A 69773-nucleotide genomic window follows, 5' to 3' on the forward strand; every position below is an offset into this window, starting at 1 on the left:
CTTTGCAGTCTGATTTTTATCACATTTTGCGGACTGTGCAAGCCTTTGCGAAATCAGGGAAGTTAGTTAATTTGCCAAAGAAGCAGAATCAAACTTTTCTTGCCAAAAATTACAAATAAAATATGTTTTACACTAAATTACAAACTTATTCAAAACCAATCACAAACTTAAATCACAAATTATAAATCTAAATCACAAACCACACACAATAACCATTCTAAAACCAGCCACAAATCAATCCATAAACTACAAAGTCATATATTAGCAACAAAGCCAATATGACATCCAACAAATTACAATTTCTAAAAAGTCCAATCAAACATTAAACATCAAATACATCAACCAACAAATGAAGTCCTACTACCTTGGAGATTACAATAGTCTTCATGGCTCTCAAGTTTCACAATTTTCTGCAACAAAAACAAGGATACAATATATTTGTAAATCAATTTCTAACTAATACAAAAAAATAGGTTTTATTATATGATTTTTCCATGCTACAAAATATCAGAACTAATCAACTTAAAGGTTCTGAGATGAATTGTACAAACATGTATACGATTGACTACTAGAGAAATACTACAAAAAATCAGAACTGATCAACTTAAAGGTTCTGACATGAATTGTGCAAATATTATAAGATTGGCTACTAGAGGAAACATGGGATAATAGAAATTTGGACAAGTACAAAACTGAATCATGAAACATTTTAGAAGAATGCGTGACTCTGATCCTGAAATGTTTTAATTAATCAAGAAAACTAAAAATCTTTTTCTCATTCTCCATTTCCACAAGAACCCAGAACAGAAAAGAGACAAAGGACTGCGAGATTCAACGGTTGACATAATATTCTTCAACAAAGTGAAAATATAGGAAGCACATACCTGGTGCGGACTACGGAGAGGAAAATGTTTGTGGGTCGCGGTCTTCTTGAATTGTTCACTGGAAAAGAGGAGAGAGTGAGACTACAAGAGCTAGGCTTCCTTGGAGCTGGCCAGATCCGGCGGTTTCTTTGGAGCTGGAGATGGAAAGAGTCAGATAACGTCGCCGGTTTCACGCGGACTGGTCACTTCACTGGCATCTGGCGGAGGCGGCAGGAAGCAAGGCAAAAGAGAAACGAGAGTGAGGGACTGAGGGGAAGAAGCCAAAAGAGATGTGCGATGCGGGCAGTGTGCGGCGATGGGGAATGGGTATTAGGGTTAGAAAAATTTGGGAATACACATTACTGACATGAATAATTAGGATAAATAGGTATATATTTTTAAATTGTTAATTAATTAAAACGGGTCCGGATCGGATACGAGTCGGAATGATATATTCCGTATTCTACCCACAAATTTATTAGGTAAAATGAATCCGGATCCGGGTCCGGATCTATATCTCTAACCGTACCCGACAAATGATGGCGGGTCCGGGCCGAGTCCAGACCCAGACCGTTGACAACCCTACCACCAACGGCCACCTAGAAACATTGGGAAATTGGGCTGCGGTTAAGGGCGCTCAGCCTTTGGGAAATTGGGGATAATGGAGAGGCGGTGTTCTATTCAGAGACCATGAAGGCTAATTGAATTACAGGTTTCGCAAGATGTTTGGGTACAACTAACACTACTGTCATGGCAAAATTTACATGTGTTGGTGTGTTTGAATTGCCATTTTCTATCAGAAAATTGCATCGTTTTTCGTGATCACATTTTTTTATTATTTTTTTCTCTCACATACATCAAATCACTAGTAATTTTTTTATAAAAAATAACGAAAAATACAATCTAAACCGGGATACTGCTTGAGTTCTCTAGTAGCAGCAAAAATACAATCTAAAGTCAGTCGTCCATATAGGGAAAGAGAACAGAGGATCATATGCACTTTGCTTATCTACCAACTAGATAAGAGAACAATTGGAGTTCTCAATTGAATGCCAAGTGTCACTATATTGTTAGAGAAAGGTGTTTTTTTCTGGTTTTTTCTACCAAAAAGTGAGAAATGTCTATTTCAGGCATGGTCTTCAAATGCAAAGTCTTAATAGTTCCTTACTATTTTGGGGCTAATTGGTAACAATGGTTTAATTATTTGCATTTGTTCCTTTTGTTTGGTTTTTAATTGATGTGAAAGGTCAATTGAATCCTTTTATGAAAACTAGCTCATTAAATAGTTGCTAACTATTTAGGGTTATTTTTGTATATTTGAAAATATTTCTTTTATAATTTTCTGATCAAGTGCAAATAATTGTAAACTATTTGTGGGCCCTTTTATCACATGGGCTGTTTTGAATTAGATTATATGATTCATTATATAATTAATATAAATTAATGGAGTTATGTCCGTTAGAAGTAATGTACTTGGCCGTTATGACTGATGTTAAAGTTAGTCAACACCACCTTAATTGTCTTATTAGTTATTGAACTTCCTTCTTTCTTCATTTAGTCAGAATTCCCTTCCCCTTCTTTTCTGTCGAATAGCCTTTTTCTTTCTCTCAATCGAATAGGTCGCTATACCATATCGGCCTGCAAAATTTTCAGTTTCTTACCGAATCCTTCAACAACTAAATTGTCCTTCAATTTGATTTCAACCCAGAAAATCCTCCACACGCACGTGAATTCTTGGCCTGCCCCAAAAATTAGGTCAGTAAAATTCCTTTTCCCCAAAATCTACGGCCCTGCAAAATCTTCGATTTTCTGTCAATTCCTCGAGCAATTAACTGTACTTCCTTTCGATTGTCTCTAAAAAAGTCGCCCAATTGACGTCAATTCTTCTTTTGCCCCAAAAAACAGTTCACTGATATCTCTTTTTCCCCAAAATCAGCTCATTTTAGGGATGCATGTTCTACCGACGTATGCTGTGATGCAGCTTTCAAAATGGGCTGTATTCCCAGCCCTATATATACTTTTGTTTCTCAGTTTTGCCGCAGCAGACGAGCGAAGAAAATCTAGGTATTTTCTATTCTCTGTCTTTTTATTTCAGCCTGCATTTTTTTACTTTGATGAATGTTCTTACCTTCTGTTCATTTATTATTGCCTTCCGTTAATTAAAGACTGCCATGTCTTTTATATTATGCATAAAAGAATAATTATGATGGTAATTTTTCGATTAGCTTACCTTTACTTTTTCCTCTCTTTTTATATTCATTTCAAATGCTGCCGGACTTTTGCCAACATTCAGGCGAGCAAAAAAAATATAGGTATGTTTCTGTTTTCTCACCTTCTGATTTGAACTGCAATTTTTTCCCATTGTTGTTGCCTGTGTTTATTGCTTTCTTTTAATTATAAGAAATGCGATGTGTTTGATGTTATGCTATGATGCTTTACTTTTGCCTCTGTTTTTAATTTCAAATGTTGCATGATGCTGTTAGTTGTTTATCTATTCAATAATTACATCATTTAGTATCATTGTACTTCGGGTTATTAAGGTTACCATTTTATATATATTAGTTAGTTTTAGCTATTCTAGGATGCTTTGATTCTGTCATTTTGTGTGCCTTTGGTTTAGTATCTTGCTTTATTTATAGTAAAATTAGGTTTTGATCTTCTGTGTTTCAAAATGAAGAAAAAAAGAAAATTTAGTTCAGGTTTTAGATTGATAGATGAGATGTTTGATGATTCCCTTGATTTAGCAATGTTGGAAAGAAACAAAAGGAGAAACTTAAATATGCTGACTGAGCATATGAAGTTTACTCTTGATTCTTCTGTTTCTTAACCATATTCTCCTATTGTAATGAACTGTGAGAATGACATCCGTGAAAAGCACTCTGTTGAAACATGTGCTTCACAAAATCACATCGATAGGAATGTAATTCTGCCAAATGACTGCAGGGGTAAAAATGTTTACTTACCTCCAAAAAAAACTGGAGAAGTTCATTATACCTCTGATTCTACTGACAAGCATTGTTTGCCTACAATGAATTCATCTTTAATCAACCTCTGTGGTGTTGAACCTGCTGCTTTGTCACAAGTGAACTTCAATGAGGAACCATTTGTTACAGAAAATCAGTTTCAGAGTGAACAAGTTGCAAACGTTAAAGAAATAATTAGCTATTCTGAAATATCAAATCTAGATATGGAACTAGCTAATTATATTCCTCCCCTTTCTGTGAATAGCCATATACCTATAATAGGTAGTACATCTGTTATATCTTATGATAAGAACCCTCTTGACTATTCTGAAATATATCATGATAAGAGCCCTCTTGACTATTCTGAAATATATCATGAAGGGGTGATAAATAAGAAAGCATATAGGAGGCAGGCCTACTTTAGATGGAAACAGAAAAAATTGAGAGGAAAATCTAGATCAATTGGTCCTTATGATAAGAGCCCTCTTGAATATTCTGAAATATATCATGGAGAGGTAATAAATAAAAAAGAATATAGGAGACTGGCCTACTTTAGATGGAAAAACAAAAGATTGAGAGCAAAATCTAAATCTATTGCTTCTACAAATATAATTGAAAATCGAACAAGCATCATGATTGTGAATGAGTGTTCCTCAGCTGTTGATGTTCAGCGTACTTCTCGATCTCATTCCAAACATCGCAGATCATCTCTGAAAAAAACTCAACCAGGTCTATAGTTAATATTTTTAAGTTTTCTAATATCTGTTTTTAAACTAGCATTAAAATCAATTGAATGATTTGACTACTAAGTTCTCTAAAATAATTATATTTTAGGAAGAGGATGCAAAACAGGAAGAGCTTTGTTGGATATAATTCCTGACAAAGCTGATATCCTACCACGCCAACTAGATTGTCCTCATTGTGGAGCGAAGAAGTTTTTTTCTGAGACAGCATATTTTTGTTGCCAAGATGGTGAAGTTATTTTAGCTCAAAATAAAATTCCAGATATCTTTAAAGAGCTATTGACTTCATCTTCACAAGAGGCACAATCTTTTAGAGCTCTTATTAGAACGTATAATAATCATTTTGGATTCACTTCCTTCGGTGTTAAAGCTGATCTGACTCTCTCAAAAAGGAATAAAGGAATTTACACTTTTAGAATTCAAGGACAAATATATCATTTTCTGAATGATTTCAATTCAACCAATGATCATAGTAATAATTTACAGTTATATTTCAATGATTTTGAAACTGAAGTAAGCAATCGATTAGCAGCTTGTCCTAGACTATCTGAAAGTGTGATTAGAAAAATTATGCAAGTTCTTGAGTCTAATCCATATGCAAAATTTTTTAGAAATTTGAGAGAGGTACCTAATTTAGATAACTACTACATTGTGTTAAAAACTCTGCCCGGTGTTGATCAAAGAGTTTATAATAGACCGACAACTTCACAAGTTGCTGGTTTGTGGGTTGAGGGGCAAGAAAATGGAGAAACCGGCAGGCGTGATATTAGAGTTCATACCCATAGTGGTGCTTCAAAAAATATACAGTACTATTATGGATGTTATGATCCACTCCAATATCCAATACTTTTTCCTTTTGGTGATCTTGGCTGGCACCAAGGAATACCAAAGAAAGGAGCAAAAGTATATGGAAGAAAGAGGAAAAAAAAACAACCTGTAGCAGATTTGATTTCCCCTGCAAATGCTGCTACAGCAGAACAATTAATCCAAAATGAAGAACATGGTTAGTATAATAAATATATGCCATGATCTTTCATTTTACCTATTTAATATTTATGATTACACATTTAATAATGTACTATTATTTTTTCCACAGCAATGGAAAACATACATGAAGATCCAAATTTTGTGTCCCTTCGAGAATACTATTGTTATAAACTTCAGATTAGGGACAATGATGAATCTTGGCTATTACATTTTGCTCGCCTCCTACAACAATATATTGTTGATCAATATGTGAAGCTTGAGACACAAAGACTTGACTTCTATAGATTACAACAAGAGGAAATTAGGAGAGAGTTCTTGAAAGGCATAATAGATGCTTTAGGATCAGGTGAGAGTCAAGCATCTAATGTTGGCCAACGTATCATATTACCGCCATCATTTATTGGAGGGCCGAGAAATATGAGACGTAAATACATGGATGCAATGACATTAGTACAGAAGTATGGTAAACCGGATATATTTCTGACCATGACTTGCAATCCTAATTGGCCAGAAATAAAAGAACACTTAATAGACAAAGAAGAGGCACAAAACAGACCAGATTTGCTTGCTAGAGTATTTCATGCTAAGTTAGAACAGCTTAGAGATGAACTTTTGAAAAAATGCATCTTCGGTGAAGTGGCAGCTTACACTTATGTCATTGAATACCAAAAACGTGGACTGCCACATGCACATTTCTTGCTAATTTTAAAGTCAAAATTCAAGATGTATACCCCTGAAGAATATGATAAAATTGTTTGTGCCGAGATACCAAATAAAGAGAAAAATGAACATCTATATAATTTGGTCATTAAACATATGCTTCATGGACCATGTGGTTCACTTGATCCAACAAATGTATGCATGAGAAAAAATGGAACTTGCAAGAATAATTTTCCTAAAAATTTCTGTGAGGAAACTATCCAAACTCTTAATGCATATCCTGAATATCGAAGGAGAGATGATGGAGTTCAAATTAAGATTAAATCAACTCTTTTAGATAACAGATGGGTTGTACCATACAATCCATATCTTTTGGCTAAATTTGATTGTCATCTTAATGTTGAAATATGCTCTACAATTAAAGCAGTCAAATACATTTACAAGTATATCTATAAAGGTCATGATAGAACTAGCTTCTCTGTAGTGAATAATAAATCTGATTCAGAAATTGATGAAATTAAACAATATGTATCAGCTAGGTGGGTTTCTCCACCTGAGGCAGCATGGAGAATTTTTAGATTCTGTATGAGTGAAATAAAGCCACCTATTATTCATTTACAATTACATTTGGAGAATTATCAGCCAATGAGTTTCAAAAAAACAGCTAATCTTCAAAATGTTGTCGATAACTATCATTTGAAAAAAACAATGCTCACTGAATTTTTTTACATGAATAGGACAGATAAAGCAGCTCAGGATCTAAATTGTACTTATGTAGAATTTCCTGATCATTTTGTCTGGTTACCTAAGCAAAAATACTGGAAATTGAGAGAAAGAGGTGAATCAATAGGTCGAATAATGACTGCTCATCCTTCCGAAGGAGAACGATACTACTTGAGATTACTCTTATCAAAGGTTAGATGTCCAATTTCATTTGATGACCTAAGAACCTTTAATGGAGTTCAAGTAGAAACGTTCCAAGAAGCAGCATTAATTCGAGGCTTGTTGCAAAATGATAACAGCCAAGAAATTTGTTTACAAGAAGCCTCACTTTTTCATATGCCCTATGAAATGAGGAGACTCTTTGCAACACTTTTGGTTTATTCTTGCCCTAATGACCCAAAGGCATTGTGGCAAAATTTTGAATCTTCTATGTCAGAAGATTTTGCCAAATGTTCAGCAATGACATCTACACAAGTGAAAAGAAATGTTTTGCAACAAATTGATGGATTTTTGCAATCGATGGGAAAAAGTATACATTTGTATAATTTGATTCCCATTGGATTCTCTTATGAAAATATAGACAATGAAACTCGAGAATTAAGAGCAGAAAGAAACATTGTCATTTCAGATATTGACTTAAATTCAATTGAGCTACTCAATGAAAAACAGAAAAAAGCATTCGTAGTCATATCTGAGAGAATTTACTCAGATAGACCTGGTGTTTTTTTCATTGACGGTCCAGGTGGTACTGGAAAAACATTTCTCTATAGAGCTTTGTTAGCTGATGTTAGATCTAAAGGCTATCTTGCTCTTGCTACAGCTACATCAGGAATTGCAGCTTCCATTTTACCAGGTGGAAGGACTGCACATTCCAGATTTAAAATTCCAATAGATATCTTTGATGGTGCAACATGTCGGGTCAGTAAACAAACTTCTTTAGCTGCAATGATCAAAGAAGCAAAACTCATAATCTGGGATGAAGCACCAATGGCTAAAAAGGCAGCAATTGAAGCTTTAGATGATCTCTTAAGAGATTTAATGAATTCAGAAGAAATATTTGGGGGAAAGGTAGTTGTACTTGGAGGAGATTTTAGACAAACATTGCCAGTTGTTAGAAAAGGAACAAAAGCTGAAATGATAAATGCATGTTTGATAAATTCTCCATTATGGCACAAATTAGAGAAATTGCAATTAATAGAGAACATGAGAGCAAAATTAGATCCTTCATTCACGCAGTTTCTTTTAAGAATTGGAGATGGGACACAAGAAACAAATGAAAATGACATAGTAAAACTTCCATCTTCAATTATAGTTAACTATAATAATGAGACTGATGCAATTGAAAAGCTAATCAATATTGTGTATCCTGAATTTAAAGATCCTTCAAACAAACTGTATTGCTCACAAAATAGAGCAATTCTAACTACAAAGAATAACTTTGTAGATGAAATAAATGATCAATTGATCAAAAAATTTCCAGGAGATTTGACTGAGTACCTAAGCTATGATGAAACACTGAATGAAAATCATCAATCTGAATATATTGATCTTTTGAATACTCTTACGCCAAGCAATTTACCTCCACATAGGTTACTCTTAAAATCGAATGCCCCAATAATTCTTTTAAGAAATCTTGATCCTGCTGAAGGATTATGCAATGGAACTAGACTGATAATAAAGAGTTTGAGCAAGAATGTTATTTGTGCTAAAATTGCAGTTGGTGATTTTTGTGGCAAAGAAGTTTTTATACATAGAATTTCCTTGCAGCCACCAAGTGATGAACAATATCCAGTTCCATATAAGAGAACACAATTTCCAATTCGTTTGTACTTTGCAATGACAATAAATAAAGCACAAGGCCAAACTTTAGATTTTGTTGGTATTTATTTGAAAGAACCTGTATTTTCACATGGCCAATTATATGTTGCACTTTCAAGAGCCAAAACAGCTTCGGCTGTAAAAGTACTTATTAGGCCAGCTTATTTTGATGAATCATGCACTGATCATACTAAAAATATAGTATATAAAGAAGTTCTCGAAGCTTCCCAGATTGTATTATCAGGTTTTAATATTCATGCCCTTTTTTTCAACTTTATTATTTTGTTTAATTCACTATCTAATTTCTGTACAAATACAGCCCATCATGCCTAGACATATATCTTCCATACTAAACATTCAGAAAGGAGCAGAAAAGTGGACTGTTCTGGCACAAGTTGTTCACAGAGGCCACAGTCAATTAACTCGTGAAGTTCCACCTAGGCGAATTATGCGTTTTCTGCTCACAGATACTGAGGTCAGCAATTCTTTCCTATCTCTCTGGTCATTAATTAAATTCATAGATGAGAATATTTTAGATTCTGTAAACGAACATTTTATGATTTGCCTCTTCATTACCACATGGTTGAAAACTTGCTGAAGCTGAGAATAAGGATGATTAGCACCACTTTTGACATAGTAATCAGTGAATTTAGAACTCTGACATCTTACTTATATCAACCTGCTCCTGAAGGGAATCTTGCTGTTCATTAAGTTTTTCTATCCAGCTAGCAAGTAGGCTTTGTTGGTCCAGAAGAAAAAGAAGAATGTTCTCAATCTGTGACATCAAAAAAAAAAAGAGTATCTGGTCAAGAGTAGCTCCTGCTCCATGAACTTCCTTCGAACCCCCCCCCCCACAAAAAAAAAAACCCAATAATATGGGAATAACCTCCTTATCAGCATATTTAGATACATGTTTGTTATCAAGTGTTGGTTACCTTATACTGAAGTTATTCTAGCATTACAAACCTTTGTTATGAGCATATCACAAACATATACATATGCAATTCCAGTTTACCCTGTTACATTATTGCTTATTACATCTCACAAAAAACACACACACTAAACAGATAATGAAATTGTAAAAGCTTAAGGGGAGGAAAAATTGCATATTTCTGCTGGTCATCAAGACAGGCTGTACCAGACAGCATGTGGGAGTATAATATGTTAATTATCTAAATTTGCACAGGACTAATGAACTGGAACAATTGACATACTTATGGCAGTTAACCTTTTCATCTATACGAACCATAGTTTCATCTACTGATATCAGAACTATAGTTTGATTACAAGTGAATACTCGCCTAACTATTAAAGTATTCATTCCTATAATTTTAATTTCTGTGTCATAAATATAATGTTAGCCAAAAACATTATAGTTATAGCTATAACTCATAATATATATATAACTAACTTTTCCTAATCCTAATCAGGGAACAAAAGTTTCTGTTGTGACTTATGAACAACACATCAAGACCTTCAGCAAATTTCTGCAGCCTTATCAACGATATTATGTTTCTAATGCAATTGTGGTTCCTGCTGACCCAACATACAGAGTTGGGACTTATGAATGCTCCTGGATTTTGAACTACAAGACTTTGATTGAAAATTATGCTGAACCTGTGCCACCTATGTTGCCTTGCATATTTGAGCTGACAAACTTCTCTGATCTGCACAAATATGCTGATTCAGATAACCTTTGTAGTAATTTTTGTTACATTATTTTTTAATTTACTTGACAGTCATTTGACATTTTATTGATTTCTTACATTCATATCAACACTTTTGTTTCAGATATTAGAGGCTTTGTCATTCACGCATTCCCAATAAAGCAGCTAGATCCAGATTCTATTTCTAGAGACATTATAATAGTGAATGAAGAGTAATCAAACCTGAATACTACTATTTTATTAACTCATTTTAGATTAATGGCAGTAGTTATAATTTATTTGTTATACCTGACAGGAAGAAACTCATGCTTATGACTCTCTGGAATGAATTTGAACATGATGAAGGGAGCAAAATAGCAGACATGATTAGCACTGCCCCTCTAATCATAGCTCTCCGTGTTAAAGTGACCACATTCAATAGTAAATTTTTCATTATGCATTATGATTTCTTTATTGTGTGTCTTTTAAGTACTTAATGTTATAATTACTAAACCATTTCATCATTTTTACAGCTTTGTCATTCACTACAAGGTATTCATCTGGAATTCTGATCAGTCCTCCACTCCCAGATGAGCTATCTTTGAGGCAATGGTAAGTATAATTTTCTTTTTAGTTTTTTCCATAAATTATCAACTTATTTTACTGATAAATTTTGTATTTGTCCTCTGAACATAATCATTCAGGTTCAGCTTGAACAAGGAAGAAATCAGGAATTTGCTTGATGCTAAAACATACAATGATGCAAGCTATTTACTTCCTCCTCCAAATGAAGAAGATATCAAAGCAATCAGCAATTTTCAGGCATCATTTCCAGTTGTAAGTACTATATTGTTATTCTACAATTTTGCTTAAATATAACTATTTATTATCTAATTCACATTCAAATACCATTCACGGTTGCCTGCCTCAGCAAAAGGCAGCTTGGGTGCAAGGAACTGTCAAACTTGCATATGGATTCAGCAAATATTGGACTACAGCTTGTGCGAATTGTCACAAAATTGTGAATGCTGACATTGACTGGATCATCCACTGTCCTTCATGCAAACAGCAAACTGAAGTTGAACTCAGGTTAGATCATTAACTTATGCTTCTAAATTAAATATTATTCGCATTTGTTGCCATATATTAATCTTAATTCCTCCACTCAATTAAAGGGCTCGCATTCCAATTATTATAACTGATGCTTCGAGCTCAATACACTGCATTATATCTGGAGAAGATGCTGGAAAATTGATTGAGTTCACTCCATTGCAGCTTAAACAAGCACAAGAAGATGTAAGTATGAATTTTCTGTCTTATATTCAGGCATAAATACATATATACATAGAAAGGAATTCACTGAACCTAACTAAAAAAATTTTCTGGTGCAGGGCTTTCAAATAGATACTGAACTTAATGATGCTTTGAAAAAGTACACAGTGGTCTGTTTTCTGAAATCCTATGAGACTCCTTTCCAAGGTCAACTGCAGAGAAAGAATACTGTCATCAAAGCTTATACTGCAGCTGAACTATCAGACCGTCCCCTTCCTCTAGAACTTCCAGAAAACACTCAAGTTTTTTCTGAACTTGGCAGTTCATCAGCAAGGCATGCAGAAACATCATCAAAGGATCAATTGTTCACACCAAGCACAAAGTTGGTACTTGAAAAAATTGCTGGAGCCAGTTCTTACAAAGACAGCCAGACATCTGCAACCAGTGGAGCAAAAAGAAGCCTTGAATTTCCAGAAGATTTACCAGCAGACACAGATCCTAAACAACCAACAAAGGCTGCTGAAGAGTTTGCCAAAGAACCTGCAAAATCGTATGGTCCACCTGCAAATATCAAAGACAGTCCAGCCAAGAAACCTAAAGCAAAGGAAGACTGATATGCCTGATTTCTGCACTTTTGTTATATCTTTTGTTCATTGCCTTGATGACTATCTTGATTGCTTAGACAATGCCTTTTGAATTATATTATGATCCATTATTCTTTTGACTTAGAAAGTAATGGATCCTAATATATCTATGAATGGTTTAACCATCAATGTTGTAACTCAATAGGCAATGAAGCCTATTAAAACCCCCTAATATGTAACTGTGGGTTGAACTGAAGTGTGTGTTTTGCTAAGACATGAATGTTTGAGTTTATGTAATCTATGGTTGTGATTTGCATATTCATTGTTTACCTCTTCATTTTTCAGTTGGTCATATCATATATATACATATATGATCCTGATTGCCCAGCTGTGATTAAGTTGTTTGATCATATCAGTGGGTAGGCCGTGCAATGCACGGCCAGAATCATGCTAGTATGATGATTTGCGGATGCCTTTTTGATACGTGTCCTCCTCTTATAAGAGTATACTAAATGATGGTTCTAGGGTAGTTAGTTTCCCAAGAGGCCGGGAAAGGCGGTGGCGGTCAAATTGTCTTGCAAATTGTATATTTTTATGCAAACAAAATTCGAGGAAAAACTCTGTCAAAATGATGACCTGCTTTCTAAGTCTGTCTGATAAATTGTAATCTAATCATGTTTGCAGGACCAATCGATAGACACAGTTGAGTTTACTTTTAAATGCATTGAAAAAGAATTGGTGCCGTTCCATCCCACAAACTGAGAGGTGGATGTAAACAAGTGAATTATTCAGCCAACCCCAAATAGACAGAAGGGATGAGCACCTATAGAGGGGACAAGATGTACAGTATCACCGAATTCCTAAGCTAAATTTAGGGGAGCACAAACAAGCCTCAGAAAGAACCTAAACTGGGCAAACAACATGATGATTACAAGGTTGAACTATAAAAGTATATCTATCAACATTCGACCACAAATCCGTTTCATGCACAACCAATATGCAACCTGAAAGTCAATTACACAGAACAAAAAAAAAAAGGAGGGGAGGGGGGAACGAAGTATAGAGGGCTCAACATTCCATAGTTCGGAGACCTACCTCTTTAAATGCAAATTGTGGAATTCATGAAAGAATGGCTCTCTCTATGTCATTCATTACAAGTCAAAAAGCAAAAATAAAGTAGCCTGCACTAAACTTATACTGACAAAAACAAATGCTCATTATTCATCAATTTTACATAGCTCTCTGCACCAAACGTATACTCAAAAAGAGAGTGTAATAATTCACTGTTTTAATTCTAATCACAAGCTACCCAGTGCAATGGTAGACAAAGTAATGGTGGCAGCATTGGACCTCAGCGATTGCAAAGTATCTACTGTTTGAACCAAGGAAACAGCCCCCCTCATCACCCCAACAGCCCAAAAAAAAAAAACGAGAGAGAGAAAGAAGCAAATTTATGGTATACATGATGACCAGGATGCTTACTCATTGATGTTGGAGAAAATATAGAAACTCTTGTTAAACAAACTTCCATCCTCATCCTGTTAGTAGATATCCCACAAGACTGCATGTGGATGGAAACATCACAACTCAAATTCATCTTCAAGCTTGAGTTGCTCAGCAGCAGCTTCCTCCTCTTCATCATCAATAGCAAAATACGGGTTTTGCACCTTAGGTCTGAAATTATAGCCAGTAAATAGGTAAAAGGCCAAGGTAGCCAATTCAGCAGCCACAGGACCAGTCCACTGAAAATTGTACGAAGTAATAGTCTCCAAGGCATAAACCACAACTCTGGTAAAGTATATATACGAGATCACGATGATGTAGTACTGCCTGAACAATGTCAACTTCATCAAATTCACTGCAGCCTTTCCATCCACTTTGGCAGCCTCTCGCAAGTTCTTAATCGACCAGACAATGGGAAACAATACAGCACAACAACAAAGGATGTCTACAAGCAAAAAAACCTTCTTCCAAGTACCAGAATTATGGCCAAAGGGGCCGGTCTCATCTATGGCAACCTGAGCAACATTGGCGACGACTTGCAACGGGATAACAATTATGAGCACCTTTTTCTCCTTATCTTGCAAGTACGGCTTCAAAAACGACCATCCAGTCCCAATCAAAACGATCAGAGTGAACAACGTGATACCCTTCAAGAAACTAAACAAATAAAACAAAACATCCCACCCATGAGCAGCCCCGGTCCGCTTAATATAGGATTTATCCTCGGTTTCACACAATAAATTCAAGGCTTTTAAGATGACAACGGAGAGCATAAAGAAGTGAATCTTATAAGCGGTCAATCGGTTATTGTAGAGGGTATAAACCCAAACAGCCGCCATCGCTAAGTAAGCCAGGAAAAACAAGAAGTAAACAAGAGGCAAACAAGTTTTGCCGGCGGATAAGAAATCAAGCTGACCGGTTTTGGGGTTGAAATTGTACATGACGGAGTGAACGTCCATGGAGACCTCCAAATCGGGCAAGCAGTTAGAGAAGAGAAGAGTGAAGAGATTGGCCTCGGAGACTTTGACGGACGCCTCGAAGGAGTAGGGGGTGGGATTGTGATCGGGTTTGAGATGATTGAAATTGAAGACGCGTTTGATGTGCTGGGACTGGAGGGGGCACTGGATGTCACCATCTTGGAGTTGTTGGACGACTTGGGCCCAGGAGTCGCGGGTGCAGAGGTAGAAACCCAGTTGAGAGAGGTGGAGCTGGGGTTTGGAGAAGGAGATGCGGGTGACGGTGAGATTGAGGCGTCCGGAATGGGTGAAACCGAATTCGTCAAAAGGGATGGTGGATCGCGAATCGGATCGGATTTCAGTCGAACGGATCTCGGCCAGAGAGGTATTAAGGAGGAAGAAGAAAATTACTGCTCCTACCAAGAAGAAGAGGGAGGACCTGGAAAAGCTCGACGCCATTGACTTGTGATCTAAGCCGCCGGTGAGGAACGGATCTTAACACTACTAGTAGATGTCTAGCGACGTGGCCGACAGAGTACTCTACTAGTAATAAATCTACTAAGTATTGTGAAATGGGCTGAGACGCTGAGTTACTAAAATACGCTACTATTATTGCTAGTATTTACTACTAGTGGTACGATGGGTATATGGTTTTGATTGTCAAAGTCCTGCCACTATATGTTTTCAGAACCGGACCGGATAGCGACTCGGCTAAGGTCAGGGGTCAGGGGTCAATGGGTTCAACCGGGGGTCGATAGGGGTCGAACCGGATGACGTCATAAATAAAAATTATTTAAAAATTAAAATATTATATTTATAATATCTAATAATATATTGATATTAATAAAGGTATATTCATATATATTTGATGTTTCAAATATATTTAACAAGAAAATATAAAGAAATTAGAACAATTAAATAGCAATTTATATTATTTAATAAATATTAACAAGTTTAGAATTAAAATTATGAGTTTAATTGAAAAATAACATCAAATTTTAGGACAATATTTATAAAGTATCAAATATTTGAGGTATATCGATAAGTTTTAACAATTTAGGGGGTCAAAACATAATATTATAAAGTTTGAATTTTTTTTAAAAAGAATTACTGTTAAACCGGAAAAACCGATTTTTTTCCGGTCAAACCCGGTTTTTGACCGGCTTTGACCGGATTTTAAATTTCCGGTTTTTTAATAAGCCTCGGACCGGCTACCTGGCCGGTTCCCGGTTCGACCGGCCGGTCCGGTCCGAGTTTCAAAACAGAGCTATTTACTACTAGTATATTCTATTCTTTTTTTTTTTTTTTACACGGGGCATCCAGGCTTTCGGCTCGACTATTCCCCTGCAATTCGAAAGAAGAGGCCCAATTCCCTCGAACGCATTACCCCCGAGATTCGAACCATGGTCGCCGTATCCTAGAAAAAAGCAACGAATCACTCAAACTACCCCAGGTTGGGCTAGTATATTCTATTCGTGCCATTGAAATTGCAGTAAATTTTTTTTTCCATTTTGGGACATCTCTCTTTTTTCAATATTATTTTAATATTTATTTATATTTTACACTAAATTTAAAATTTTGAAAATAAATCCGTTAACATCAATATCAATTTATTATTCTTAAAAAGTTAAAAATTTCAAAATGCGACATACATCTCAAAACTAAGGGAATAGTATATTGACAAGGCAAATAAGATAAAAATCACCTTATTTGGCTTGAAATCATTGCAAGTGGTAGTGTTAGTGGCATTATTATCTTCCCAGTTGTATAGGAAATCTTATACATATATAAAAAGCACTTTGCAGTTGACGGTTGAAAAATTTTCATCTGTCAAGTGGAGGGGTATATTTGGATGCAAAAAAGTACAATGCAAATGATGAAGCGCAAAGTACAATATTGTTATGCTTGCTTCCATAGTTGTTGACTATAGTACCCTTTCAAGTGGGATTGTCGCAAACTGTTGGGAAATTTGCATGTGGTATGTCTAGGGGTAATTTGGGCCAGGAAACGTACGATGGAAATGATTTAGCGGCGAGTACAATGGTGTGATGCCTCCTCCAGCAGTGTTTCCCTATATTATCCTTGGCAGTGTTTCCCTATCCATTAAGTTTGTCATTAATACAAATACAGGAAAGAAGTTCGATAGGTGAGAAACTAGGCGGAACAAAAGACATGCAATTCAATTTGAATAAAGAATGGGAAGAACTCAAATGATAATTTAGCTTTATTTAAGAGAGTTTTAATGCGTATTAGATGAAAAATCATTCATGTAACTCATTAGGATTGTAAATGCAGCACCTTGCCTCTTCTTTTGCAGTTCATGGAATTTTAGATGATGGAACGAAACTAATGTCAATAGTGTAGTTATTGACGTCACAAATTGATTTATCTTAAAGAGAGTTTTAGTCTGGATTAGGTGAAGAATCATTTCTATTCAGTTACCAGAATAATTGCAATGCCTTTGAGCTTCCTGCAATAATGGAGGCTTTGGGTATTGATGCAGGTGTTTGTATTCCGTATCTTTTTAAAGGCGTTTGCCTAGGTTTCTTTATTCTCTGTGTCTTTTTAAAAAAAAAACTTTTTTTGTATTCAACTGGTTCATTAGATACTGTAAATTTTCTACTGCAATTTTTCTCTTTAGCTATTATATGAATTTGAGAATTTCATTATGAAGTAGATCATACCTCTGAACATTGGAAATCTGATTTTTCTTCTAACTGTTCTTGGAAAACTGATTTTCTTAGATGTAGGTGGTTGAATTGTGAGGAAAAGTTATTTGTATACTGGAACTTTGACTTGAAGGTACGATTTAAAGCTTCATTCACAATTGGTATGTGTGAATTGTTGACTCTCATTTTGATATTAATTCTCATCTTGGTGTAGGTTTGAATCTATATACTTAGCTTTAAATATCACTTGCACAAAAAGGCTTGAACCGTGTTGAGATTTAAGCTTTAGTAGATAAGTTTAGCAGAGACTATTTCACTATTTGTTAAATGGTTGTTTCTCTATTCATTGTGCAGAATATCAATATCTCGTTTGCTGCATACAAGATGATTAATGAGATACATATGTTGTGATTTGCATATATGGCTTATATGCCTGTCCCTTAGTTATTGTTATTATTGGATTAGTGCAGCTGACAAAGTTAGCGATTTGCTTGTTTGGTTTCTCTTTATTTATTTGACCTTGCATTTGTTCATTGGAATTATTGTTGCTTAGAGATTGTTTAAACTCCAGGACCATTAGGTAGTTGTTTTAGTTATGATAGCAAATTTAAAAGTTACCTTAATTGCATCAAATTTTAGAATGGATAGATGTAATGATAAACTAAATGCTAAAAATTAACTTTGAAATGAGAGAGGAAAAAAAGATATATGCATCATTATCTATTGAACAAAAAGAAAAAAATTCATGAGAAATAACATCAAGCTTATGATAAGTATAAAAAGGTGAAAAAACCACTAGATCTGCTTTTCAAACCGTCATGAAAAATAATGGTAAGTATATCTCATGCCAGAGGTTTAGTTTAGAAAAATAGTTGATATCAATTAAATACCACCATCATATAATAGCATTATGCTATTTATAAAAGTATGGTGCCCTTTCCTCATAATTTTATTTTATTTTTTATAAATTTACTCATTTCACCACACAGGTTACCACTCCCGCGCTGAGCGCGGGCTTATCCCCTAGTAACATTATATAACAGCCTTGATTGGCAAAGTGAGTATTTGTCAAATTTTAGGCCTTGTTTGGAACCTCAAGTTTTTTACAAGTTTGTCTGATACTAGTTTTTTAATAACTTTTGCTACATGAACTTCAAAAAATTTATCAAAGTTTTTAACCTACACACTTCAAATCTAATATACAAAAAATTTCCCTTCCACTTTTCTTCTTTTTTCCTCCCCTACCCAACCCACCACATCACCAGTCGCTAGCCACCACCTCCACTACCGCTCCCGACGCCGACACCTATTCCAGTGCTGGCTTTCCTTCTTTTTCATTTCTCTCCCTCTCTCTTACCCCTCTCCTCCTCTCCTCCCCTAGGAGGAGGGGGAGGGTGGCAGGGGAGGGGAGGAGGGTGGGAGAGAAAAAGCTAAAAAAAAATTCCGTGACTGCAAGTTCTAATACAAGTCGGAGTGCGAGGGAGAGGGGAGAGGAGAGGAAGAAGAGCGGAAAAGAAAGGGAAAAAAAATTGCACGCTACTGGGCGATCAGATCGCAACTAGGGGGAGGGGGAGGAGAGTGGGGAGAGAAAAAGCCAAAAAAAAAATCCATGGCTTCACCTATTCCGGCATCGGAGGGCGACAGGGAGAGGGAGGATAGAGAGAGAGGGAGAGGGAGAAAATGGGGAGAGAAAAAGCTACAAAAAAAAAATCCCATGGCTGTTGCTAGTTCTTCTACGTCAGAGGCAGAGGTACGCCGGGGGGGGGAAGGGAGGAGAAAAAGAGAAGAAAGAAAAGAAAAGAAAAAAGAAATAAATAAATAAATAAAAAGAAAGAAAAAGAAAAAGAAAAAGAAAAAAGAAAGAAATCTCCAGAAAAAAAAAATTGCATCCTAAATATTTTTCATTCTAAAGTTTTTCATCTTAAAAATTTTTCTTACAACTTGTACAGTAATTTACGGTAAAGTTTTAGATAAACACCCAAAAAACTCACCTTCCAAACGGGGTCTTAGTTTTTTTTAACAACTTTAGTTACAATAATTTTAAAAAACTTCCCAAAAATTTTAAATTACACACTTCAAAATACACAAAATATTTCTTTCTTCCTTTCTTCTTCCACCTCAACCCACCACCACCTCCATCCCTCCACCCCTGCCCAATACAGGCCAGCGCCTGTTCTTGCGCCGGCAACCCCTTCCGACAAGCCACCTTTTTTTTTTTTTTTCCCTTTCTTTCCTCCTCCCTCCCCTTTTCTCTCCCCATTTCCTCTCCTCTTCCCATTTCCTCTCCTCTCCCCTACCTCTAGCGAGATAATCGACGATGGCAAACAACATCTCATGGACATCAAAACTATTATTGGGGAAGGGCATTTGCAGGAAGTTGCCACAAACAACTTCGCACAAGGAATCGATGTCAGCTTTCTCATTGTGCATCCCGACTTAATTTACGTAGTACTCGTTAATGGTGATACCGACGACGTTGGCACCAGAATGAGCGGCGATGGTGTGCATTGGGCCATCGACCCCATAGCCGTCTTCAAGAATGTGGGCGCCCTTTTTGGTGCCCAAGAGATCGATAACCATTTCCTTAAGGATTCTGGTGGCGTCTCAGTAGGACTTGTTGGAGATAGAGGGAGAGAAATGGAAGGATTGACCCCAACCTCACTCATAAATGTTAGTGACGAGGTTGTAGAATATAAAAAAAAATTATTGTAACGATTTAATATATTACTGTAAAAAAATGATTGAAAAATATATTCACAAAAAATTACTTTCCAAACAAAGCTTATGCTATCCCATTGTCCCGTTGTAAACAAATAAAACAACAATAATAGCACATATGTATAACGTTCCCTTGATTGTTAGCACATATCTATAAGAACCAGATGGTAGTGTGCGCCCTTCGTTTAAAAAGAGAAACAAGAAGGTTTTTCCAAGAAAAAAAAGAAAAAAAAATAACAAGAAGAGAAAACGCGTGCCCTACGCTGATAGCAAGCCAATTGCATCGATGCACCCACCCCGCATCGTAAAGTCGTAACAGGCGCCCCGCGCCCCCCTGCTGGCTGCTGCGAAGTGCCCAATACGACGTTGTTTCTGGAGGGACAAGCCGTGTACAGATGTACTACAGGTCTTGGTCTTCCGCCAAAGTGTTTGGAACTTTGGAGAGTAGTAAATAATAATTATACTTTATTTATCTCCGCTGATTTGTTTTCGTTCTTAATATATTTTTTAATTATATTTTTATATCATATACATTATATATAAATATATATAATATTTTTTTTACAAAATTATCTCAAATAATTTACAATTCAATAAATTACTGCCATTTCTCACTGACTCCTCCGTTTGACTTAGACATCATCCCTACACATATACGACACATGTTTCTTTCTTTCTGGCCCGGCCTCCGCAAATCCGATCATAACGCGCTTTTTCTTGTCACTCTTTTCACTTCATCTTAAAATCAAAACCAAAGCTTTCTTAGGGTTTAAGATTTGAAGAATCAAAAGGAGGAGCTGTATAATTTTCTATCAGACCAAAAGAAATAATTAAAAAAAAAAAATGCAGCAGCAGCCAACGCCGGCTCTCACTTCTTCTCCTCCTCCTTCCTTGCCATTTTCTCCTAATTCCATCACCACCGAGCAGATTCAGAAGGTACATTTTCACTTTTACTATTCCATCTTTTCCAAACCCTTCTCTTTTTATTTTTGTTTTCTGGGTAGCATATCTCTTTTTTCCAACCATCAAGAAAATTCCTTTTACTTGAGAAGATGAAATTTATGTCAAGGATTTGACAAGATTTCCCGATGCAGCTTTGTTCCTTGAGTTTTATTACTTTTCCGGTTGGCTGGCTTGGACATGGACCTCCTCTGGTTTTTCATTACCAAATTTGACGTCATATCCTTCCTCCTCCCATTCTATCTAGAAGAAATGAATAATCTGGATAGCTTCTTTCTTTCGGAATTTTTGTCTTGAAAATCTGATGCATCTTAGACGTCTTATTATGCCCTATTAAGTCCCCCCCCCCCCCAGGAAATAGATGGATAAATTGGTACCAATATCTTTATTATTTTCGCGATTAATAAATACTAGTATTGAATTACGTGACTACTGAGTGTGTGTGTGTTGATGACTGATGCAGTGCTTGGATGACAACAAAAATTTGATTTTGGCTATACTGGAAAATCAAAACCTTGGCAAAGTTTCAGAGTGTGCCCAGTAAGTTACTATTTTTTTTGAAAAAAGCGTATTTGTTTGCATTGGTCGTACATTGCCTCCCTCTGGTGTAAAGCTTCTTTTCTTCTTCTTTGCTTTCTGTTGTGGGATACATTTATCATTTGGGATAAGCCCTGTGGCCTTCAGCTGATGAATCCCTGAACTAGTCATCAAGTTTTCTTTGAGCATTTAGAGTCCTTGAATTGTCATTCTAGTTTCTTCCCTATAAAATCTTTCACGTTATGAATCGTATGGTATTCACTCGAAGTGTCCTCTTTAGAGCTTGAATCTGTGCCACTAGATCCCTAAAATTGTCACGGGAAAATAATGTAGCTGAATTACGGCGTACCCAAATGATGTGTGATGAAGATAGTTATAGGAGTTGCTGGCACCAAGTACCTCTTCTATTCCACCCCCCCCCCTCTTTTTCTCTACCAGGGATTGGACTGTTTCAAAGTTTAGAATTTCAATAAGGAGAAACAAATGGAAACATTTTATTGTGATGCTTTCTCACATGAAAACAGTCCCATTGTTAAAAGTGCATTTTTGATAACGAGGTTTGATAAAATGTAGTTTAAATTTGAGTTCATCTATCAATCCTCATGTTACAGTCTCCATCTGTGCCTGTTACTTGTTTATAAATGTTGGAGAAACAAATAAGAATATAGTGGAACGAGCCAAACAGTTGTATAATTGTTGATGTGTATCTTGAGTAAAAGATCTCCAAGGATAGGCATCTTTACTGCTACTCATATTAGCATCAAGATTTGCTGAAGATGGGGTTGTTTAAAAATTAATAATATAATACATTGAGACCAGGGACTTAAATTTCATTCATAGTTAAACTTTCTAGCCAGCATGATATCACTAAGCAAAAATTGGTATCAGTAGTTTAGAATTGTACGAGTAGTTGAACTATGAAGGGTTGTTTTATCAAGCTGATATACTTGCTGAACTTTTTTATATATCAGCTAGGCTAGTTTAAAGTTACCAAAGAATTATATCAGATTCATTGGCATTAAACCATTTTTTCCTCAGATGTCTAACTTTAGTAATTTCACTTTGAAATAAGATCCGCTATTCTCTAATTTGCTGAATTTGTGTACAAGTTCTGTGTATGTCCTCTGATTTTGTCAGCTGCTTGAATCTGAGAGGAATTTGAAGTGCTAAGCTTTTAGCCTCCTTTGCCAGACTTGTATTCAAGCAGAGCGTTCTTGACATCATTGTGACTTTGTGAATGATTAAGGTATCAAGCAGTCCTGCAGAGAAATTTGATGTATTTAGCTGCCATTGCTGATGCTCAGCCACAACCATCAGCAACGCCTCCACAGGTGGGTTAAAGTCATTTAGTCTCATTGTTGATATAACTTCTTTCCAACGTCTAAGAATATGTTACAGCTTCCTTCAAGTTCTGGTGCTCAACAAGGAATTTATGTGCAACAAGCTCAAGCCACAACAGTGCAACAAGCTCAAGCCACAACAGTGCAGCAGCATCAAGGAGTTCCTGTTCAGAAGTTGCCCTTCCAGCTTAGTGCTCTCCGATCTCAAGATCAGCAACATCAATTGCTCCATTTCCAGGCACAGCAACAATTCCAAGGTCAAGGTGGTTCCAACCATGGCATGCATCAAATCATGCAAACTGGGCTTTCTAATTCAGGCAGTTTGATGGAGGGACGAGGCAGTAAGCAAAGTTCCTTGGATGCAAATTCTGGTGATGGCCAAGGAAAATGAGCTTTGGAACATTCGAGTCTTGATAGGGCTAGGGTTGAGAGCTTCGAAAGAATGACCATTTCATGTTAGTTTGTATTTAACCAGAGAATATTGGATCTTCTTCTATTTCCTTCATGAGTAAAATTCCCATTGGTTCTGCATTGTTTGCTCAGTTATGCTTTTCCTTCATTCTTTCTCACTTTTGAGGGGAGGTGGGATGGGCATGCAGGGTAGTTTGTTATCTTACAATTGCTTTGAAAAGAATACCAACTCCTCCTTGTTTGCTCTTTACACCAGATAAAGGTTGTCGTATTACCTACTACTATTGTTATAGATGCTTTGAAGGGTGGGATGGCTGACCTTGATTTACAGGTGAGATGGTTATTCTCATGTAGGTCCCCCTAAGTTCTAAGACAAGATGCCTACGGCACACCCCTCCTCTACTTAGGCCCTGACTACGCTGGCCAGAAGTCTAGAACTAGCTATTTTTACTGAGTAGGCAAACGAGTTGAGTCGATCCCAAGCAATGTCATGCTTGACTTCGAGCTCAACTTGATATAAATGTTTGAGATCAAGCTCGACTTGGTCAAGTATGAATTTCTATGATTAAGTTTGATTTGCTAAGCCCTATGAGGCGCTTGAGATCGACTCGTTTGGGATCGAGTAAGCTCAAGTCTATTATATGTAATTTATACTATACGTTAATATATATATATATTATAATATGTATTGCTCGATAAGGTTCGTCAAACTTTTGAACTTAATATATCAACGCTTGATACTCGACTCGTTTGACTAATCGAGCACTCGAGATCGACTCGAATTTAATCAATGTCAAGTTAAGTCGATCATTTAATCGAACTACTTATGAATAGTTTGGTTAGTTTAAAGCCCTAATTCTTGCCAAATTTCCTTCATGAAGAATAGTAAGCCAAGATGCATGAATTTAGGGCTTGTTTTCGATTGTTTATTTTAGCTAATTATAATCTTTGATTTTGGATAATCAATTTTTCTAATATTTTTATTTACTTTTGTGTTCAAATTATAGATTTTTTTAATAAAAAAAATTTTGAAAATCCATAATCAATAAAAGAGTAGCTTTAGCTGATTTTTAATTATTCTCCATAAACAATTTTGTGAAATATAAAATAATAGAGAGCAAGGCCTTAGAAAATTTTTTTTTTTTGTTGTGCCAATTGTCAACTCCTACTCTAACCTATTTAGGAGAGGGCCTAACTAAGTCAAGGGAAGTTAGAGGGAGTGGTTCCTACCTCTAGAGCAAAGGAGATGTGCAATATTTCAGGAAGGGTCCAATTGAGTTAAGGGGAGTTAGAGGGAGTGCTTCCTATCTTTACACCAAAAAGGTGCACTACTTCACACTCTTTAAATTTTATAGCAGGTGTAAAGATTTGAACTCTTGACTTGCAGTTAGATTTATATTTTATGCTTTACCTTTTAGAGGAGTTGGTTCTTAGAAGGTAGTGATACTCGAAAGTTTTATTATTATTATTATTTTTGCATTAGTGTTAGCAATGCTTCATATTTATCAAAGAATATAAGTGGATCACCAAGAGACATTTAAAATTCCTTTATGAGCTATTGTAGATGGAGACTTCAAATCCAGCATCCTGCAGCTAACGTAATTAAAATAATTTAGAGGGTGCATCATTGCACCTTTATCTTTATGGTTTAACCGGGCTATTTCCCCTTTAACCCTTGTACAATTTAGTTGATCTTCCTTTCTGTTGAAGCTGAGTATTATAACTTTTGCCATTGAAAAACAATAATATTAAAATTAAAGAACAGAAGTGCTACACGTGAGTCTATTTGCATCTGAATTGTTCAAGCTCAAAGCAATCCATATGACTTTCACCATCAACTCTTGACAAAATTTGTTTGTTTCGTTAGTCTCCATCCTGCCCGTGACTGTATTATTCAAATTGCTTTCTTCCCTTCTAACAATAGCTAAATTTCATAGGTACAAAACCCGGCCTGAGCTTTAATCCGCAAAGGTGAACGGTTCATTCGATTGCTAGTTCAATTGCAAGTTGATCGGTTCAACCAATAGCTATATTAAATAATGCAATACTATATTCTAAATTATAGAAATAATATAATTTTTTTGAAATAGTGGTTCAATCAATAGTTTTTTAATTTTATCGATTGAACTATCGAATCATTAACTGATCAAGAAATTTATGACCTATCCGATCTAACTATCAACCCAACCTAGTTAGATGGCCGATTCACTTGATTGCCTGTTGAACCTCCACTCGGGGCTGGTTTTTATTACCATGCTAAATTTACCCGTCAATACTAATTCCATCCGATATGCATTCATTTGGAAGGTCGTGATGCTCCACGGTCATCCAAAATTAAAATGCTATACGTTATTTTATCTGCATCTGAAATTGCCCAAACAATTCCTAAGACTTTCACCAGCAATCTTTAGAGAATTTTCTTGTTCCATTAGTTTCTGTCCCGTACATAACTTTGTGATTATTTTTTAATTTGCTTTGTTTACAGCCCGGCCATGTCTAATTTTGCCCGTTCATTCTATGCGAAGCTGGTGGCTCAAGTAAGTTAACTACGGTGCCAACCTGTTCCGTAAGTTTGATACCGTTGTATCTAAGTTTCCTTCGCTCAGTCTATTGGCATATGGTAGCTCGGTACATTGGATATCTGTTTGCATACCATGATCAACTTTGTCTTGAAAAGGTTTTCCAATGAGATGGTAAAACCTCTCAGCCACAAGCACATGCCGCAGGATCAGCCAGCATATAACATCTTAAAAATAACTATGCAACTGGATGAGAGTGGAGCACCGGGAACAGGGTTCAATTCTTCACAAAGCAAATGAAAAAGCTACCATTAATATGACAATTGACTTAAAAATTCAATATATCGCACCATGCACTGCCATTTGAATAGAAAGGTCCAAGTGAAGGGTTTGTTTCATATTACCCCCATCAGTTCCCCTGTAGCAAGTTCCTAAGATGCTCGGAACTCATTTTTAACAATCCAGGCAGGGTACTTTTGGCATCTGATTTTCAGTCCTGACGCGACGCAAATAGTAATAAAGAAAGCAAAAGTAAGTGAGGGGTCAGATATCATTTTTTTCCCCGACTAAAATTAAACGATGAAAGTTGCCAGTGACCATCATCGCAAGCAATGTTTAGTACTCAGCATAACAAAACACATCATGTCATCGCAAGCAATGTAAAATTCCGAGCATACAAAACACGCAGATAAATGAGCCAAGTTCAAGAAAAGGGTGCGGTGAATGATATTAATCAGCAACAACTGGAGATTCGAACTAGAGAGTATAAGACCTCCCACTTGTCATCATCCCCAAAATCATCGAAAGTGCAATTTTGAACGCACATTTGTTAGGTAATGACATCATCCAATCCCCTGCCGAATAAGTTCACGAGAAAGCCAAAAACTAATCAGTAAGCTATAAGCCAACATTAAGCAATACACACGACAAAGAAACTACCAATATCTCATGTACCATTCAAGGTACCAAATGATCATTTGATATAATACTACTATGTTGTCCAGTAAACAATGTCATATTCCATATTCTCTATTCAAGTGACATCATCATCAAGCACTACAGGCGTGTCTATCAACACCTTGGCTCATTGCTACAGTGCATAAACTTGAAGGAAGTTGCCTATGCATTTAACCATTTGCTGATAAAACACGTTTGACAGTCAAGAAAACCCTTAGGCCTTGACAGTCAAACATGATTACTATGAAAGAAGACTCAAAAGAGACTGGCATGATTTTCCATGAAATGAGTCAAAAGACTAAGGTCAAACACACTCAGTTAAACTATCTCAAAAATTCAGCTCTTCTTTCAGATGCAAAAGAGCACATATATAAAGCATTTATGCATGCATGTACAAATATAAATATATATATTAGAGGTGACAACATGGGCGGGATGGGTGGGATTTGCTTAGGTTTAAGATGAAACCGAGTTATATGAGTTTGGGCCCAACCTTACCCATATAAGTTTTGGGACTAACTTGGACGGGATCACATTGGAATGGGTTTAGATTGATCCCGCCCAATACCCAAATCTATTTTCTACATATTTTTTTCTTTAATTTATTTTTTATATAATTTTAATATTTTTGATTTATTAAATTTCTTTTAGTTTTATTAAATAAACATGCAAGTGCTTTACACTCAGGATTATCACCAAAAATTGGATTAACAAATAAAGGAAAAGATAGGTATACAATCATGACTATAAAAATTGTTAAAGATAATTTTTGAATCTAAGACTCCGTTTGGATTGGCTATTTTTTTAAAAAATAAGTTTTTCAAATACAATGTTACAGTAATATACAATAAATCAAAAAACATCCCATCCATATTAGTATATCAAATATTTCAAAAAAATGTTATAGTAAAAATTTTTCATATACACTACTACAATAAAATATTTCAAAAACACCCCCCAAAAATAGTTAATCCAAACGGAGCCCTTGCTATTTGAGCCCAATGGATACCCAAGCATTTTCCAAAATTTCCCATCAATTAATGGGTACAATTGGGATTTGTCCCATTTTAAGCCCAATATCAAATTCCAATATCCATCCTGCCCAAAGTCTCAATGGATATGGGTAAACCATTGGAACTTGGGACAAATTGCCATTAAGAATATATATATATATATATATATAATTTCAAAAGAGCATGTGTCATTACTTACTATCTCCTAGGACTTGCAGCAGCACCAACCACCCTGACAACAGCAGAAATTGAAAATATTATACAGGTACCAAATTGCATCTGCAAAACCAAAAAAAAAAAAAAAGAAAAAAATTCATTCAATATTCTTTTGAGTACCTGCCCTGCTGATTTCCAACTACACTCCCACTGGTCTTCCATTGAGTTGAACCCTTGTTTTGGGAGCTGCCAAAATCATTCTTCTCAGAATTTGTTCCATTTCCATATGTCAATAGCGTAGATTGCCCATGCCTGCTCTCAGAGCTATTCATTCCCGTGTGATCCTTAGGTTTACTCAAGATTTTTACATTTGACACACCTTCACTGTTGCTAAAGGAAACACCATTTGGATGCTGGTTCTTCATTGCCGATAGCTGAGATGAGTTATCGATGGCATTTGAAGGCCTGGACACTGCATACTCCTTAAAAATGCTCCTGTCAGACTTTCCAGATGTGAACTCCATTGATGGAGCTTTCTTCAACCGGTGAGACTGAGCCATCGGAGTCACAGCAACAGAAGGCACCAATGATGAGTAAGACGATGTTACAGCGGCAGCAGCAGCAGCAGCAACCTTAGCAACAGCTGCTGTGGCTGCTATGATTTCTTGTGCGCCTTCTCGAAGTTGTATGTAGTCTCCATCAATTACAAATAACTGGAAAGAGAAAATAGGTTACTTAAACTTATTATTGAGCAATGCAGAAATTTAACTTAGGACCAAAATGCATACTTCAGGATGGCTGGAGACAAACTCATCAAGCTTCCCATACTTCTTTTTGTAATCATGCCAATGTAGAGGGGCAATCATTTTACCAAGTCTATTTGGAAGCTGCACAAAATTAAGGCATACATCATAAACAACTTACAATGTAAAAAAACAATCTTGCACTAACAAAAACTTCTCTGAAAAGGAAGGAAAAATTGAGATCAACTAACCGTTGTGGTGATCCTGATTCTACCTCCAGATCCTGGTGGAATTGTACGGACGATGCAAGCTAATAATGATCTTTCATCAAGTAGATTAGCCTCTGATAATTTTCCACCTATACCTGTATTTTTCTGACCTGCAGCAGCAAAGGATTCAGAAAGAATGACTTCTGCAGCAGTATCCATTGTACTTTCGCTCAGATTTGCAGCATGATTTGCTTCTTCAGAAGATGATTCATTGGAGATAGAGCCACTTTTCTCCATCATTAAACCTTGCACCTCCATAGGAGAATTAGATAATGAGTTGACATTCTTCTCCTGTTCCAGATGAAAATTTTAATCAATCGAAATACAAATTCTCCACTGACAAATAGACAGCGAGCCTAGCACAAGCAACCAGACCATTAGGTGAACTTAACCCTGGAGACCCATTGAATTAAGCAAATGCATTACCTTTGTGTCGTTAACGTGTGCAAGAGAATCCAATCTCAAAGCATCATGAAACTGGGAAGATATTTGTTGCAAGCTCTGCTGAGGTTGGGCTCCAGAAAGGTAGCTTGTATCTATGGATTCAACTGGCTGCAATAGATTTGTGGCTGAAGAGAATGAGTATCCACATAAAAGAAGCAACAAAGACAAGTTTAAGCAATTATAGTTTTAAGCCATCGACCTGTCCCTCCACATTTGAGGATGAAACCACAGAATGAGGTTCCATTCCTTGGCTGATGTTAACGTTCATATAACCTGAATGAAGAACCTGACCATTTACAGAGGATTCATAGTTGTAATTGGAATCCGACCTCAACATGTTAGGTTCAGTTTGTAGAGAATGTTGATCATGAGTTGCTGCACCCTCTGATACAGCCTAAGACAGCAACAGTGACAGTGGTAAACCATCACACTGAAGGTAAACACTCTAGATAAACCAGCCAAAATTTTAATAGAGCACCTGTTGGTTTTGCCACTGCTGAAGCGATGACACTGCTGGCACAGAGTGAAAATGTCCAACATGTGATGGTACAGAATGAGGCACCCCTTGCTGATGCACCACAAAGGGATGCACGGCAGTCATCTGTCCATGTGGAAGGTAAGTTGGCATCCCAAGCAGGGATGACGGAGCAATTGGAACACCATGGGCATGATCAGCCTAGCAACATAAGGTGGAAAAGATAAAGTGAAAGAAAACCATCATATTTGTGTTTTATATTCATGAGTTGGACATGACATGGAGGAAGAACAAATGTGCTGAAAGTAATAAAAAACTAGGGAAAAAATAGTATACAATAAATTAAAAAGGTGACAGGAGCACCTCCAACTCAACGTTGATCTAGATTCAAATAGCTTTATATTTCTACAATGCCAACAATCTCAAATTAGTTTCTTTATAATACAGAAAACTGTAGGGTACTTTTCAATCCGCAGCAGATACAGTAAGGACTGGCAACCAGTCCCACCTTTCTAGAACTTGTCATTCAGCTGATGACAACAAAGATTACAGCTTCATGGAATTAACCGACAACTTCTAATAGTTGTTTGCATGCTTGTGAAGTTGATAGATGCAGAATTGAATATCCAAAACATTCTAACAACTTAGGCATCTTCAACTATGAGATCCTCAGATATATTCAACAAGTAAACAGAGATATGGATTGCAGTTTGAAAAAAAAAAAAAAAGAAGAAGAATTGGGACTTCCTTGGGATACATAAAGAATTAAAATGTAGCAACGCCCTAAAGTAAGGTGTAAATGTATTGAAGAGCTATACGACATATTTGATGCCTTTCAAAGAAGCAGTACAAAATTCCAAAAACAAAAAGAAATCTTCTGTCTAATGCCTCATTATTTACACAAACTCCTCATTTTAATAATCTGTATTGGAATGAGAATGCAAGAGTGAATTTAGGATAGGCAAATGACACCCATCCATATATTCATTAAAAAGGAATTGTTTCAGCAATATTTGCAAAACAAACATCCAGACAATAATTTTAGTGGAAACTCTACCTGCACTGATGCATTGCCTACTGAAACAAACGAAGCATTATCAGCATTTCCATTAGGTAGGCTAGAGCTTTCACCAGGTGAACCACTTCCACTCATATCCAGGTGGCCACTATTGCTCTTTCCAATCTGGGAAACATCCCTTGGATTTGTCTGAGAAACATGTGAGGCATCGGAGTATGTGTTGCTTCTTTCTCTTGCATCAGCCAATTCATGCTGCAGCTGTTGTATATGGAGATGAAGACGCTCCATCTCACCAAACTAAGAAAACAACAAATATCATTGGCTTTAACTGATACAAATACCAATACATTTTGTTTCTAGGAAAATCATGTAGTACTTGTAAAGAATTAGGATGAAGAAGAAATCAAGAGCAGGAGATCAGCAAGGAAATGTGAAAGTACAATTTTGGTTAAACCTTAACAACCTGTCTTTGACAACCAAGCCAAAGCTGATTATATTGCTCTGTGCGTTCTCGAAGTTCAGCCTGTAAAGAGTGGTTAGTAGTTGATTGTAGTGCATCCATCTCCTGTACACGAGTTATCCAAGCCTGGGCCTCTCTCAACTGTTCATCTTTGAAGAGGATGTTCTCTTGAGCAATCCTATTCTGCATGATGAAGATTCCCAACCAGTCACAGTACTGAATAAATATGATTGAACAACTTTTTCAAAAAAGGCTGGAAAAACTGACATGGTAATTCTACAAAGGGAAACAAATTAAAATTCATGTATGATCTTTGGGGAGCATATTAATTAGCAGGATATAAACGAAAAGGCACAAAAAAAATTCCTCCAATTCGCATTTTAAAATGGTCAAAAAGCTTTGCTAAAGTAGATGAAAATTGCTAACTTCAGATTCAAAAGCAATACCTGTTCCTGCAACTCCATCAGCTGTCGGTCCTTTTCTTGAAAATGTTCCTGAAGTTCATGGATTTGTTTGATATGCTGGGCTCTTTCAGCCTCAGTGTTATCTCGCTCCCTCCTACAAAAACAAAGCAGAAGAACAAATGTTGAACGCTCACAACAACATACAACAGGAAAAAATTTCTCTCTCTTCGTCAAGCAACCAGGACTTTATCTGAATGAAATTTCAAAAGCTTGCCAAGAAAATGATGGGCATAAAGACGAGAGGACTATAGCCAAAAAGTCTCCTCGTTTCCACTAAAAAATGGGCTCTGACCTCAGAATATTCTAGAGCTCATACCTGTACGTTTGTAGCTCTTTGCTCTGCTCTCTAAGAAGATCCTCTTTAGCCCATGCCTGCTAAAGTTTATAACAAAGAATGAATTTAGGTTAGCAAGCGCGCCAGGGGCTGAAACAAGATTGCCTTCAATAACGTGAAAAGTTGCAAAACAAACCGCTTCATTGTCTAGTCTGATAGCGTGCAGCTCCCTTTCTTTGTCTTCCATCTTTCTCTCCAACTCGAGCATCCTTTGTTCCTTCTCTCGCAGTTGCTCCTTCACAGGCAGTGAAAAGGCTATTCAATAAGCAACCCAGAAGTGCAAAAGAAAAAAAAAAAGGATCCACAAACTCGCTACTCTAAAAATGCATATACGCTAATCAGCTAAACATGAAACCTGAAGCTTGATTTTGGCATTTTCATGCTCTTTGATATGAGCATCATAAGTGCTCCGCATCTCCATAATTTCTCCCCTTGCTATAAGTTGAGCGCGAAGTTCGGTCTCCATCTGCTGCAACTCCTCTCTTTGTTTCACCACGCTATGCAGCCTCTGCTGCAAAATATCATTGTCCAAACTTCCGTCAATGGTAATGGAACAGAAATCCACATCAGCCGGCTCTCTTCCCTGTTGCACCTTAACACCACATAAAATAACCTTCACTTTTCACTCACATTCCCTAATCAAAAGAGTACTGATACAGAAAAAGTCCATAAGACCCCATTTTTAAGAAGACATTTATTACCTCGTATATCAATCTCTCATCCGATTGCCCCAACTTTGAACGCTCCAATTCCTACAGTTCACCATTATTTTAATCTCAATTAAAAGCGACAAAATTCACAAGCCCTTTCAATCTAAGTAGTAAGAAACAAGCAATGCAAGTAGGCTTTGAAAGTAAAGAATACCTCGTTGCTGGAACTTCGAACCGATGTTTCGGAAACAACCCTCCATTCTTTGCGAGAAGGTTGAGACGAGGGCACGGACAGAGAAACACCGCGTGCGGCTGCAACACCTGCCGCGGCCTCCATTGGTCAAATCTCCCCACTACAAATAGTCCTCCAATTTCTCGCTGACAAAAAATTTTAAAAAAAAAACCCTAGTATCTCCCCCAAAACCCTAAAGAATGTATATCGGCAAGCAAGAGAGAAACATAGACACCGTAAAGCGAGAAATAAAGGACTAAAATGAGGTCAAAGAAGGGTTGAATCAAATGAATGAGACAGAATTGCCATGCTTCAGAGTCAGTCAGTGAGTTAAGGAATGGATTTGTAGACTACCGACTAGCTCTCTCTCACTTACTTTCTCTCTCTACGGTGGCGTATATACAGATTTTTAGGGGAGAAGGTGGGGATTTTTAACTATTTAATTTACTAATTGGCCTTAAAGGGAATTGGATGGTGGACTGGAGGCTAAAAAAAAAAGTGAAAATGAGTAAAAACGTTTGACGACACGAGAAAACGAAGATAGTTTACGGTGCGTGAGGAGATATGATTGGGCGTTGGGTATGGATACCCCAAAGCCCAAGCAAATGCCCAACGCTCCCGCCTTTTTTCATACATGATGAAGAAAGTCTTTTACGTCCGAGTTGCTTCTTTGAGCCAACCCATTTTGCGCTACTCACAAATAGGTTTAATATATGAACCGTTTTTACACTATGTGGTACGATGCAATTGTGACTGAGATGCCGACACCAAAACAGACTTAACTTGTGCCGTTCTTAATTTGGATCATGGCCTAACAAAAATTGGTTTTATAACATGTATTCCTAGCCACTAGAATCAACCCAATGATTAGGATAGGGTAAAGTTCTTAATGTCTTTTTAGCTACTGGATTAACATTTTGTATATGACAGTTAGAGGTAGAAAAGGCACGACAAGACTTCATCTATATAAGACCTAATCAGGAGCTCTTCGAATCCTGTATTTGACAACTAAAAGTATGAAAGGCATCCAAAGGCATGAAAAAATTTCGTCTACACAAGACTTGATCAGGAGCTCTAGTAGGTTTAAGGATTCCTTAATCGATAATTTGTGAGGAGTAAGCACTCAATATGACTCAATCAAATTTGAGTCGAGCTTGATGTTTCAATTTATCCTCGTGCTCAAGTTCAATAAGTTATAAACTTTATTTGAATCCAATTGCACCCTTCAATTAAAACGTGGATGTTTTTGTAGTCTTGACATTTTCGAGTGATGAAAAATGGACAAATGCTTGGGTAGACCCGATTTATGGTCCCACCCATAGATCAAATTATCCAGAATTTGCCACGTTATCAATGCGAATTTAACGCTTCAAAACCAAAATTGTTCCATCTCTCTACTCATCATCCTGATCCACAACAACATTGACTGAATTAATAAGCTGTTCTCTCAAGGCTTTTGCTATTCCTTTTATGCCTTCCGGTCTTACTCTTGATGGTAAACATCTCAACTGAGTAGTATACTAAATATATAAAGGTCCAACCACACTTTTTTTTTTGGTCTTTATAATATCAATTAATTTTGCCTTACGAATCAGGTTTACATATGCAAAGTTAGGTCATTTGAAGTTGGAATTCATTCTTAAAATGATATGAGAAATGAGACATAATGGCAAAAAAAGTATAAAAAAAGAACTTGGGATAGAAAATTTTGAAAAATGAGAGGATGAAAATCTATTAGTCATATCTTTCATTTGATTTTCAGATCTACTTAAAAAATTTATAAGTCTTGCATTTTTTGAGGATATTAGAAACTATAAGATAAGTGATGGAACTTTTATGATAGAGAATAAAAGGCCGAAACAATTGGAGATGTAAACATTATCCCAATAAAGAGGAAGAGGGAGAAAAATCTTTTAACAGAGGAGGGGAGAAGTTTATAGGTTACTAGAGTAGTAAGAAATTGCAGGATGGAAGGGAAATGAGCAGTGAAATTAGGTCCTATTTCTCAAATGAGTTTTTTAGATATTTATTCAAAATTTTACTGTAACTTATGGTAGAATTTATAGGAAAACCTTTTTGAGGCATGTAAAAAATTTCCTTTTTTTTTTCAAAGAAACTTTTCTTTTTTCCCTTTTCTTTTTCATTTTCTTTCTCTTTCTTTTTCTTCTTCTTTTTCTTCCTTCTCTTCTTCTTCACTCCCCACCCCATTGTTCTTTTCCTCCATTCCTTATGGCAATCTATGAGGCTAGCTTCTCTTTTTTTTCCCTTTTTTCTCTCCCTCCCTCATTCTCTTCATTCCCTCTTTTCCTTCTCTTCTCCCCCATTCCCTACTTTATCCCTTCACCTTCTTCTCCCTCTCCCTTTCCCTGCCACCCTCCCCCTTTCTTATGCGCGATCTGGTCGCACAACTGTGATGTCAGTCTACTCATTGCAAAGTATCTGTTATATTAGATAGAATAGGTAGAATACATCCAAATCTCATATAGGAGAAAAGGAGGGTGACAGGAGGGTAGAGAAGATGGCGGGAGAAAGTGGGGAAAGAGAGGAAGCGGAGAGAAAGAAAAGAAAAAAAAAAGAAAGAAAAAACGGTGGCCAGCATCAACGCCAAAAAAGTTGACGTCTGGCGTTGGCCAGTGGCTTTGGTGGTGATAGGTTGAAGTGGAATGAGGAAAAAGAAGAATAGAGAGAAGAGAATTTTTTTGTGTGTTTTTTGGTATTATAATGTAGGTATTTTTTAAATTATAGTTAAAATTGGCAAAAAATCCATTTGCCAAATAGGACCTTAGGTTGGAAGAAAGAGGTAAAAGGTAATGTCTATAATGGTGGTGGTAATAACTAGAGCATTAAGCAAAGTAGCAGTGATAGAGCAAAAAGATAGAGGATATTGAGGATTCGATGGTTGTAAATTTAGAAGAAGATGAGTGTATAACCGAGAAGATGACATGGAACATTTTTATCACTCAATCTACATAAGAGGTCGTAAACCGAATCTACCCAAAAATTTTCCATGAAAATGTGATACGAGGTATGTTTCTAGTTGGTAGTTGCAAAAGGGATGAGGTTGGGTAATTAGTTATGTCTATCATTCTTGAGTTTTGAGTTGTACGACCCATTAACTTTATTGTTCATAAGTATGCCTAATTGACAAGTGAATTTTTTGGATGTTTATCTAAATTTTAATTGTAACTTATTGTATAATTTGTAGAAAACCTTTTTAGGGTGTGTAAACTTTTTTTCCTTTTTCTTCATCTTTCTTTTTCATTTTTTTCTTAATCTTTCTTTATTTTGTTTTCCTTTTATTTCATATACTCTTTTTCTTCTCCATTCCCATCTTTGATCTTCCTCATTACTTTCTCACTATAGGCGACCGTTGGTGTCACAAAAAATCATTTTTTGCTTCTCTCTCTCTTTGTCTCTGTCTCTCATTCTTCCTCGTCTTCTCTCCATCTTCCCCCTTATGGCCTCCCTTTTTTTCCCCCTCATCACCCTTCTCTTACTTCTAACGTGATTTGATCGCATGACCAAATCATACTAGGGAAAGGAGGAGGGTGGCAAAATGAGGTGGCTGGAGACAAAGAAGGAGATAGCTAGAGAGAAAAGAGGAAGAGAGAGAGAGAGAGGAAAGAAAAGGGGATAAGGAAGGAGGAGAATGAGAGGGAGGAGAGAAAGAAACAAAAACTAAAGAGATTGGTGGTACTGGTTAACGACGAAAACAATGGTGGGTTGATGAGATGGGGAGAGGAAGAAAAGAAAAGAAATAAGAAAATTTTTTTTGTGTTTTTTTGGGTATTTTAATATAGGTATTTTAAAATTTTCGAAAAGTTTTTTAATATTACACAACTTAAAGTTGTTAAAAAATTATAGAACAAAACTTGGCAAACAACTCGTGTGCCAAATAGGTGATTAAGTATGATGAGTTTATTGCCAAACTAACTCTTCTTTTGAAACATATAATCAAAGTAATTTTATTTTAAATTTTATTACCTTTCTAATTCTTTTTTTGCCACATAGGTTGCATACGTGGCAGGATAGAGATAGAGGCACATTTCATCTCTTTTTTTCAACTAATATCTTTCCAATTCTATTTCCCAACTAATATTTTCTCTGATTCTCTCTCTGAACCTTCCTTTTTTTTTGGGATAATTTCAGATACCTCCCCTGAAGTTTCTGACAGTCTCACTCGCCTCTCCTGTAGTTTCAAAAATACCACAAATTTCTCCTAAAACTAAATATGCAGTCTCAAAGTAGACCCAATTCAAAAATACAAACAATAAAAAATGGAGAATTGGAGAGAGAAACAACTATATACCACAAATGCCCTGATTATCTTGCATTAATAATTTTATCTTTATGACTAATACTAATTTACCTATAAATACCTTACACGGGGTGGTCTGTGAGGTACAATCAGTTTACAAACATGTACATTATGTTAGATATTAGTTACTTGTCTGTTTCTATATTGGTTAAAGGATTCTAATTTATCGTTAATTACGTTAATTGTGTTTATAATTAACTTGAACAAATTTGTTCTGATAATCACGAAATATTAGAGAGATAGTTTACTTCAATAAGTAGCATGTATATAAATACTTAGTGAATGTACAATCTGGTTGAATAATGTACACCGTGTTATTGACCAAGTACGATGCATATAAATTGTTGAACATGCAGTTATTTGTTCACATGCATATTGTAATTAATCATCGCAACAATATGCATAGGCAATGGTATGCATACATTTGGAATAGTTATTGGTGTTTTGACCCACTTGTGCATCTCCTTGCAAGTTTCAGTGGGTATGTAATTTTATCTATATAACTAATACTAATTTGTCTATAAACACCTTACACGGGGTGATCTATGAGGTACAATTAGTTTACAAACATGTACATTATGTTAGATGTTAGTTACTTGCTTGTTTCTATATTGGTTAAAGGATTCTAATTTATCGTTAATTACATTAATTGTGTTTATAACTAACTTCACCAAATTTGTCTTGATAATTACAAAATATTAGCTAACTTGTGAGGGTATTTAAGTCTTTTTTGCCATGATGATACAAGAAATGGGACCTAAAATTCTGACAGGAGAGGTTTGTGATATTTTTGAAACCACAGGGTAGGAGAGTGAGACTGTCAGAAATCTCAGGGAAGGTATCTGAAATTATCCTTTTTTTTTTCCTTTCGCTATCTTTTTTCTTTCATTATTTTTCCTGGTCAAATGTAATTATAAGAAGCCAATATTTACATTAACAATATCTAAAACTCCATTATCATTCCTGATATTGTATCTATGGATGAAAATATTCTCCTCAAATTGATAATCTTAAGGTAAATGAAAATTATTCTGTTATTTTTTCTATTATGTAATTTTTGGAACATTCCTATGGCCTTCAAAAAAATTTGAATACTAATTATTTTAACAAATGATTTTCTCACACCGTGTTTGATAAAATGTTAAGAAGAAAACTACGTAACAACATAGATTCATATTCAATATGTTTGATTGCTGCCACATATATAAGTATGTTCATTTGTAGTGTCTCTCTATCACATGATCAAATAATCTTGTATACTTGAAGTATTTTTGCACATTTATTCAACATCAATTAATGGCTTTTGTTACTTTCAAGAAACTTTGGCATCATCTTAATTGCAATAGTTTGATTACTTTTTGTAAAAGTTCTTTTCAAGGGGTAGGAAGTATAACATAAACAAATATGATAGTCTTGAAGTTTTGTAACTTTTTCTTGTTATTGCTTACAATTTTCATTGCAATTTTTGTATTTTGCAAATTTATTTTTGAAAAATATATGCAATAAGTTTGATACATTTAAAAAAAATTGCAGAGAGCAATAATAGCAAGGTCAATAGTGGTAGAATTTATTTTAAATAATTATAAGGAATTTATTAAAGTTATGCAATCCTTTTGTGCCTCTATACTAAAATAGTTTAAAATTTTAGTTTTTGTTGGAAACTATAGACTACATTAAAGCTTTCTTTTTTTGTTATCCTACATGGCAATCAGAGTAATTAGGTGGCAACAATAACATCGATTTGGGAATAAAATTTGAAAGTGAATCATATTGGGAATATTTTTTAGAAAGAGTGTTATTTTGGCAAAAAACTCTAAGTATGATTATGGTAAAAGTAATTGATGAAACTAGGTCTAGCTCCATGATACATAATCTGGAAGTTATACAGTTGCTGGTCCTAATTATAGAGCATAATATAAGTATAAACGCAATAAATAAAGATCACAATGTAATAATATGTAAAAATTCAACAAATTTTGATACTTTATAAAAATTGTGTATCACAATCAACTCATGTGTCTAATTTGAAATCAAAACGATCATACCATCGGCTATTATTTGCAATCGAACTAATCCGAGAACTTCTCTCTAATTCCTAATTGAAAAAAAATTAATGAGTCATCAGTCATTAGAATTTTACCCATATTGTTTATTTTTTTTAAGATTATAACCACGTTTAAGATTTCGAAACTACCCTCTATTGTCAAAACAAATTTAAAAGACAACTAATTTTATTTTAAAGGAACCATCTTTATCAAATTATTAACAAATGAGTCTCAAGAACGCTCCATTTGTGGACTTGTTCTTAGTTAGTTATTTTAATTAATTATGGGTTCTAATTTTAATTAATTAGCTTTGTGATGTTCTTGGTTGTATTTGTGTTATGATTGTAGATTTTTTAATAACAAAAAAGTTGAAATCTACAATCATTCAAAAAATGGCTTTTGCTGAATCTGATAATTAATTTTTGTAATTAAATTTTGTAAAATCTAAAATAACCGAGAACAAGGCTTTTATATAAGCTAACAATAAGGCTAAAACTTATAAAGCACATAAGACGAATTGGTCATTCTAATTATTTTATCTATGTTTGGTCTTTCTCTCAATTTCCATAAGGACCTATGCCTTTCTTTTTTTCTTTCTTGGATTAGGGGTGCATTTCATAAAAATTGAAATCTGAAAATTAAAATTTGAAATCCAAAATATTTTTTATCCTATTAGGCTAATGTTTTTATTTCCTTTTCTGGTGCACCCTTGGAACAATATCTTTTGTATCTTTGGAGGCACCTCAATCATTCAACCTGAACTTTCTTACTTTGGTTTTATCACGGTTTTCTCCTATTTTCACTATTTCTTTGGAAAGTAGTAAGCTTCCTCATATAAAACACAAAAAGGGCTATTGCGCGAGATAAACGCAGGTGTAGGAACTGGAGGACGGAATATCATATCTCCTATCTCGTTTAAGCACCTTATTGATAAGAAATGGAACTGCTGTATAAATCCCTCACAGACCGTGGCTGTGAACTTTGTAGAGAGGTAGAGGTTGTCTGTTTAACATTAAGAGCTCCTGAGTCCCCTCCAATTTGGAAGATTTTTGTTGCTGTCTTGTAAGGGATGCTTTTTCTGTTTTGGTATCATATGTACATGCACAGAATTGTAATGGAATCAGATCTGGTTTGAAGCTAAATGTTGGGTCTGAATGGACAGCATGCTGATTTTGCATTATTATTAGTCTTCTCTATAGTTCACTTTGTGAACGATTTGGCATATGATCAGGCATGCATATTCTTTTGCTCGTAACTTTACAAATGCACAAATCTGTGAGGATGCTTGTACTCCATTTTATACCCACTGGTTTGGTTATGCTGAGAGACGGTGGTAATGATGCCGTTTTCATACTGTGAGGCATGCATTTTTCGTGGACAAACTGTTTGAAAGATATTTATCAATTCGGACTGATGAAATGTTCTCAGGCATTCTATGTTTTGGCCCAAGCAACTACTTGCCTGTTCATTTGAGAGTGTCAATCAATGTTTCCTTGCTCGTTTGGTGGATGTATGTTACTGCATCATTAAAACGTCTCACCCCTCACCCCACCCCAGCCCGTGGCAAGGTATTATTCAGTAGTTAGGACTGATGACATCTTATTGTGAATCGGGCCGGTTTGTGCTAAGCTGACCAGTAAAATAGCTGCTGGTCTTCCGGCCAGGTGGAAAATGCTCCAATATAAAATGCTCTAAACGCGCATAAATTTCTCCACGTTATTTTTGGCCGGCGTCAGCATCTAACATTTTCAGTTGACCGGTGGATGGGTGGACTTTGAACCGATCGTCGTCGGAATTGTAGCCATTAATGGGGCATTGCTGCACCAAAAGTGTTTCAGTCTCAGTCCACAAGGCGAGAACTCCGGAGTTCAGGTGGCCCTTCCCCCCCTCCGCCGCCGGCGAAGCCCATCATGTCCGCTATTCTAAAGCGGCAAGGGGCGCCGGCGAAGCAGGATGAGGGGCCGACACCTGAGCATGACGGCGGTGGAGCAGCAGACAGTGAAGGTGAGAGGCCACTGGACAAGAGCCTTGGGTATCCCAAGAATTTCGTTGCCAAGTATGAACTGGGAAAAGAAGTGGGGCGCGGACATTTTGGACGTACATGTTGGGCCAAAGGAAAAAAAGGAGAGCTCAAGAATCAGGCAGTAGCTGTGAAGATCATTTCCAAAGCTAAGGTGTGTGTGTGGGTATGTCTTTACAGTTTTTACATGCGTGCTGATCTTTAGGTTTTGCTTCTTTATTTTCTTTATTTCCATAATGCGGACTATGGGCTCTGTTCCTCGGATACGGGGAAAAATCTGTTGTTAGAATCTTCAACTTTGCAGTTAATCTATTCCGGGCTGAAGTCCTCAGTCCTCACCTAGGCTGACTATTTTTTGTCTGGGTTTAGAAGGCTCTTCCCTCACTGTGTTTGAAAATATTAAGTCTACCGAGTGGACATGCGGACATTGATTAACCCCCAAGTCTGATTCTGGGAGTTGAAACCTCAAGATTTTGTCAACTACCCAGTTCAAAATTATGGTTTTGCTCCTTAGTATCATTATTAATCTCCGTCTCTCTGTAACTGATTGGTAAATTTTGTTGGCACGGAGGAGCTTGAAGATCCTCTCGTGCTTAGGTGTATTTGATTTATCAGAAAGTGGGCGCTAAGTTTTACTGCAGAGCTGTTAACAGAAAATGCTTTCTGGCAGATGACTACCGCAACATCGATTGAAGATGTCCAATTTGATATTGAAAGCCATGTCTGGACATAAGAATCTGGTCCAATTTCATGAAGCATTTGAGGATGCCCAGAACGTCTACATAGTTATGGAGTATGTATACCCTAATACACTAGTAGTATTTTCATGCTTCCAATGCATAGAAGTTGTAATACCTACAAAAGGTTTGTTCCTTGTTGTTTGTATTAACTATTGTCAAGTGTTTAATCGTGATTGAATATCATCACAATAAAGCATTTTGCTATAGCCTCGCATCTCATAATATATTCAACAATGATCTCCTTGTTCAGAATTGTTATTATTTTTTAGTTTATCAGTGATTGATCAGTGATTGGACAAAATATCAATTTTTTCAGTGATTGATCATTGGTGTTCTTTACAGATTGTGTGAAGGTGGTGAACTTCTTGACAGAATTTTGTCAAGGTATTATTACATGACTGTGCTGTGCAATCTATTCTGATAATTTTGGGCCTGTTTGGAATCTGAGTTTTTTGGGAGTTTGTCTAAAACTTTACTGTAGTGCACTGTAAAAGTTTTTGAAAAAATTTTGTAGAAGTTTTTGTAAGGTGAAAAATTTTGTAGAAGTTTTTGTAAGATGAAAATTTTTTTTTTTTTCTCTTTCCCTTTCTTTTTCTTTTTCTTTTTCTTTCTTTCCTTTTTCTTTTCTTTCCTCTCTTTTTCTTCTTTTTCTTCTTCTTCTTCTTCTTCTTCTTCCCCGTTACCTCCGCCACCCCCAGCAACCTGCCAGCAACTTTTCCCCTTCTCCTCCCCTCCCCCCGCCACCCCCCTCTGCCCCTTCCCCCGCCGCCCCCCTCTGCCCGCCTTCCCTCGCCTTCCGCCTCCCCCAGCCGCCCCTTCCCCCCGCAGCCCCCCTCTGCCCCGCCTTCCTTCTCTGCCGCCGCCGTCCCCCTCTGCCCCTTCCCCCTCCCCTCCGCCACCCCCAGCAGCATTGCCCCTCTGCCCAGCCTTCCCCCTTCCCCCGCCGCCCCCTCTGCCCACCTTCCCCCACCTTCCGCCTCCCCCAGCCGCCCCTTCCCCCCGCAGCCCCCCTCCCCCCGCCTTCCCCCTCTCCCAGCCGCCCCTTCCCCCTCTGCCCTGCCTTCCCCCTCCCGCCGCTGCCCCCCTCTGCCCCTTCCCTCTCCCCTCCGCCACCCGCAGCAGCATTGCCCCTCTGCCCCGCCTTCCCCCTCCCCCTGCCACCCCCCTATGCCCCTTCCCCCTGCCCCCGCAGCCCCCCTCTGCTCCGCCACCCCCGCCTCCCCTGTCCCCTTCCCGCTTCTCACCATCTTTCTTTTCTTTCTTTTTTTTTTCCCACAGAGAGGTGGGAATGGTGCTGGACGTAGAGAGGGAAAAAAAAAAAAGACAAGAGAGAATGATGGCAGGGGAGGAAGAGGGGGAGAGGGAAAAAAGGGGGAAAAAAAAAAAGAAGACCGGCACCGGCACCGGAAATTGGCGCGGGAATCGGCGACGGAGCCGGCAATGGAGGTGGTGGTGGGAGAGGAAGAAGGAGAAAAGGGGAAGGAAATTTTTTTTTTTTTTTTGTGTTTTGGATATTTTAAGTATGTAGGTTAAAAACTTTGATAAGTTTTTGGGGGTTCCTGTAGTACAAGTTGTTAAAAAACTAGTATAATAAAAACTTGGTAAAAAACAGGGCTTCCAAACAGGCCCTTTGTTTTCATGCCTTGCGAGTTTCATGTTACAGAGGCGGAAGGTATGTTACAGAAAGGGATGCTAAGAGTATCATTGTACAGATATTGAGCATTGTTGCCTTTTGCCACCTTCAACCCAGAGGCATTTCAAGAGCAAACTTAAGCGCCTAGGCACATGGTGCATGCTTTCCATAAGCAAAACTTAGAGGTGTCAAAATGGATGACTTGGACGGATTTGGATTGGGTAAAATGGGTAATGGGTATAAGTAAGTCAACCCATTTATATCTATCTAATTAGATAGGTATAAATGGGTAAGTTAAAAAATGAATTGGGTAACCCAATTACCCATTTATAACCCATTTATTTTAATTTTTTGTAAACTCATTTAATTAAATTTATTTTTCAAACTAAGTTATCAATTTATATCGCTCTTTGTACCCACCATTAATTTTAAATATTTACTTATAATGTTCAATAAACCTAATTACCAATTTTTTTTCATTTATACTTTGTCGCTTATAATTAGATGGGTATAAATGGGTAAGTCAAAAAATGAATTGGGTAACCCAATTACCCATTTATAACCCATTTATTTTAATTTTTTGTAAACTCATTTAATTAAATTTATTTTTCAAACTAAGTTATCAATTTATATCGCTCTTTGTACCCACCATTAATTTTAAATATTTACTTATAATGTTCAATAAACCTAATTACCAATTTTTTTTCATTTATACTTTGTCGCAAAAGTACATATTATTCAATAATTGAATAATAAAAATAAAAAAAAAAGTTGAACTAAGTACTATAAAAGTTAATCTAAAAACTTAATCTAAAAATTTTGAACCCCTAACATTTTTTTCATATATAAATTTAAAATTTCATTTTAGAAAGATAAGAAAAGAGGCTAAATTGGTAATGCTTGAGCAAGTTAACAAATTAAGAGAAAATAAAATAATAAGATAAAGCCAACAAATAATAATAATAGTGAAACAAAAGTAGTTAACATCATGACAAAATGAAATATTTGAAAAAAAAAAAAGAGTGGGGGAAGAGAAGGGATTTAGGGGAAGATAATTTTAAATGGATTAATTGGGTTTGATGGATTATCCAATAATACCCATTTATTAAATGTGTATTATTGGGTAACTCATTAATATCCATATACAAAAATTTAAGATACTCATACCCACCTATTTATGGACGGATATGAATAAATTTAGTTAAGTGGATTGGTTTGCCACACCTATAAGCAAAACTCACAACAAGCTAGATTAAGCTCTATTTACTTGCGATAGGCTAGAAAATTAAAAAAAAAAAAAAAAACCAAAAGTGGCGCATGCGAGTTGCATGGCAAAGCTCTATTTACTTGCGGTAGGCTAGAAAATTAAAAAAACCAAAAAAGTGGCGCATGCAAGTTGCATGACACCCAATAATTTGTAAACCGACAAATGAATGCATCGCGTGCCTAAAAGCCATATACCGCACTACTAGCATACACATTACTATAGTATATAGTGGAAATGTGGTCTACCATACTAATAAATCTAAACCAGTTATAGTCCTTCAGACTCCAACATTAGTTCTGCTCTGCTGCAGTGGCATTCGATATCATATAACAACCAACACCACCATTCCTTTTAGTGTAGTTATTTTACAACTATATGCTGCAATTATTGTTGGATTTGATATAATTCTTCTTTCAGCTGCTTAGCACAGCAAGTTATCAAGACAGAGGAAGACGGTTCAGATCAGATTACAAGGCTACAACGATATAGATTAAGTTTCAAGCAGTTGAAAGCATCGTCTCTTCCGCACAAGGAAAGCCAATTCAAGTTCCCCTCCTAATCATCAAGTGTGGTGATAATGTCGACCCGCAATAGCTCCAACATCATAGCTTGCAAAGGTACTAAACCCACTGCTAATTTAGATAATGCAAACTGTATACAATTGTCGTTGTTTCACACTTTACGTGTGGATTGGTGGATTTCTCATTATTGCTGCGCTCCCTTGAGTCCGTTCTTTCTATTTTTGGGCAATACAAGGAATTGCCTACTCATTACTTTGTTAGTTCTCTTGTGCTATTTTTCTCTCTGTATCCCCAGATATCACACAATACTTCATTTAAGGTTTAACTGATGATGATGCTACCCCCACCACCCTCCAAAAAAAAAAAAAACAGGCGTTGTTTGCTGGGGAAAAGGCGAGGCACCCAAGGTAGAAGAGATAGAGGTGGAACCTCCGAGATCAGGTGAAGTTAGGGTAAAGATGTTATTTGCCAGCCTTTGTCACACTGATGTCTTATGCTGCAATGGCTTTCCAACGGTTACTACTCTCTCTTTACTCCTCATATAGCTTTTTTTTTTTTTTTTGGAATCTTGTTGTCCGATTTTTAACTCAACTCTCCTTCTTTCTCACACTTGTTTTGGTAATCCTCATTCCAGCCTCTATTCCCTCGAGTTCTGGGACATGAAGGTGTCGGGTAATCGATTCCTCTCCCAATCTCTTTTTTGCTTTAGTATCTCAGTTTCAACTTTTAAATTTCAGACTTCAGTGATCAATTTTTATAGAATGACCAAATAGAGCTGAATAGTAATCCCTTTCATCTTCTCTCCAGTCAGATAGAGAGTGTCGGTGAAGGAGCCTTTCACCTCAAAGTGGGAGACATGGTTATTCCTACATACTTGGGGGAGTGTCAAAAATGCAACAACTGTATTTCCGGAAAGACCAACCTATGCGAGACCTACCCCTTGCAAGCTTTCACCGGATTAATGCCAGATGGTTCATCAAGAATGTCCATTATAACTTCAGGTGGCCGCCAAATGCTGTACCAATTTCTTAGTTGCTCCACATGGTCCCAGTATACCATTGTAGATGCTAACTACGTCGTGAAGATGGATTCACGGCTTGCTCTTCCACACGCTAGCTTCCTGTCCTGCGGCTTCACCACTGGGTTTGGAGCAACTTGGAAAGAAGCCAAGGTTGAAAAAGGTTCTACCGTTGCTATTTTTGGTCTTGGCGCTGTTGGATTGGGAGTAAGTGCAACATCAACATGCCAAATGTTAGGACGAGGGACGATACGGTTAGGATTTCCTGCAGTTCTAAGGGTTGTCATTCCTCTTTACATAATTTGGTGTACCACCATATAACCTTGGTGTATTCGTACACTTTTTTCATGCACTTCAACTCAATGTGTGAATACAACTTGGTAAACCAATATATGAAGAAGTACAACAACCTCATATAATTGCACGAAATACAACCGTATCTATCCCAATGGATCCTTCCTCAATCAGTCATGTTCTTCTCATAGGACCTGACTTTCAAATGCAATGCAGGCAGTTGAGGGTGCTCGAGCGCGCGGAGCAGCACAAATTATAGGCATTGACATCAACAAAGACAAGCGCGAAAAGGGGGAGGCTTTTGGAATGACGCATTATATAAACCCCAAAGCCATTGGTGATATATCCATCTCAGAAATGGTGAAAGAGCTAACTAATGGGCGAGGAGTGGACTATAGCTTTGAATGCACGGGGGTTCCTGATTTGGTTAACGAAGCTCTGGAAACCACCAAAATGGTAATTAACTGTCCCATAACACAACCATCGAGCATAGTCTTTGAAACAGCTACTAATTCCAAGTTATCTTTTTTCCCGGTAATTTGCTATCAGGGAGTAGGGAAAACGATAATGCTTGGAGCAGGGACTCAAAAGAGCATGGAAATCGACTTCATCTCCCTTCTCGGATGCAGAACATTCAAATACTCTATTTTTGGTGGGGTTAAAGTACAGTCTGACCTTCCAGTTGTGATTGACAAATGCATCAATAAGGTAGAATAATCTTCAAGAAAAATGCACTGAAATTCCATTTATCTTTAGCATAGCTTTTTCTTCAAAAATTTCGGATACTTTCCTATTCAAAAGCACAAACCTTAACTGAAATAATTCAATTCTCCACCATCCAACAGAGGAGAGATCAGAAACAAAAACTTTCTACGTTGACCACGAAAATTAGCTGAAATTTCCCACCTATCTTGCAGGAGATACAGAAACTAGATCAGCTTTTAACTCATGAAGTTGAACTCAAGGACATAAACCGAGCCTTTGATCTACTGAAGGAACCTGACTGCGTAAAGGTTCTCATCCAGTTATGATTGCCCAGCAAGAGTTTCCAATATGGCATTTGGTCTTATTGGTTTTCAATCTTATTTCATTGTAGTCCAAAACAAAAGGAAGCAATAAAAGAGATCTTGAGTTTTGCCGCCCTCGGATCCTTCAGGGTACTTTTAATATGACAACTGGAAGAGAGTGGAGCACCGGGAACAGGGTTCAATTCTTCACAAAGCAAATGAAAAAGCTGCGATTAATATGACAATCGACTTAAAAATTCAATATATCGCACCATGCACTGCCATTTGAATAGAAAGGTCCAAGTGAAGGGTTTGTTTCATATTACCCCCATCAGTTCCCCTGTAGCAAGTTCCTAAGATGCTCGGAACTCATTTTTAACAAAGCAGGCAGGGTACTTTTGGCATCTGATTTTCAGTCCTGACGCGACGCAAATGGTAATAAAGAAAGCAAAAGCAAGTGAGGGGTCAGATGTCATTTTTTTCCCCGACTAAAATTAAACGATGAAAGTTGCCAGTGACCATCATCGCAAGCAGTGTTTAGTACTCAGCATAACAAAACGGATCATGTCATCGCAAGCAATGTAAAATTCCGAGCATACAAAACACGCAGACAAATGAGCCAAGTTCAAGAAAAGGGTGCGGTGAATGATATTAATCAGCAACAACTGGAGATTCGAACTAGAGAGTATAAGACCTCCCACTTGTCATCATCCCCAAAATCATCGAAAGTGCAATTTTGAATGCACATTTGTTAGGTAATGACATCATCCAATCCCCTGCCGAATAAGTTCACGAGAAAGCCAAAAACTAATCAGTAAGCTATAAGCCAACATTAAGCAATACACACGACAAAGAAACTACCAATATCTCATGTACCATTCAAGGTACCAAATGATCATTTGATTATGGTAAAAGTAATTGGTGAAACTAGATGTAGCTCCACGATCCATAATCTTGAAGTTATACAGCTGCTAGTCCTAATTATAGAGCATAATATAAGTATAAACGCAATAAATAAAGATCACAACATAATAATTTGTAAAAATACAACAAATTTTGATACTTTTTAAAAATTGTGTATCACAATCATCTCATGTATCTGATTTGAAATCAAAATGATCATACCATCGGCTATCACTTGCAACCGAACTAATCCGAGAATTTCTCTCTAATTCCTAATTGAAAAAAATTAATGAGTCATCAGTCATTAGAATTTACCCATATTGTTCAATTTTTTTTTTTAGATTATAACCACGTTTAAGATTTCGAAACTATCCTCTATTGTCAAAAGAAATTTAAATGACAACTAATTTTATTTTAAATGAACCATCTTTATCAAATTATTAACAAATGAGGCTCAAGAGCACTCCATTTGTGGACTTGTTCTCAGTTAATTATTTTAACTAATTATGGATTCTAATTTTAATTAATTAACTTTTGTGATGTTCTTGGTTGTATTTGTATTATGCTTGTAGATTCTTAATAACAAAAAATTGAAATCTATGATCATTCAAAAAATAGCTTTTCCTGAATCAGATCATTAATTTTTATAATTAAATTTTGTAAAATCTAAAATAATCGTAAGGCTAAAACTTATAAAGCACATAAGACATATTGGCCATTCTAATTATTTTGTCTATTTTGGTCTTTCTCTCAATCTCCATACTTACCTATGCCTTTCTTTTTTCTTTCTTTGATTAAGGGCGCATTTGATAAAAATTGAAATCTGAAATCTAAAATTTGAGTCGTTTAAGTTATTGAATAATTAAGTACTAAGAACCTGTTTGGGTTTGCGGTAGCTTATTGAAAATTATACTTCTCTAATAAAGCCTTTATTGAGAAGCACTTCACTGCAATTTCAAACGGAGCCTTAATTTGATACATTGGAATGTATATTATATTAAATAATAAGTTAGTAGCTTATTACTTATTTTTTAAACCAAATTTTGATTAGAAAATTCAGTACCATTTAATCAATTCAAATATTCTATTACTTGTTATCAAACGCAATTGAATAAAATTTGAATCTATTGATTTTAAGTGTTGGATTGAGTTATCAAACGTGGCCTAAATTTGTAATTGCATGACATTTGGTTCTTGAGTTTTGAGTCATGGGGTCCACTGGATGACAATCTATAATATTATTATAGTATGGTAAAAAAGTAACTGACGGAAGCCGATCATGATTCAAGGTAAAAATACAATAAAATGTGGCACTTTTTTTTTTTTTTTTTAAAGGAATCTCACAGTTTCAATTGTTGAGTTTTAAATTAAACGAACCAACACCATTCATATTTCCATAGAATCCACACCCGTTCATGATGCGTGTTGGGTTACTGTGAAGCATAATACTTTTTTTTCTTGGGGGGGGGGGGGGGGGGGGGGGGGGGGGGGTTGGGGGTGTTGGTTCTGCTGCCATGCAATGGGCAGGCGCCGGTGCCTGTACGAATCCTTTTCTTTGGGATGTTCTATGCATCAAACGTGTGGGAACAGATACGCGTGAAGTGAAGGAAATATTTGTGCGAGCCATGGACATGCAGCTAAACGTGTACTGACAAAATTATTGCTTGCGAACGACACATATTAACCTAAACTAATAGAGACGAAATAAAAATACATTGGTGCAATTCTTCATTAGGCTGACGAGTAACAAATGGACGCTGGAGAAAACAATCTGAGGCTTCTTGTACTTGCCGAGAATGAGACATAGAAAGGAGTTTCTTCTCCTTTCTCCTCTCGTAATTAAGCCTCTCTTTGGTTTGTGTGCTGCATTTCTTTTTCTTCAACAGAGAGTATATATAGCATGTCTATTTCTTGCTTGTTCATTTCGTCTAATTCTCCTTGCAACTTTTTTTTTGCCAGATCTTCACTAATAGTGACCTTAGACAAGCTCGTGGTTACAATAATTACAAAAGATGGAACCACAATAAAAACGAACAAGAATAGTATATCACACCACAAAGACGAATCCAAATAATGGAATCAGGCAACAAGTTAAAGACACAGAGGACGTCAATCTTTGAGTGTGCTAACCAACACTTGATAACATTAAATGTATCAAAGCATAAATAAAGGGTACATGCAAAAATAACACATGCAAAAAGGGGGAAAATAAATTGATGCTGAACTTACTTACTAAGGTTATACAAAATACAAAAAGCATATGAAATAATGCAACTCAGGAATAAAGAAAAAAGAGGAAAACTAAGAAGACAGCAAAAAAGCAACAGAGTTAAAAGAGTATGTTACAATATTGAATGCAAGACATCATAATATCCTGAGCAAAGGAAGGAAAAAGATGAAGCATAACAACAACGGAAGCTTCCAAAAGAGCAGGAAAGCAAAAAGAAGCGATGAAAACGACGATCTGAATAATACTGTACAGATAATGCATGCCAAACTATAAAGTGTTAAGCCAGCAGAGAAGTTCCCAAGAGCTAGCTGGTGCATAATTTCGTGCAGAATGACCAAAGCATATAGGATTATCATGTACCTGTGCATACAAAAAAAAAAAAAAAAAAAAAAAAAAGGCATCTACTTGGGCAAAAGAGTAATTAAATTCCAATCGAAACCAGGGAAAATGCCTGAATACCCCGTAATAAATCGATTCCAGACCAAAAGAAAGGATCTAAGGAGGGTAGTAAAGTAAATTAATAAATGCACAAAACAATCTCCTTTGCTTCTAATGATATGGCGTGTACTAATGCAGGCCCAAAGATTGATGGGATGAAAGAAAGTAGAAGCATCGAAAACGAATGATGGGATGAAAACTTGGTGGACGGTTAAAAGCGGAAGTGCTTCGTCTATTGGGGGGATCATGTAAAATGGACCCTAAGAGGCTTTTGGGGTTTGACTGGGGTAAATTTGGATTGGACTTTCAGCGCAAGGGCCCAACAACATTGAAGTACGTTTTGTTGGCCTACTCCTAAATCCAGAACAAATAGACAACAGTCTAAAACAACGAAGGTTTTCGTTGGCCCGCTGGGGCCTGGGAGGCGGGGACAATGTTGATCGGAGCGGCATTCTGCCAAGAGACGGAGAGACGGAAAATGACCATGCGGGTAGGCGGTGCTGCATCTTATTTTTCAGTGTTTTGGCAGAGGAGAAGCCGTGTATGAAAGATCACAACCGCCGACTGATGGCTGCTAAATTCGAAGACATGCGAAAGCTTTACAAAGCCCTCGTTAGAGATCCTGAACTTCCAAACGAGCTCAAGGAGAAGCATCGCTACAAGCTGGCCAAGTTGGCATGAATCAGTGCCTTTGCCCGGATTAGAAACCGATGTATTCTAATGGGGTCGCCCACGTGCCGTTTATCAGTTTTCGGACGTCTCGGAACCATCTGCTCCAGATATTGTCTGTAACCAGTTGGCTATCCTACTCATTTTTTCCAACTCTGGTGAGATACAAGATTGTGACTAATGGTTACCCTTGGGTCCAACTCCTTACAGTGACAAACTCTATGCCACAAAGGCCTTCCATAATTTAAATCATGAACCAAAGTTCTTGGCTGTTCCTTTGCTGCCGAGATTTTCCCCTCCATTACTAGAAAGCATACTGTAACTGCATCCAAAAGCTACATGACTAGATAGCATCCATGTCAATAGTATTATCAGTTTCCCCTTCCGTTTCACCTTTGCTGCATGTTATTTTTTATCCTATTAGGCTAATGTTTTTATTTCCTTTTCTGGTGCACCCTTGGAACAATGTCTTTTGTAGCTTTGGAGGCACCTCAATCATGCAACCTGAACTTTCTTACTTTGGTTTTAGCACGGTTTTCTCCTATTTTCACTATTTCTTTGGAAAATAGTAAGCTTCCTCATATAAAACACAAAAAGGGCTATTGTGCGATATAAAAGCAGGTGTAGCAACTGGAGGACGGAACATCATATCTCCTATCTCGTTTAAGCACCTTATTGATAAGAAATGGAACTGCTGTATAAATCCTTCACAGTGGCTGTGAATTTTGTAGAGAGGTAGAGGTTGTCTGTTTAACATTAAGAGCTCCTGACTTCCCTCCAATTTGGAAGATTTTTGTTGCTGTCTAGTAAGGGATGCTTTTTCTTTTTTGGTATCATATGTACAGGCACAGAATTGTAATGGAATCAGATGTGGTTTGAAGCTAAATGTTGGGTCTGAATGGACAGCATGTTGATTTTTAACTAAATTATGGTGGTGCGTTGTTTTGGTTTAGGAACAACGGTTGTTGACAGACAAGTTAATTCCCAGATGATTGGAGCAACACAAATACAAGATGTTGAGAGCCAAGGACGTTGAAGATACGTTTTTGACTGTTAACCAGAAATAAGAATTTGGTCATTTGAATGATCTTGACTTGTAATCATGTTGGACGCTGTTCTTGGCAGTTGTCTCTTCTGTTAATAATAACTATTTTCTTAGGGGATACGAGTATTTGTATCCCAATTTCCTCTTTTCTTGATGCAAGGCTGGTCTTCTTCTATTTCGTGGGGAAGCATGTCAGCTAGTTGGATGTCAAGATCACATATGAACCTCCTATCGCTTTGGTAGGAACTAGGATCTCGCTGCAATAATTAGGCATGCATATTCTTTTGCTCGTAACTTTACAAATGCACAAATCTGTGAGGATGCTTGTACTCCATTTTATGCCCACTGGTTTGGTTATGCTGAGAGACGGTGCTAATGATGCCGTTTTCAGGCCCCCGAGTGAACAAACGGTTTGAAAGACACCATCAATGCGGACTGATGAAATGTTCTCAGGCATTCTCTATGTTTTGGCCCAAGCAACTACTCCCCTGTTCATTTGAGAGTGTCAATAAATGTTTCCTTGCTTGTCTGGTGGATGTATGTTTCTGCGTCATTAAAACGTCTCAACCCTCGCCTCACCCCAGCCCAAGGAAAGGCATACAGGTAAGGTATTATTCAGTAGTTAGGACTGATGACATTTTATTTCCTACTTATTGTGAATCGGGCCAGTTTGTGCTAAGCTGACCGGTAAAATAGCTGCTGGTCTTCCAGCCAGGTGGAAAAACGTTATTAAGAAGTTGAAATTGGTAAGAAATGTGCCTTGCGTTTTGTTTTTTAGGTACGCAAGCCGTGAATTTTGAAGATGTGTTTAGTAGCACTAGTGAACTACTGAACTGTAAAACGGGGAATTACAGCTGCTTGCTCCCCGGGATAGGAAATAATCCTGTGATGACCTGACCTCTTTCTTCCGTCTATCTGCCTTAGGGTAGGATTTTAGTCTGTTTGGTAGGGAGGGTAATCAATCTTCTACCCCAAACCTTAGCCGGTAGTTGAGCTTCTTAAACATGCGCTGTTTGTGGGCATTTGGAAGTTGCAATCTGCCAGAGAGAGGGAACCCCAAGTGGTGCCATGCTGCCTTGCATTCGTGCAATTGAGCTATCACGTCATCATCTTCTATGGGTAGTAGTAAGTAGATGATGAGATGGCCTTTTTAAATACAGTACCTTGAAGCAACTATTATTTAAAGTGTACAAAACTATTACATACTACTTGTCTAATACTCTTGATAGTCCCAATAGCTATGCATGAACGATGAAACTTCCTTGTTTCCATAAATTAAGAAGGTTCATAGCTACGTACCTAGGAAGGTGATTCTCCTTTCAATTCTGCCATTGCTGTTTGGATTAGCTGTTTTTAGGGGTATTTTTTTGAAAAATTTTACTATAATTATAACAGTGTATATAAAAAATTTTACTATAAATTTTTTTTTGAAATATTTAATATATTGTATGAATGAAATGTTTTTTGAGTTATTATATATTACGATAGCATTATATTTGAAAAATTTATTTTTAAAAAAATGATCAATTCAAACGGAACCAATTGTCGTAATCGCATCCGGGAATATACCCCATAGATACCCACAAGCCATAGGCCATAGGCATAAAAAAAAAAAAAAAAAACGCTGGAAGCTAATTGCTCTCAAACTCTGTAGGTTCTTTACTGCAGCAAATTAATTTTTTGTCAAAGCCTTTCGTAAGATTTTTGTGACTCTACAAATCCAAATTCCGAGTAAACCTCAAAAGCCAGCAACTCTTAAGGTTGCTCAGAAGACTTATAAACCCACCCAAATCCCCTCCCTGCCCCATGCAGCAAATTAATTTGAAAAGAAGAAAAACTTCCTAATGTAACGCTTCTCTATTAGTACAGAGAAATACACTTCCTTCCACCCCCTCCCTCCTAACGCTTTTAGTATGGACCCACAATCTACTCTTTAACCAAATTAATCTGTGGAAAAAAAAAAAGAAAAAGGCAAGCATCGATGTTATCGATGAAAGGAAACGTTAATGGGATACTAATTTGATTTCCTTAGTCGTAATTGCGACGTCTCAAGTCCAATGCCAAGTGCTTGTCCTAGCCCTCTTCTTCTTCTTCCTTTTTTTTAAAAAAAAAAAAAATTTTTTTTGGAGAAAAAATAGCCTGCATCTTAGTTGATACTTGATACTAGTAGTTGCCTCCACAAATTCCCCAATTCAGCTGTCATCTTAGTTGTTAATCTGGCATGTTTTGGTTTTGTTTGGAAAGTCATTTTTCTTAAAAAAAATTTATATTTTTTAAAATTATTTATTTTATTTTATATATATATCAAATTATTACAATTTATTTTCTAATAAAAACTTTAAAAAATAAAAATCCAAATGGGATGTTACGCTCTTTTTTTTTTCCCCCACAAATTCAGTCCCGTTTCTTAAATCAATGAGAAACCTTCCACCATTATTTAAGAATAAGGGGATCAGCAGAGCAGTATAATACCATTTAGCGTCGTCGTTGAATTTGTCTTCATAGTTTACACTCTGCAATTAGCGCAGTAATAAAGTATTCAATCTTGACAGCAAATATTTACGTAAAATCTGACGTTAACCATTTTGTCTTTTCAAACTTTGAATTTGTTGTCGGACAATTTCAAAACTCCTCGTAAAATTCTGTACAGTGGTTGCAATGGTTTAAAAAAAAAAAAAAAAAAAAACTGGCACAGCTGGGGTGGTAGTAGTAGTAGTAGTATTTTATTTTTCCTCTCTCCAGCAGTCCAACTGCCTGTGAAATTTTCATGCTCCAATATAAAATGCTCTAAACGCGCATAAATTTCTCCACGTTATTTTTGGCCGGCGTCAGCATCTAACATTTTCAGTTGACCGGTGGATGGGTGGACTTTGAACCGATCGTCGTCGGAATTGTAGCCGTTAATGGGGCATTGCTGCACCAAAAGTGTTTCAGTCTCAGTCCACAAGGTCGACGATCCCATCGCCTCCTTCGACGGTGACCCCTCCGCCACTGCCACTTCCGCCGGTGACTCGGCTGCAGCAGACAACCGCCGGAAGCCCAGGCCAGCAGTATCTCCGGGCCCACCATCGGCCAACGGTCACTCCAATAAGAGCACTCCAGCTCATTCCTTTGCCGCCAGCCCATGGCAGAGTCCTTACCCGGCGGGCGTTCGGCCTTCGCCGTCGCCGGCGAGAACTCCCGGGAGGAAGTTCAGGTGGCCCTTCCCCCCTCCTTCGCCGGCGAAGCCCATCATGTCCGCGATTCTAAAGCGACAAGGGGCGCCGGCGAAGCCGAATGAGGGGCCGATACCTGAGCATGACGGCGGCGGAGCAGCAGACAATGAAGGTGAGAGGCCACTGGACAAGAGCTTTGGGTATCCCAAGAATTTCGGTGCCAAGTATGAACTGGGAAAAGAAGTGGGGCGTGGACATTTTGGACATACATGTTGGGCCAAAGGGAAAAAAGGAGAGCTCAAGAATCAGGCAGTAGCTGTGAAGATCATTGCCAAAGCTAAGGTGTGTGGTATGTCTTTACAGTTTGTACCACTTCAAAACTCCTCCCTTTTACATATGTGCTGATTTTTCGGTTTTGCTTCTTTATTTTCTTTATTTCCATAATGCGGACTATGGGCTCTGTTCCTCGGATACGGGGAAAAATCTGTTGTTAGAATCTTCAACTTTGCAGTTAATCTATTCCCGGCTGAAGTCCTCAGTCCTCACCTAGGCTGACTATTTTTTGTCTGGGTTTAGAAGGCTCTTCCCTCACTGTGTTTGAAAATATTAAGTCTACCGAGTGGAGATGTGGACATTGATTAACCCCCAAGTCTGATTTTGGGAGTTGAAACCTCAAGATTTTATCAACTACCCAGTTCAAAATTATGGTTTTGTTCCTTAGTATTAATATTAATCTCCGTCTGTCTGTAACTCATTGGTAAATTTTATTTGCACCGAGAAGCTTGAAGTTCCTCTCGTGCTTAGGTGTATTTGATTTATCAGAAAGTGGGTGCTAAGTTTTACTGCAGAGCTGTTAACAGAAAATGCTATCTGGCAGATGACTACCGCAATATCGATTGAAGATGTCCGTAGGGAGGTAAAGATATTGAAAGCCTTGTCTGGACATAAGAATCTGGTCCAATTTCATGAAGCATTTGAGGATGCCCAGAACGTCTACATAGTTATGGAGTATGTATACCCTAATACACTAGTAGTATTTTCATGCTTCCAATGCATAGAAGTTGTAATTCATTTTATTGTACCTACAAAAGGTTGTTTGTATTAACTTTTGTCAAGTGTTTAATCGTGATTGAATATTATCACAAAAAAGCATTTTGCTAAAGCCTCGCATCTCATAATATATTCTACAATGATCTCCTTGTTCAGAATTGTTATTATTTTTCAGTTTATCAGTGATTGGACAAAATATCAATTTTTTCGAGCTTTCTTCTTAGTTAAGTGAAAATAATGAAATGTCACTCAAATATATTTAAAAATCATTGGTGTTCCTTACAGATTGTGTGAAGGTGGTGAACTTCTTGACAGAATTTTGTCAAGGTATTATTACATGACTGTGCAATCTATTCTGATAATTTTGTTTTTGCTTGAAGTCATGCCTTACGAGTTTCATGTTACAGAGGTGGAAGATATACAGAAAGGGATGCTAAGAGTATCATTGTACAGATATTGAGCATTGTTGCCTTTTGCCACCTTCAAGGTGTTGTGCATCGTGATCTTAAGCCAGAGGTATTTCAAGAGCAAACTTAAGCGGCTAGGCACATGATGCATGTTTATCAGCGCTTGTTCCATACGCATGCTTTCAAGCATGTCCTATCAATCGACATAGTGCTTTCTGTTAATTTATTAGGTCTTTATACTTGATTATTAATTTTTTTTTGTTAGTTTAATTATGCTATTGATATGGCATGGAGGCTATGCAACTAATTCATTTCTCATATAGATTTCTACTAAGTGCCATGTATATGATAAGTGCACTAGTTCAAGGAGGCCTATGGACCCGAAAGTAAAATGATTAATTATTTGATTGTCTTGCAGAATTTTCTTTTTTCCACGCGGGATGAGGATGCTTCATTGAAGATTATAGATTTTGGTCTGTCCGACTTTATTAGGCCTGGTAATGTTTTCATATCTTAAATTATCTCGCTGTCATGCTTTTCTGAAGTGAATAAATTTTCCATGTTAAGATTCAGTTCATGTACCTATATTTCAATCAATTTCTGCTTTATTCTGATGAAGTAAAGCTTGCTGATGTTTATGTTTATGGGCATCTAGAAATTAATATCCTGAATATGGTTTGATATTTCATTTTTGAACTTGGATTTGATTCATATGTTGCAGCAAGTTTAAAATGCTGCTTTGACATTTTTGGAATTTTTAAATGGAGATCTATGGCTTAAATCTTAAGTTGGATAAGGTCATCACTAAATAGGTGTCACCAGATGATCCGGAAGTACGTGATAGTCCTTAATTCTGAGGTGCAGTTGTTTGGTTGAGTCAAATCTCCTCTCTGTCATTTTCTAGTATTTTAAATTGCAAATTATGAAGATGATACTTGGTTCTAGCTGAAATCCTTGTAAATTGTGTCTGTCTGAAGATGCTAAAGAAGGTCCAAAGAGTACATGGAAATCAATTTCCAATGTAGTGTCTGTATTTGCATCTGCATTTGCAGTCATTAAATCTATCTTCTTGTGCACTTTTGGCAAGTTTACTGTACATGATCAGAAAGTTGATCATTTTTTCCATGGTTAAATCTTTATGTTTTTTGTAATAGATAACATATAGACTATGCTTAATTGAACTTTCAACTGCACCCTGGAATTTATCTTGCAATTTCTTCGTGAGCTGCTAACGTGACCATGTCTTTGTTGAAGCAAAAACTTCAAACCTGTATGGGTGAATGAGTTTGATGATGGATCAACTGGTTCAAGTAGTTTCAATGGGTCCTGTCATGCATTCTTGTGATTTGCTAGGAACTGGAAGTACCAAAAGGTTGTTAAAGAAATGATGCATTAATCGGTCATATGAATTTTCTGAAGAATAGATTAACAAAATAGAGGGGGAAGTGATAGGTTGACAAGCATTTTTTTCAATAACAACAAAAATGCTAGTCAAATTTGTTCTGGCATTTCACAGGATTCACTTAAGTTGACAACATTTTATCTGATCAAATAGGATCAGGCACAAGGCATCATAGGAGATGAGCTGCCAGATATTATGTTTTACGAAGTTGCTTGTTATCACGGCTGAGAAGTTTTCATATATGTGTCTCCTGTCTTCATTACTAGCTGTATATAGATCCTGGATTCTTTCTACATTTCATTCTCAATCCTGATTAATAACTTTATATTCTTTATCTAATGTAGACCAGCGCCTCAATGACATTGTTGGCAGTGCTTATTATGTTGCTCCAGAAGTACTTCATCGATCTTACAGTGTTGAGGGAGATATATGGAGCGTTGGTGTGATAACATATATCTTATTATGTGGAAGCAGACCTTTCTGGGCTCGTACTGAATCGGGAATTTTTCGTTCTGTGCTTCGAGCTGATCCTAACTTTGATGACTCACCTTGGCCTACAGTGTCAGCAGAAGCTAAAGATTTTGTGAAAAGGCTTTTGAACAAGGATCACAGGAAAAGAATGACTGCTGCCCAAGCACTGAGTAAGTTGAAACTTTCATAGTCAGAGACTTTCTTAAACAGGCGAGGATCGGATTCTGTATTTCTTTTGTCTGATTGTGTTATCTTGGTTTATTCTCTTTTACCCTGTGGAATGTATAAACTGCTTTGTGTTTCCAGCTCACCCATGGTTAAGGGACCAAGATTGTGCTGTGACACTTGATATATTGATCTACAAGCTAGTCAAGTCATATGTTCGAGCCACACCTTTAAAGCGTGCGGCACTTAAGGTACTTGCTCTCTGACTATTTTGAATTTCTTTGAATGGCTTCTAAAGTTTTATACATCTGGAAGTTAAATCATAATGTGCTTTTGGTTCTACAATGTTGCAGGCTCTTTCTAAAGCTTTAACGGAGGACGAGCTGACCTACTTAAGGGCTCAGTTTAAACTTCTAGAGCCTCAAGATGGTTTTGTATCCCTTCAAAATTTTAGAACAGTTAATTGTTGCTCTCACTTTGACTCTGTAACTTTACTCATTCTGCATACAGGAGAATAGTGAGAATAGTACTTGAAGTGGTCTAATAAATGATTCTTATGTTGATCCTTCTTACCTAATTTCTGAAATGACCATGCAGGCTCTTATGAAAAATGCATCCGATGCCATGATAGAATCAAGGGTTCCTGAAATTTTGAATTTGGTAAGACATTTTCTTTGTTGATGTTAAATTTTGATAATCAGAATAATTGTTTCAGTTGTTTCCCGCCCCTTCTCTTTACTACAGTTCTTGGATTGTCTGACAGACAGTGAATGTCTGAATACTTTGTTCTGTTACTTTGAACTTTTATTGAGTGCGCAAGGCATGGATGGCATGTTTTGAGTGGATAACAAAGAGGAGAAATGGAAGGATTTAGGATCACTGCTAGTCAGTTTTCTTCCTTCCAGGTGGAGTGAAAAGAATGACAGAGTAGAGAAACTTCACCTGCTGCGGTCTAAAATGACCTCCATGAACAATAAATTTAACAATGCAAAGTCCCTAACAAATAGAAACTTCACCTGCGGTGATTTAAAATGACCTCCATGAAAACAATAAATTTAACAAGAAATAAAGAACACTCGAAGTAGCCTTATTTCCCTTTGTTTTTTTCAATACTGTGACGAGTCAAAGAAAGCAAGTTTTAACTGGACTCATGAGTGAAAGAAAAGTAGCTTTTTAATGATGCCATGACTTGTGCAAATTAGTGCCAGCTATCAGTTCTAAGTGCTGGACTTTTGAGAGAAAAAGCATTTGTTCTCTTAGTCCTTTTTCCTAATTTTTTTTTTTTTTTTGTGCACCTAGAGTTTCAAGGGTTCTGATAGTCCATGTTTGTCATATTAATTTAACCGTCTTTTTTAGTCAATGTCAAAATTAGCATTGTTCTGTTTGTTCTGTGATTTCTGGAGCTAACAGCTAGTGTTCTAAATCGTAGTTGGAACCCTTATCCCACAAAAGCCTAGAGTTTGAAGAGTTTTGTGCCGCTGCAATTAGCGTATATCAGCTGGAGGCTCTTGAAAAATGGGAGCATATTGCCAGTACAGCCTTTGAGAAATTTGAACTTGAAGGCAATCGTGTAACTTCAGTGGAGGAAATAGCTAAGGTAAATGAGGCATTCAAGTCTTCTAAAATTTGTTAGTCTTGAAATCTCTAACCTTGCACTGAAGGACGGTCTTTGATGCAGGAAATGAATGTGGGCCCCGCAGCTCACTCCTTGCTCAAGGACTGGATAAGAGAGTCTGATGGAAAACTCAGTTTTCTTGGTTATACGAAGTTTTTGCACGGTGTTACCCTACGCAATTCGAACCTAAGACATCACCAGTACTGAACCCGTTACAGGATGCATGTTGTTTGCAGGTGAAAAACACTTGTAGAACTGTTAGATACCTATGTTAATTCTTTGTTCTTTCCCCCCCATCTCCCGGTTAAAGATTTGCAGAACTGGTGTAGAAAGGATCAGAAAGTGTGCTTGGTTATGTACTAATATCAGGCTTTGCATGTTGGAGCATGGAGGCAGCAGTAAGTGTAGGAGTCGGGTGCAAATAGCATTTCTTGTTTGGAGTAGGAAAAGAAAGAAGGTTGTAATCCAGTTTTACAACTGTTGGATTTCTTCAGAAAAAGAAAAAGAATGGATGTGATTGCTTATTTTTGCCTGTACACGGACAAATACCGGTCTACCCAATGTTTGTTTACTTCTTCTGTCTCTAATTACAGGCAAAAAATGATGTAAAACCTATTTGACTACTTGTTAGACGACATGCATCAGAACTCAAACTCATTTGATATACATACATGTATATAGCGGAGTTAACTTACTCCCATCTGGGTTGTGTTTAAGAACACGACTGGTAAATCACGAGGCCTGTATAGCAAGGAATTTGATACCTGAACGCGGTATGTAAATTCTGTTTTTGTACCATTTTATTTTCTTTTTCTGGGGAAGGACAATGGAAAATTGTAGCTAAAAGTATGAGTTGCAAATTTATGTAAACAGAAACTGCAAACATCGAACAAGGTCGATTTAATAATGTTAACGACCTAATCATGACCTAAGTATCCAATACTTCACCAATTAACTGAATGTTTCGATGTACATTCTACAGCGGAGCGGCAGGCCGAGCAGTTTCCCAGATGCTGGAAGCACGATATACACACGCACACATACACTGACTAGTACTGCACTACTTCCTTCGGTTCCTTTGCTTGTTTAAGTAGGGCTTTGCTAATTTGGCATCACCCACCCACCTGTAATCATTTAATAGCTGCGTTCTGTTGCGAAAATTCGCATTCCAAAGTCATTTCGAATAAGTTACTAGTTGCGGCGTTTGTTGACAGATTATTCATTTTTGGGCCTCCCCATCGGTGGGAATAATAGCCCAAGGGGGTGGTGCGGGAAGTGGCTGGCAGTCACGTTCGGTTTTTTGTGGAGTTTTTAAAATATACGAAGACGGACGAGAAACATTTTACTTTAAGGAATAAACTTTAGAAAAATTCTGCAGTCTATTGAGATCATTGGCGTAGTACTTCAAAACAGACAACAGCACCATAATTTGTAGTTTATGAACATGCATGTCTATTAAATCTGCTTCCAATCGAAAAAACGTAATAATCTGTTTGGAATTGGAATCTCCGAACTCGAAACAAATCTTTTGTCTCATTTTCTGTGCTACGTGTGCCACTGTATGTCCAAATTTTTTGTCGTATTACTATTTTTACTTTATAAACATCATATTTTAGTTTTTTTTTTGTTTTCTTAAAATCTAATAACTATTAATTGAGTTATACACAAAATTTAACAAACTTAAAAAATCAAAATGCACAAAAAAATGTTCCGGATATTTTATGAAAATATGATGTTTATGCAAAAAAAAAATCATAATAATAATAATAGAATACAAAGTGCCACCAGAAGATTCGTTGCACCCCAAACTTTCATCCCTGAGAATACATTTCACGCCACTGGCCATTTGGTCCAGTGGTCATTATCATCTTTGGTGATGCTGGTGAACCCCTGACCTCCCACAAACTTGTCTCTTTACATGGCTGGTCTTCTGCTCCCACAGGATAGCTCGAGCTGTTCGCTCTCCCTTCTTAGGGTATGGCGACCTTCTTGGCTTGTCCGAAATTCGAGTCCCGTTATTAACGTGCTCGGACACCCCTGTGTTGACAAAAAAAAAAAGGAGAGAGAATAACAGATTGAGTGTAACAATGTTCGGGATTAACGATGAATATATAGTTACAATAATAATACTCCCTCATTTTGAGGTCCCTTCTAATATTCGAAATTAATTATATGGTGTCCCTCATTTTGAGGTCCATATTGTGATACACGTTCAGTCTTTGCGACGTTAATGTCAGCGTACATTGAATGATGTACTGTACTGGGGGTTTCAAAAAATCTACTTGCAAGAAGAAGTCATCGCAATGTTTTTCTATATATCATGCAACTCAACTGCAGACGAGGAGGGCACAGTGCCCGTAAAACAGTTACCATCCCTAGGCTGGCTCGTAGTATAACTAACTAATCAAATGTAATTTCGGCCTTTAGCGTTTTTATATTGAAGGTTTTGTAACGTGAAACGGCATAGCAGAAACTTCGAATGGTGCATGAACCATGATTAGAACAAGAAGCAATTTGCATGCATGTGAGGCGAGGAGAAGACAGTGAGACCCCACATGCTGGAGCCTTTAATTTTCCTTGTGTTTTTTCGTTTGATTTTCTTGTTCTTCCTCAAAATTAATACTACTAGCTAGTAAAAGATTAAAACAACTCCCCATCACTTAAAAATATGCAGATCCACCCAACCCCGTTAAAAAAAGAGGCTCCAGCTTTCTCGGATGCATGCTGGGAAAGCCACGCCCCATAATATAATATACCCACTCCCAATTTCTCCGATCTTAACAAACACGCTGAAGATGTTGATAGCGCAGCAATATACATGCTGCTTCAATGGAATGGCATTAGTTGTTTACAGTTCATCTGATCGTTGAATTCAGATTGGAAAAGTTTGCTACTTGTCACGACGATCTGGGCTCGTTCAGGATATGTATTTTTCTATTCCGCTGCGTTGTCTGACTGTCTCCTCTTCCTATACAGTCAGTAATATCTATCATATGAACGAAAATCTAAGTCAAGTTTCAAGACATTTTCACATTAATTAACACATGGACCACCCCCGCCCCCGCCTCCCCTCCCGGGCGGGGTCCAATCTCCTCGAATTCCTTGAATGCCGCTTATGATTTAACCCCGTCTGAGGAAGACAGGATGCATAGGGTGGGTTTGTAAAGCTTAAATTATTGCATCTTTAACGGTCAATTTGTCTCGTCTCTTCTCCATTCTCACGTCAGGTCATCAATTAGCCAAGTTGATCTACAATTTGTCATATATTTCGTAATGATTCGGGCACCAGCAAAGCGTATAGAGTTCCAGAAAGTAACAAGAGCTATGACTGAAATGGATAGGTGAAATGCGTACGCTGCCTTGACCTTGATCAATCAATTGGTTTGGGGCAGTGATATTTATAAATCTTGATTGCCCCTTAAGCATACGTTTCCACAAATCTTGCCCCCCAAAAAATCCCAGACTTCAGCACTGCCGGTGGTCCCAAATTTTCGATTGAATAAACCCCAAACCCTTAAGAGAGTCCCAAGACTGAATGAGCAAGTTCCAGAACTAGCCGCCCCCCATCTTTAAGCTGGATCAAACAATGATCGATGACAAGTAACCAATCGCTCAACTAACATAGGTTGCAGTTTTTTTCTCTTTTTTTTTGTTGGGGTTTCAAATGGGTTGATGAGTAACGTAGGTTGCAGTTAGTATGTAGTAGTTTGACATTTTCCCATAACAATCACCATTCACCAGACGAGCAGCAGCTGGCTCCGTCTCGTTTATCTCTATCCCATCCTAGCGACACAGTCCACAGGTGTCATGCACCGCCGTGATGTGTGCTCAGAAAAACTCCAATCCCATACCTCGCAAAAACTATGGATAGGATAGTAAACCATGGAAGATTTGAAGTTCCCAAGTGGTGAATACAAGTTTTCCAACTTCTCTGCAAGCTTCTATATATAAATCTTCCAAGTTCTCCATCGAATTAGTGACATCTCTTAGCTGACGAAAATAAAAGTAAGTCCACAAACATTTATTTTAGCACCCTCCAAACAAAGGCTTGCTCCACCCGTTCACACACATACATGTACTACTGACGTGCATACAAGAGACGAGGGTATTTGACAGAAGAATAGAAAAAGACGAGGGTACGTAAGACTTGAGAAGTGAAAAAGATGAGAGGAGATTTGAACCCAACACTTATAATAATAACATTATCACTACTTGTATATATTTTGTGTTAGAGCAACATATTATTATCTCTTTGTTTTTTAAGGTCAACGACATTCATATATATATATTTTATATGGTTGAAGATTAAAGAAAGGATAGGATTTGTTATCGTTACCTGACCAGGGTTTTGTTTACGCAATTTCTTTGACGATTCACACTATAAACGAGCTAAATTAATCGAAGTCCATGTTCCAACCCCCAACTACTTGCCTAATTTAGGAGCGTTGTTCCCTGTTACAAGTTACCTAACAAAGCTACCCACAAATGATACATCTGATGTTAAACCGCCAGGACTCAATAAACAACAGCTATTACTACTTCTTACACGATGCAAGAAAATTGTGAGCAGTTTGAATTTACACAACAACTCTGCTACATCATCCGACCTTTGTCCTCCATCATCTACAGTGTTGTGGATGGGAAAAATGGCAAATGACTAACAAATAACCATGTTCGGACCAAATTTTTTTAAGAAAAAAATGACAAACAAAATTCAAAACCAGAAATTTACACCGACAAGTCAACATTCTTTTACTCTTGTTCGGAGAACCTAGTAGATAAATAAAATAAAATGCGTAGCAAAGATCCATAAGTCAAGCCTTGAAGCACCAGTGGTGGTTGTGGTGGTGGTGGTGGTGGTGGAGGGAGCTTTCCTTGTCGATAATACCCTGAACTTGACGGAATTCCTCAACATGACAAGGAATATTGAGAGGGCCTTTGTGGTCAAAACCGTACTCTTCCTCGGCTTCTTTCAACAACTGCATGAAGAGCGGGTGGTTGATGTAGATCACCGGTATGATGAACCTCTGCTGCTCCTCTCCTTCGTGGCCCACCAAAATTGCTAAGCACCCCTTCGGTATGTCTCTCAGATCTTTCCTCCCGTGGTGGTGAAAATGGATGTGTGGCACATGAATATGAAAATTCAGATGCGGATGATTCTTATCTCCACCAACCATACTTGCAATAAACCAACCAAGGCGATCAACTTCACCGGCCCGGCGAGCTTTTCCTGCTGTAGTTTTCTTCTTCGCTTTTGCTGAAGCGGTATATACCAAACGTTACAAGAAAACAAGAGAAAAAGGCCAAGGATCGGAGGCCGAAATGGCGAGTTTGAAAAGGGTTAACGAACAGTCTGTTAAAGACCTTGGAACGTTGCTCATGGTATATTAATCAGTATTCCTTGTGCAACCGATAAGCATACGAGACCTTCTTTTCTTCTTTTTTTTTTTTTTCCTTCCTATTTAAGATGAGAAGAGGGGTTTTGAGATGCGAAGACTGGGATCGTATTTATATACTACTGCTGGCTGGCGTATGCTAAGGCGAGGAAGGAAGGGAAGAGGTTACTTTACTTGGGGGAGGTGGGGATTTCTTCATTTATACACAAACAGAGATAACTGGCCTGAATGGTCAAGGCGCAAGCGTACATTCCAGAGAAGACGGAACGGAACGGAAAAGCTGAAACGGTCCTGGCTGGGGTGGGTTTTTTGGGGTTTTACTCACGTGTCTGGCATTTATTCTGTGGGGATTTCCCTACGAACTCTCCAACCAAAGCCGCACTCTTTTGCATCTCTTAATTCAATTCAAACAAACAAAGATATCTTTACTTATCCATCATTGCAATGATGTCATAAATAAAATATTTTTAAAAAATGATATATATCGCCGATTTTCCATCACCGGTGGATCGCTTTCTATGGAGCGGTAATGTGGAAATTAATTTCCTTTCCCGTCTTGATGGACTCATGATGTACTCATGATGTGACAAGCTTTATATTGAATAAAATTTGTTTCGATGAGACTTAGGATCGTTTAAACTGCTATTTTTAGAAATTTTTGTATAAAATATAGTGTATCAATTCGATACATGTGCAAAAAATATGATTTAAAAACATATTCATGAAAAAATGTATAAAATTTTCTACAGTAAACCACAATTCAAACTAGACTTTAGGATGGCCAATTATTCTTTTCAACCTTACCTTAAGTACTTTTTACTAAACCTTAATTTAGTTTGACAATTATAGACTTTTTAAATTAATAACTTGTTATTTACCTTGCCGACCATGTCTTAATTTAATATTTAAAATTGATGCTCCAGAACTCAGAGCTCTTGGATTTTGGTCTTCCTTCTCCCTTCTGGTTTTTTAAATCCCACCATTTCCTTAATAATTTTTTTTTAAAAAAAAAAAAAGAAAGGAAAAGATTTGTTATCTTACGTGATTTGGTCTTTGATTGTAGTCTCCCTTCCCCATTTCTTAAATTCCATCATTTTCCTACTGGGATTTTTTTTTAAAGAATTGCTTTTGAAAAACACAAAAAATGCGAAAAGAAGTGAACTCGTGAGGAACCTATCTAATTTGGAATATTTCATATGGTTAACGTATTCTGTTTGCTTTCTACCCAAGACCAAATCAACATTATGCCATAACTTGCAAAACTGGATAGACATATGACATTGGGCTGTATAGAAAGTGGGGGTACTGTGGAGAAAAGCGTGGGAGTATATGTGCTAGGAAGAAACGTAATTATGTGCATAAGAAAAGTCAAATTTTCTAAAACTAAAAGAAAATTGCAGCATTTAATTTTGAGAAAATATATTAACATATGATATTTCTTATGTAAACATTCGCATAGGGACGGATACACCTATTCAAAATGCAGTATAGGTCAACCCATAGTTTATTGAATTTGTAATAGGATAACTAACAGGTACACGTCATTTAAGTAGCTAGCAACACTGTAGTATATATGTAGTATATAGTATTGTCAACAACTGCATTGCATTCTAAATCATGTTAAAAAGGAAGGCACTTTAAGTATTTCCTGTTACTTGAGTGCATAATTTTCACAAACATGGAATCGAAAATGTGAATCCAAATGCTAAAAAATGGTACATGTATTATATACATATATATATATAGTCTACAAAATAAGCCAATTATTCCTTCATCTCAAAAGTATTCTTCTTTGAAGTTTCTATTTTTACTTTGTTTGGATTAATTGTTTTCAAAGAGCGTTTTTCAAAAACTTCCTGTTGAGATTGCTATTTTTAGAAATTTTTTTGTAGAAAAATGTACTGTAACGATTTGATATATATAAAGTAAATAAGTGATTAAAAAATATATTCATATAAAATATAATTTTTTTTTGTAGAAAATTACGATCCAAACAAGACAGACTATTATATAACTGTAAATATGAAAACTTTTGTAGTAGTTATATTTTGGAGTGTTTTGGGGGATATTTTTTGGTCGATGTTTTTGAAAGATTTTTTTTTTTGGGCATTTTGAGAATTTATGAAGTTATTTTTAAAATTATTTTTAGAGTTTCTTATTGTAGTCGGGATGTTGTTTAGGTGTTGCTTTGCAGATTAGGTTAGTAAGGTTACACGGCACCTTAGTGGCTAGGCTAACGAGCGACCCTGGATTAGCCACTCCGGCGAAAATGGGGTCCACGGGCAATGAGCCTACCGGCCGACAAAGTCCTAGGACTAGGGGGTTTACGATTCAAATAATTTGAGAAAGAAAAAAACAAAATAAAAGTCATAGGAGTAGGAATGTCAAGTAGTCGGCGGACTCGGCACACGGTGGCAAATGTACAACAACAGCCATTTCCAAATCTCGTCTGGTACGTGTCATGATGACGTCACAAATTCCCATGCTCGCTAAAAAGGATGCGTCACGTGACCTGCAGCTGATGCTCCATTTTCCCTTCAAATGTCTGTCAAAACTCTTTTTTTTTTTTTTTTTTTATAAAAAAGTTTTAAAAGGCCGAGAACGATGATTAGGTTTGGGTTGCATGCCAACATGATGGTACGATTCCGTAAAATTAAAATACACGGGAATTGGGGCCGCAAGCAATCACGCTCCACAGGGCCCGGCTCCCACCGAATTTTGCTCCGCATCTTTTTCTTTTCTTCCTTTAGGAAAAGGAAACATAGCGTGATCATTTCGCTTCCTGCGTCACCAAGAACCGTGCCCCCCGGCCATTCGTTTGTATTGTGACCATCATTTCCGCACCTCATCTCTTTTTGCTAATATTCTTCTGCCTTT

At 37.0% G+C, this 69773-nt stretch overlaps 7 protein-coding genes across 15 annotated transcripts; 5 read left to right on the plus strand and 2 right to left on the minus strand.

Annotated features, from left to right (window-relative positions):
* Positions 1-2432: 2432 nt before the first annotated feature.
* LOC140026080 (replication protein A 70 kDa DNA-binding subunit B-like) lies at positions 2433-12581 on the plus strand. 3 transcript variants are annotated; one of them, XM_072073207.1, is made up of 11 exons: positions 2433-2618; positions 2800-2927; positions 3157-3175; positions 9077-9232; positions 10188-10636; positions 10720-10844; positions 10937-11015; positions 11108-11240; positions 11335-11492; positions 11579-11699; positions 11795-12581. In XM_072073207.1, the coding sequence occupies exons 6-11, from the start codon at positions 10730-10732 to the stop codon at positions 12287-12289; spliced, it is 1101 nt and encodes a 366-aa protein (XP_071929308.1). In that variant the 5' UTR covers positions 2433-2618; positions 2800-2927; positions 3157-3175; positions 9077-9232; positions 10188-10636; positions 10720-10729; the 3' UTR covers positions 12290-12581. The 3 variants fall into 3 exon arrangements, with proteins under 3 accessions (XP_071929308.1, XP_071929307.1, XP_071929309.1); XM_072073206.1 differs by having other exon boundaries at positions 2433-2927; XM_072073208.1 differs by lacking the exon at positions 10188-10636 and having other exon boundaries at positions 2433-2927.
* On the plus strand, positions 3709-10640 carry LOC140036059 (uncharacterized). The gene is made up of 6 exons (XM_072077334.1): positions 3709-4555; positions 4661-5572; positions 5666-8991; positions 9077-9232; positions 10188-10458; positions 10549-10640. Exons 1-6 carry the CDS (start codon positions 3709-3711, stop codon positions 10638-10640), a joined length of 5604 nt encoding a protein of 1867 aa, XP_071933435.1.
* LOC113724832 (protein CANDIDATE G-PROTEIN COUPLED RECEPTOR 7-like) lies at positions 11701-15314 on the minus strand. Its single transcript, XM_072073205.1, has 2 exons — positions 13742-15314; positions 11701-12215 (listed from the first exon to the last, which is right to left on the minus strand). The coding sequence occupies exon 1, from the start codon at positions 15175-15177 to the stop codon at positions 13840-13842; it is 1338 nt and encodes a 445-aa protein (XP_071929306.1). The 5' UTR covers positions 15178-15314; the 3' UTR covers positions 11701-12215; positions 13742-13839.
* A 5404-nt stretch (positions 15315-20718) lies between these two features.
* On the plus strand, positions 20719-23473 carry LOC113724833 (uncharacterized). Its single transcript, XM_027247715.2, has 4 exons — positions 20719-21041; positions 21529-21605; positions 22849-22933; positions 23001-23473. The coding sequence occupies exons 1-4, from the start codon at positions 20949-20951 to the stop codon at positions 23331-23333; spliced, it is 588 nt and encodes a 195-aa protein (XP_027103516.1). The 5' UTR covers positions 20719-20948; the 3' UTR covers positions 23334-23473.
* Positions 23474-26404: 2931 nt separating this feature from the next.
* On the minus strand, positions 26405-33488 carry LOC113728251 (uncharacterized). 5 transcript variants are annotated; one of them, XM_072073212.1, is made up of 16 exons: positions 33070-33488; positions 32907-32957; positions 32561-32797; positions 32342-32440; positions 32188-32243; positions 31854-31965; positions 31411-31590; positions 30987-31244; positions 29933-30130; positions 29654-29848; positions 29437-29562; positions 28993-29301; positions 28787-28885; positions 28179-28711; positions 28042-28074; positions 26405-26726 (listed from the first exon to the last, which is right to left on the minus strand). In XM_072073212.1, coding segments are annotated over exons 1-16 (2610 nt in total). In that variant the 5' UTR covers positions 33193-33488; the 3' UTR covers positions 26405-26725. The 5 variants fall into 5 exon arrangements, with proteins under 5 accessions (XP_071929313.1, XP_071929315.1, XP_071929314.1 ...); XM_072073214.1 differs by having other exon boundaries at positions 26575-26726; positions 32188-32246; positions 32561-32716; positions 33070-33328; XM_072073213.1 differs by having other exon boundaries at positions 26575-26726; positions 32188-32246; positions 32561-32788; positions 33070-33328.
* An 11900-nt stretch (positions 33489-45388) lies between these two features.
* LOC113724836 (CYP enzymes assisting alcohol dehydrogenase-like) lies at positions 45389-48085 on the plus strand. The gene is made up of 7 exons (XM_072073215.1): positions 45389-45727; positions 46004-46146; positions 46266-46303; positions 46439-46856; positions 47160-47399; positions 47493-47651; positions 47861-48085. The coding sequence occupies exons 1-7, from the start codon at positions 45688-45690 to the stop codon at positions 47972-47974; spliced, it is 1152 nt and encodes a 383-aa protein (XP_071929316.1). The 5' UTR covers positions 45389-45687; the 3' UTR covers positions 47975-48085.
* A 7908-nt stretch (positions 48086-55993) lies between these two features.
* LOC113724835 (CDPK-related kinase 3) lies at positions 55994-62235 on the plus strand. Of its 3 annotated transcripts, XM_027247717.2 has the most exons (12): positions 55994-56732; positions 57268-57398; positions 57726-57767; positions 57848-57956; positions 58266-58344; positions 59594-59890; positions 60027-60136; positions 60239-60343; positions 60483-60545; positions 61315-61482; positions 61564-61736; positions 61870-62024. In XM_027247717.2, the coding sequence occupies exons 1-11, from the start codon at positions 56139-56141 to the stop codon at positions 61705-61707; spliced, it is 1842 nt and encodes a 613-aa protein (XP_027103518.1). In that variant the 5' UTR covers positions 55994-56138; the 3' UTR covers positions 61708-61736; positions 61870-62024. The 3 variants fall into 3 exon arrangements, with proteins under 3 accessions (XP_027103518.1, XP_027103517.1, XP_027103519.1); XM_027247716.2 differs by having other exon boundaries at positions 61564-62235; XM_027247718.2 differs by having other exon boundaries at positions 56599-56739; positions 61564-62235.
* The last annotated feature ends 7538 nt before the right edge of the window (positions 62236-69773 follow it).

Source organism: Coffea arabica, chromosome 2c, assembly GCF_036785885.1.
Source record: "Coffea arabica cultivar ET-39 chromosome 2c, Coffea Arabica ET-39 HiFi, whole genome shotgun sequence".
Lineage (NCBI taxonomy): Eukaryota > Viridiplantae > Streptophyta > Magnoliopsida > Gentianales > Rubiaceae > Coffea > Coffea arabica.

Coding starts and splice junctions, on each gene's coding strand:
- LOC113728251 (XM_072073210.1), bottom strand. CDS start 33,192: ATGGAGGCCGCGGCAGGTGTTGCAGCCGCACGCGGTGTTTCTCTGTCC. Junction 29,849..29,932: donor AGCAGTGGCAAAACCAACAG/GTGCTCTATTAA, acceptor TTGCTGTCTTAG/GCTGTATCAGAGGGTGCAGC. Junction 28,712..28,786: donor TTGTCTCCAGCCATCCTGAA/GTATGCATTTTG, acceptor TTCTCTTTCCAG/TTATTTGTAATTGATGGAGA.
- LOC113724833 (XM_027247715.2), top strand. CDS start 20,949: ATGCAGCAGCAGCCAACGCCGGCTCTCACTTCTTCTCCTCCTCCTTCC. Junction 21,042..21,528: donor CCACCGAGCAGATTCAGAAG/GTACATTTTCAC, acceptor TGACTGATGCAG/TGCTTGGATGACAACAAAAA. Junction 21,606..22,848: donor AAAGTTTCAGAGTGTGCCCA/GTAAGTTACTAT, acceptor TGAATGATTAAG/GTATCAAGCAGTCCTGCAGA.
- LOC140036059 (XM_072077334.1), top strand. CDS start 3,709: ATGAACTGTGAGAATGACATCCGTGAAAAGCACTCTGTTGAAACATGT. Junction 4,556..4,660: donor TCTGAAAAAAACTCAACCAG/GTCTATAGTTAA, acceptor ATTATATTTTAG/GAAGAGGATGCAAAACAGGA. Junction 8,992..9,076: donor TTCTCGAAGCTTCCCAGATT/GTATTATCAGGT, acceptor GTACAAATACAG/CCCATCATGCCTAGACATAT.
- LOC113724835 (XM_027247716.2), top strand. CDS start 56,139: ATGGGGCATTGCTGCACCAAAAGTGTTTCAGTCTCAGTCCACAAGGTC. Junction 57,768..57,847: donor CTTGACAGAATTTTGTCAAG/GTATTATTACAT, acceptor TTCATGTTACAG/AGGTGGAAGATATACAGAAA. Junction 59,891..60,026: donor GACTGCTGCCCAAGCACTGA/GTAAGTTGAAAC, acceptor TTGTGTTTCCAG/CTCACCCATGGTTAAGGGAC.
- LOC113724836 (XM_072073215.1), top strand. CDS start 45,688: ATGTCGACCCGCAATAGCTCCAACATCATAGCTTGCAAAG. Junction 46,857..47,159: donor TTGGCGCTGTTGGATTGGGA/GTAAGTGCAACA, acceptor AATGCAATGCAG/GCAGTTGAGGGTGCTCGAGC. Junction 47,652..47,860: donor TTGACAAATGCATCAATAAG/GTAGAATAATCT, acceptor CCTATCTTGCAG/GAGATACAGAAACTAGATCA.
- LOC113724832 (XM_072073205.1), bottom strand. CDS start 15,177: ATGGCGTCGAGCTTTTCCAGGTCCTCCCTCTTCTTCTTGGTAGGAGCA.
- LOC140026080 (XM_072073206.1), top strand. CDS start 10,730: ATGCTTATGACTCTCTGGAATGAATTTGAACATGATGAAGGGAGCAAA. Junction 11,241..11,334: donor TTCAGGCATCATTTCCAGTT/GTAAGTACTATA, acceptor TGCCTGCCTCAG/CAAAAGGCAGCTTGGGTGCA. Junction 11,700..11,794: donor TTAAACAAGCACAAGAAGAT/GTAAGTATGAAT, acceptor TTTCTGGTGCAG/GGCTTTCAAATAGATACTGA.